Source organism: Periplaneta americana, chromosome 8, assembly GCF_040183065.1.
Source record: "Periplaneta americana isolate PAMFEO1 chromosome 8, P.americana_PAMFEO1_priV1, whole genome shotgun sequence".
Classification (NCBI taxonomy): Eukaryota; Metazoa; Arthropoda; class Insecta; order Blattodea; family Blattidae; genus Periplaneta; species Periplaneta americana.
The window spans coordinates 61,105,647-61,177,735 of record NC_091124.1 but is presented as its reverse complement, the minus strand read 5'-3'; the positions used below and the strand labels follow the sequence as shown (position 1 = coordinate 61,177,735).

Below are 72,089 nucleotides of genomic sequence, written 5' to 3'. Positions count from 1 at the left end.
CTGTTCTTTGTTGGATTTTTGTTTCGGCATTCTGATACAATCTCACGTCACTTAAGCAGGTCTACTATTGAGAAATGTCAAATGTTCACTCTATCTGCTCTGTACAGACAGTAGAGACACCCGACAACAGGACGTATTTTGTAAACAATGTATATAGAAATTATTTACTACCCTGGTACCAATACTTTTCTTCAGCCCTAGTTACAACATATAAGAAGATAATAGTGGATTACTAAGGAGAGAGTTAAGAGTAAATACAGGGTGCAGAGGGTTAAGAATGTCCAAGAAGAGATCGTATTAGAAATGACGATTAAACATATTTTTTCAACTTAAATAGTAAAATGGAGGCACGCAGAGAAACTTCGTGATGTAGAATTACAGAAGTAAGCAATCTTATTTAAGAGCTCACCTCATTGAGTTGAGAAGGACCGTAGCCAACTAAGAGGAATAATATGTTTTCGCACATTGGCTGAAGCACAGAACCTTCCGAGCAAGCGACATCTGCATGAAGGCATTACTGGGCATGAGTTCTCCCACGCCAAGCAGCTCTATTGCTTCCATACCAAGCTGAAAATGAAGAGTCAGAAAGAAAAAAGCGGGAATGTTTAATTGAACAAGTCATTAGTTGTTACTTAAATATCATTATAAAAGTTAGTCTATGTCTAAAACATACATGGAAGGCTATCAAGTAGAATTTTAGATTGGATTCCAGAGGGAAGGGGAGGCAGAGGTAGATCGCAAAACACCTGGTTGCAAGACATAAATAAAGTGTTGACAGAGAAAGGACTGCAAGAATGGGCTTCGGAAGATATAAATAATTGAAGAAAAAAAAAAGAACGTAGGGCATTGGTCACAGGAAGATGTGATATTACCATTGTAAACCTGTTTGTAATAATAATAATAATAATAATAATAATAATAATAATAATAATAATAATAATAATAATAATAATAATAATATGTCCAAAACATTACAGTTCCTGAAACTAATCATCGCACATATACTATATACAGGGTGATTCACGAGGATTTACCGTTACTTACGGGGCTTATTTCCGAAGACATTCTGAGCAAAAAATGTCAAATAAACATTTGTCCTAATCGCAATATTTTCAGAGTTACATTAATTTGAAGTTGTTAGTAAAATATCTTTTTTATTTAGTTTTACAGGTAAAAAAAATATTACAAATAGAGAATGAACTATTGAGAAGTGTCATTTCTTCAACTGGCCAATTTTCTGAAGGCAGAAGTGTGTTGTTAATTGTTTTGTACAGATTTTATTTTTCAATTTTTAACTAAAAATGACATCATTCTTACGCACTTATCACAAAAATTGTTACAAATCATATGACTTTAGGAACTTGATTCTTTACAATTTAATTGTGCATCCTAATATACAGTCTTAAAGAATTTACAAAAATGGCGGAGATTTATATAATTGTTGTGATAAGTGCGTAAGAAAATGTAATTTTGTAGTAAAAAATCTGCACAAAGCAATTATGGAATTCACAACACTTTTTTAGCTTCAGATCAGAATACTAGCTAATTAAGGAAATGATATTCCCAAATAGTTCATTCTTTATCTGTAATATTCCTTTACCCTTGAAACTGAAGAATAATGATATTTTACAAACAACTTCAAATTAGTGTAATTCTGAAAATATTGAAATTAGGACAAATGTTTATATGACTTTTTTGCTCAAAATATCTTCGGAAATAAGGTTCATAAGGGACGGTAAATCCTCGTGAATCACTCTGTATACATAAATAAAACACGCACATACCTACATTCAGGGATTTTATGAAATCTAGCAACTCTAAGAGGTTGTTCAGGAAAAATATTTGTCTTGATATATAGAACCAATGTTCGATGAAGTCTTCTTGCCATTTGACTTAACATTATGATATTGTCAGGGTGCTGTTTGTAGAGAGTGGTGCAGGGACTTTTTCCCTTTATTGACTCTGCTGTATAGCTACTGCTAAAACGATTTGTTCTCCTCTGTGTTTTCTCAGAAATGAATTTATGCATTTGTATACTTTCAATGTATTTATTATTATATTACTACTGTCCTTATTCTTTTTATTATTGTTAAAGAAATTTACTTTGCAAAACTAAACATGTTCAGTTTTTACACACCTTTTTGCAAAATAGATCAGTACTACGTATTGATAAAGGAGAATAACCAAATGCTTATTTGTGACATAATATATTTTCACTATGGTTAAACGTTGCTGTATAGACCTACAGTTTCTAAAATAATTTTACTTGGTTTTTCGATTCTAGACAGAGAAAGGAAAGGGTGAAGAGAAATGGGAGAAGAGAGCGAGTGAACAAACTGTTCCCATTCGCTCTAGGCAAATAACAAATGATACACATCATTGTGATTGGAAGTCACATCAAAGAAAAATTTAGGCACTTAATGTATTGGACGTTGTTACCAGCTCGTTCACCTGACTTGATTCCGTTGGACTTCTTTTGTGGTACATATCAACAGTAGGTCTATGATCTTGACTTTCGTAATATTGCACTTACCACAGAGTGTGCACAACTTTCGGAATCGTAGAAGGTGAGTGTGTACAACACTTTCGGATTCCTAGAAGGTGTAGTATGTCAGCCAGTAAAGCGATGCTGTAAATAGGCTACTATACAATATGGTCCTAAAATTCAAGGTCAACATTTTGAGCACTGATTGTAACGGAAGTGAAATTAGTTGTATCAACATCTATAAGTTTATTTTGTTAATTAAGAGCACCATAATGAAATTCTTGTGTCTTATTCAAAATTGCCGAGCACTTTACAAAATCTTTATATACGATTGCTCAGTAGGGAAGATACACGTGCAGATATAATATGTAGGTGGTTGGGTAGAAGAATGGATGAATTGGATGGACGGGTCGATAGATGAATAGATGGAAGAATTAATAAGTGGATAGATCGATGGGTAGGTAGATTAGATTAGACAGGTAGATTAAATTAGATAAGTAGATTAGACAGAATAATAGACAGATACATAGATGGTGAATGTATAGATGGATGGACTAATCAATAGATGGATGGTTTGATGGATGAGTGGGTGAATGGATGGATCGATGGATAAGTGGATCGATAGATGGATGGATGAATCGATAAATAGATAGACGGATCAATAGATGGTTGGACAGATCGATGGATGGACGAATCGATGGATGAAATCCATAGATGGATGGATGGACTGATCGATAGATGGATGGATGGATCCATAGATGGATGGATGAATCGATAGATGAATGGATGGATATATTGATGGGTGGATGGATAGATCGATGGGTCGACAGATGAATAGATGAATGGACAGATTGATAGGAGGGTAGATCGATGAATGGATCAATAGCTGGATAAGTGGAAGAACGATGGATAGATAAGATAGTTTTATAGATATGTAGGGGTAGTTAAGAGGTAGATAAGAGTAGAATTAATCTTGTCTAGATTAGATAATTAAATTTTGAGTTTTTCCTAAGAATTTATAGAAAAATATTTCTTGAACTATTTCCATTATTTTGATAAAATTAAAGTAAGACATATCTGATGTAGTAGCCTCCGTTTTATTTCAAACAATATCATTTTTGCTTACAAACTCAGCGTGTTTTGTCGGATTCCAGGAAAAAATTGAAGATTTATCTCAATTCCTACTGATTGCGAGTCTCTCCCTGGTATTATGTTCAGCTGTGATCGCGCCTTGCTGACCACATTGCAGTAAGTCTAATGCTAAACGTTACAAAAGGCCTGAGCCTTGAAGATTGGTCTTGATGATGATGATGATGATGATAATGGTGATGATCTGGTGTAGTAGTCCTATTCGATCATTTTATGTTAAAGATTTAGTAATTATTTGGATGAATGTACGAAGGCATTCACAAACCTGGCCACCAGCGAAATTGGCAGCAAATTGCACCAAGGGACTGGCCACGTGCTTCATGAAGGTGACAGGCGCAAGGCTGGTCATGTGTTGGATCTTGGAATTGTATTCTGGTTTCATTGACGTAAACACGTAGAACATCGTCGTTCACATAATATAATTTCTCTTGCCCAGTTTGGGCCAACACGTAGTCGATTTCTGCTGGTAGGTCGTATATGCCCATTTCGTGCCAACTGAAAATAAACAGTGCCATGCAAATAACAAATGCTCTTCAGTTTCGTAACATGTGCGACCCACTTCACCAACGGACAGGATACAAAAACATTTGAAAAGTTCTTATAAACTTTGTTACATTTGATCTTGGTTTCAAGTTATGGCCATTTTTGTACGTCTGTACTGTGGCGCTGTTTACCGTTACAGAACGTGCCAAAAATTTCCACTTCAGCCTGAATGCAAGCCCGCAGTCGTTGTGTAATGTTGGGAAACGGTTGTGAATAATATATGTTTTCAAGTAGCCCCACAAATGAAAGTTCAATGAATTTAGGTCTGGAGAACGTGGAGGCCAATAAGAACATAACTAGTAAAATAAGTCTAGAGATAGTGCGTAGGAACAGTTCATTTGGCTTTAACTCGGCAACAAGGACAGACACATGGGGCAAGTAATGTTTATGTACTTTTCAGTGGCGAAGCATCCTTAGAAGCGCTGGAAGCGCCGCTTCCCCTTAAATTTTAGGTGAAATAATATTCATTTTATATCTTTAAATTCATTTGGGAACATTAGTCGTGTTGAAGATCACAGCCTCATGCTAGGCAGCGAACAGCAGCACAGGAACAAGTAACCAGTGCGCATTGACAACTGAGCATGTCGTGGTAAGCTGGACTCGACACAATCGTAGCTGCTCGGAAAAATTCGGGAGTTGTCGGTAACGAGAAGAGACTCCAGAAATCGGCCCGCTGAAATATTTGTAGTGGCAAAGAATATTCTATTGTTTTTATATTGTGTGACACTATTAAAAAGAACTGTAAGTATGTTTTTAATTGTAGTGATTCTTGTATTATGTGTACACTAGAGTTTAGTAGATAAAACTAGGATTTTCTTTTTAAGTTGCTAATGATTGGTGAAAGTGTAGGATATCCACATTAACTCCACCTTAGGTTGCGAGTTGATGGGGCGAGTGCCAGCTCCGTGAAATTTTGAACTCCTTGGACAGCATGGCTGCTGACAGCAGCGTGGGCAGCGTTGCAGTGGAAGAAGGGCCTACGTGTGACTGTACAATAGAAAGAGTACTGAAAAGTGGGTTTAATGCTCTCCCTTACGAGGAAAAACTGAATATAATTAAAAGTGACAAACAAAAAAAACTTCTTAATAATGACCTCGGTATACAGAGTAAAGGTGTTAAAGCGTTTATGCGTCATTTTAATGAAAATATGTATGATACAGTTCCATGGTTATGTGGATGTCATAGATTGCGAAAATTGTTCTGCTGGCCATGCTTATTATTTTCGCAAGAGAAAAGCGCTTGGAGTCACATTGGCTTTGACGACTTGAATAACTTGCACAAATCTCAGAAAAGACATCAAGTCACACAAAATCACATAATGTGTCTAAAACAATTTACACATTTCGGGAAAACAAGGATCGAACCGTGTTTAAGTGAACAATTCCGGCTTTCGATTGAGAAACACAATGAGGACGTAAGAAGAAACAGAAGAATACTTTCTCAGATGATAAAGGTAGTATGTTTTTTGGGAAAGCAAGAGCTTGCATTTCGAGGCCACGACGAGTCCGAAGGTTCTTTGAACAGAGGGAATTATGTCGAACTGTTGAAGGAATTCGGAGATTTTGATGTGATGTAGAGTTATCTCATCATTTGTCAAATTCGACGGTTTTTTCGGGGTTGTCCAGTGACATACAGAATGACATTATCTTCTCTGTTTCGCAGCTAATGACAGGAGAAATCAAGAAGGAAATTTCTGACACTCCTTTTGTTGGCATTATTATGGACGAAGCGACGGATTATGCAACAAAACCACAATTATCTGTTATACTGCGGTATGTGACAAAAGCTGGAAATATTGAGGAGAGATTTTTGTATTTCAGAGACGTCAGTGACGACAGAACGGCAAATTCTTTAGCACATCATGTATTTAATGTCTTACATGAATTTAACTGTGAAACAAAATTGGTGTCACAGACATATGATGGGGTGGCAGTAATGTCAGGCGAACACAGTGGTCTTCAGAGGAGGGTCAGAGAAAAATGCCCACAAGCTATATTTGTGCACTGCTATTCACATAGACTGAATTTAGTTTTGTCACAAGCAGTGAGTTTTATTAAGTAGTGCAAAATATTTTTTGTCACTCTCTCTGGTTTTGGAATTTTCTTTTCAAAATCGACAAAGCGAATGGCAGCACTAGACAATGAGATAAAGAAAAGATTTCCTACATTAGCTCCAACAAGATGGACTTACAGTAACAGGCTGTTACAAACTGTGTACGAACACAAACAACAAATAGAAGACTTGCTAACTACAATTGTTGAAAATTCAGATAGTTGGGATCCAGAAACAGTCTGTAGTGCTCGAGGTCTTCTTTCAAAAGTACATGACTTTGATTTCAATTTTTGCCTTAACGTGTTCTATTCCATATTTCCTCAGGCTGACATATTGTTTCAAGTTCTTCAGAAAAAGGCTTTTGATATCGAGTTCTGCAGTAAACAAGTTGAGAAATTTTCTAGCCATCTTACAAAACTCAGAGAAGATTCTGAATCTATTTGGAATAAAGTCTCATACAACAGTGATAAGCCTGCTCCTAGTAAAAGACTAAGAATTGATGCTATTTCAGGAGAAAGCAGATCTATGCCCTATAAAAGAATATTTTTGGAAGTTATTGACGTAATGAAAACAAACATTGCATATCGATTTGCTGACTTGAGTGAACTCAAATTCCTCAGTATTTTAGATTCAAGATACTTTAAAGAGTTTGCAAAACAATTTCCAGAAGAGGGCTTTTTGAGCTTAAAGCAGAGCTATGGCAAATTCTTTGATTTTTCAAGTCTGAGAGGTGAACTGAGTGTATTATACAAAGATAGTGAAATGCATAAGAACACTGTTGTGAAATTACATCAGTACTTGACAGAAGAAGGATTAGTGTCAGTTTTTCCAGAACTGCATAAACTTGTGCTGTTAATAATCATCATCCCCGCATCTAGTTCATCTACGGAGAGGTCATTCTCAGCAATGAAGAGGATTAAGTCCTATCTTCGGAACACTCAATGTCAGGAGAGACTATCTTCACTAGCTCTTCTGAGCATCGAAAAGTCCTTGCTTGCTACATTACGCCAGAGACCATCCTTCTACAATGACGTGATTGACATCTTTGCCAGAAAAAACAGGAGGATTGAACTGGTGTACAAAAAATAAGGTACGATAATGTTTAATTTATTTTTAATTATGTATATATTTTATTCATTATTAATGTGCACGAATTTAGATCCAATTATTTACTTGTTTCCGAGCTGAAGGACACCTGACACCTCAAGCACTATGCTCTCTTAAGAATTTTTACAGTGAAACATATGTATAACCTGGAGTAAAATTGTGAGGTCCACTTTACATACATGTAATTAATTACATGAAATATATCATACCCTATCATATCGTATAACCTGGAGCTTCCCCTATTTGAAATGTCACACCTCGCCACTGAAACTAACATCATTTATCCATTTCATTGCTTTATTCTCTTTAAGGAAATTGAAAAAAACCTGCAAGAATCTCTACTGTTCGCAGTCAGCCGATACACAATCATAGCGATGTAGCCTACTCGTATATTAAAATAACTAACTTCGTGTACTTCGAATATACATAGACAAGCACACACGAAAAATTCACGAAACTTGTAACAAATGCACTTAAGCTACTAAAACTATTTTTCTACTTTACTTTAATATGATAAACACGCTACAATTGAGGCAGTAGCCGGAAAATGGGCCCATTGGTCTATTGGCCGTTTTTTTTTTGAGAATGTTTAATTCGATTCTCCGTTTTAAAATCTACTTGCTTACGTAGTTTCGTTTCTATATCTTGTAAACAGAGAGCAGGATAGCTAATTGAATGAACCAATGCAACCTTTCGTAGTTATGGAATTCAGCAAACATGAGTGAAGATGATCCTCAAAGTGCGTGTGAGTCCATCCAGGATGTGCACTAAAATGTAAACTGCACTCTGAAGATAAACTTTGAAGTGAGTGTCAATCCATTCTAGATTAAGACTAAATAACCCGTAATTTGTATTTTGTACCCAACAGATATTATTTAATTTCACTTATTCGGTACAATTTATGACGTAACTACGAGATGTATGTAAGAAATATAATTTTGCTAAAATTATTATGGACTTGTAAACCTCTGTAATGTGCGCTGTTCAATGCTGATATTTAATTTCTGCAAAAATATAATCATATTGAAAATATTTTGATAAAATAAACATGTTCTCTGGAAAAAGGGCCTATAAAATGCTCAAATAAAATATATATATATATATATATATATTTATAACACTATTAAAGTCACAATGCATTGTTTAATAAAAACTTGTAGACAAATGTTATTGTAACAATATGCAAATTGTTGTTTTGATAAAGGTGCATTCAAATCACAATTACATAAAAATAAGTAATCTTCATCTTACGATGTTTGGGTGACGTATATACGTCCGTTGATGTGACATATTAATGAATTAAATACTATTATAGTCACAATCATGCCATGGTATGAAAGAAAAATTTCACAACCTCGAGCGGGAATAGAACCTGCGACTTCCTGGTCTCCGGTCAGGCCAGGATTCGATTCCCGCTCGAGGTTGTGAAATTTTTCTTTCATACCATGGCATGATTGTGACTATAATAGTATTTAATTCATAAAAATAAGTCTTTCAAATCTTTGTTTTCTCGAAACGTGACTTTTGCTTATGGGCCCTTTTCCTGCTACCGCCTCAATTTATAACAACACAATACACGATTTAGAAATGAGAGTTATTTGCAAAACAAGACAGCATCGGTGGCAATTCAATTGTAGTCATATTTCATTCATTTATGCCGTTATATCCGTTATATACAAGAGGACTTATAATTATATATATTGTGACAGCGACGTGAGATTCGAACTCACGACCAGCGTCCCGCAAGAGAGCAGACCGCGCGTGAGCCGACGCGGGCTTCACGGAGCAATTTGGGATGGCGCGCGGCGGAGAGAAGTAAGGGGAAAGGGCCTACGTGGCGAGGGAGTTTGCGCGCGCATCTTCTGCTTGCCTAGAGAGGCCGAGAAATCCGTCGAAGTGGAAGAATCGCGAATTCGAACTTTCGAGGCTACGTCGCTGTGGTTATAAATTACGGACGCGAAGGAACGACAGCAGTTTTTCAGTTGATTAGTCAGCCAGTCAGTGACTAAACCAGAGCAAGTAAGCCAGTCTTGTGTACCGGAGTTCGACTCGAGTGTGCGTCCGCGACTGTGTCAGCATCCGAAGGCCTGAGTTCGAGTGCAGTGGACCGCAGTTGGAGGGACCTGAGTTCGAGTGCAGTGGACCGCAGTTGGAGGGACCTGAGTTCGAGTACAGTGAACTGTCTCTGAAGGTCTGTGGTTCGAGATACTGTGAACTCGAGTGACTGAGCTAGAAGAGCTGTGAACTGAGAACTGATAGTTCTGATTTGTAAATAGTGCTTTGTAAATATTAGTTAAGATTAACAGTTCATTGTTGTTCGTAATAGTCCAAGTAAATTGTCATTGTCGCCGGTGGAGTGCTATAACGAATACTGTGTTAAGTAAAAATCCAATTGTTGACGAGAGCGTTTAAGGCGAATTGTAGAAAGGAATTATTGTTGGAAAAATAAAATCCTATTGTTGATATGAAAGAAACTCACAATATATATAGGCCCAACAGCTTGTGTGATTTGTGCAGTGGCTGGTTATAACAGCGAATAGGGATTATAAAGAATGGAAACTGAGCGAATTTTCCTGTGTTTTGTTTCTCTTTGCGCCAGCGTTTAGTTCCACTTTCTAGCGCTAGAGGTTAGTGTAATCGAGCATACGCTAAGATAATAATTGAGAACAGAGTTGAGACACAGGATCCAAACATCGCCTACCTTATTGCATAATCCAATAACGCTTTACTTCAAATAAATTCAAGTTAACAGCTTTTCCTTATTTCTCAGTGACAAACTAGTTGTAATAATAATATTTTATATTTCAGATATAATAAATTATATTATAAAATAATATAATATAGGTATATGGTTTTACTTCTCGTAAGAGTTTTGTTTTTCCATTTTCAGCGCTATCAAATCATTACATATTTTAATTGTTGTTGGGGTCAACGTCTCAACTGTCATTATAAAGGAATTCTAGAGTCTAGACATTACAGTTAATGACGGATTTATTATTTTATGGATCCAATTTATTTTATTTGAGTACATAATGTACCTAGATGAATTATTTATATGTGTTATATTTCCGCTGTGTCGACTGCTAGCCGGTGTGATGTCAGCGCCAACTTTAGGGAGAAACCAGAATCTCACGCTTTAGCTGGCTTGAAGGTCATTGAAATCAGTCCGGCTCAACGAGTTAGACAGAGAAGACTATAGAGTGGCCATGTTGTCCTGTAAAGCGCTCTTTGCGGTGCCACCGCGAAACACGGCAGATCTGAAGTAAGCGCCCACATTTGTAAAAATTCGTCTGCTTACAATGTTGTATAACGGAGGTAAGAATTCCAAAAAAAAAAAAAAAAAAAGAAGAAGAAGAAGAAAAAACATGCCTGTTGTGTGTGCTCCATATAACTGCAATATCAAAAGGAAATAGTCTGCGAGCTGGTATATATATATAGTAGTCTCGATGGGGGGACTACTTGCGGTGATAGGTCGTAGGTTCTCCTTCTGGCATCTGATTGATCCTATGTTGTCCAATCCGGTTGAGTTCTGTATGAAGGGGAGTATTCATATTAAATACTGGCCCTCATAAGGTCCGAAAAAGTGACCTTGATACCGTGCCCGATGTCCGGTTGAAGGGGAGGGGGGCGCCGCGTATATGTGGAGACCTGGTTTCTCGTTCCTAAGTATAGGTCGTAGGTTCTCCTTCTGGCATCTGACTGGTCCTACGTTGTCCAATCCAGTTAAGGTCTGTATGAAGGGGAGTATTCATATATTATTTTATATTATATATTACTGTATGTATTACTTGCTGGTCAACACAATAATTTATTAAGGATTCAGTTTTCTTCACTGTATTCGTGAAGAAGGGGTTGCATTATTGGACTGAAGAGAATGCTGTTACTAGTCATGAAAAAGTGAACAGTTGGCCTATCATTCCGTTTCGCGATAAAGTGAAATACAATTTCCTACATGCCATTTAATATAGTGAGGGAATAATGGTATAATGGTATTTCTCCAGAAAAATTGCACCAAAGAAGGCACAATCATATCTTTTCATTGTTAAGTATTATGTAATCATGAAGTCATAATTTCATTCATAGCCAATATTATGTTGTTTAGAGTACTTGCTGTATCTCAACAGGAAACACTGAAGCAGACTTACCATCCATCCTCTGCTTCTCAGGCATGGAACTTGGTATCTCCTCAGTACTCTGTGCCATCATCATTATGTTGATTGGCATTGCAAATTGGAAACGTAACCTAATGAATGTCTGATTAAATCGGTTATCTGCTTCCATATTTCTCCTTTTATTTGAAGACCTCCCCGGATATTGAAAACAGTGCTTCAGATATGCAACTATGTAATGGTGGGTCTGTAGTCTGTGGATTATAATATTTTCATGATGCTATACATATGCCCGACCGATCGAGGTGCTACCCTCGAAAAAGTACAGCACTTTGCCGAGGCGTTGCAATTAGCAAACACTAACCTGCCGCTCGCCACAATCCTAGAAGGATTAACGAGGGTGATAGTGCTCCTTATGGAGAATCCTATGTCTGCCCTCCCGGAGATATTTAAGCTCCTAACCTCCCTCGTTTCTCTCAATGGCCAGACGAAATGACTGAGTTGCTAGGATGTGTATATGGAACGCCAGGGGCCTTAGACATGATAGACATGAGTTTAGGGCTTTCCTAGACGCTAATAATATAAACGTAGCATTTATAACAGAAACGTTCCTGACACCCCAAGTAAATTTAAGATGCGCAGGGTTTAAAGTTTATAGACAGGATAGAGCCAGGGGCGTATTTTGCGGACTACCGGGGCTACCAGCGGTAGCCCAAGGAAATTACAAAAGAAAAAGTTTATAATATAACATAATGTAATAATTTTGTATTATTAGTTTTACCATAGTAATTAAAATTAAAGTAATTGTTAGATTTATATGCGCTCTCTGCTCTCGAAAAGAAACAAGTTGTCAAGGCTGCATCGCTGGAGAAACCGCTTGCTACGTGAGGTAGCCTGTGACCGTACTACCGCGCACGCAGTCCTGTCGCACAACTGCCCGTCCCCCCCCCCGCTCCCTTCCGTTACCATCGTGCAGTGTAGGCTGGGCGAGTTGCCGCTCTCGTGATCGGTTTCTTCGCAGGCGCGAAGCAGCAATACGCTTAGTACGCTAGCAATTGAATGCGATTGTGTTCTTGCAGTGCATTATTTTAAATCTGTGATTTGTTCGAGTGTCTAAGAGTTATATTAATTGTGAATTATTAAGTTTTTAATTTCCCAATTAAGTGATATTGTGAAAAATATGGCAGAACAAGTTTCTGAAGAGGTTTGTGCTGAAAATGACTGTGTAATAGAAGGTTTATTAAAAGTGCCTTTTAACCGTCGTACATAACAACAAGAAAGTTGAAATTGTGAAAATGGAAAAACCAACTCCTGAGTTAAATTTGTCCATGGACGTAAAAGAAAAACAGCGAGAGTACACACGCCATTTCACTTCAACATCATATGGTAAGTGGAATTGGTTGTGTGGTACTTCTAAACTGTCTAAACTATTTTGCTGGCCATGTTTGTTATTTAGCCGCGAAACTAATGTGTGGTCAAAAGAGGGGTTTTCTAATATGAACTCCCTTCGAACGGCAGTCCTAGAATACGACAAATCAAAAGCTCATATTTGTAGTAACATGAACTTTGCAAACTTTGGGAAGACAAGAATTGATTTACAGCTAGATAAGCAAAAAGCTCTACACATCAACCAACACAATGCTCTTGTGAAAAAAAAAATCGGGAGATTTTACTGCATCTTATTAACGCAGTCTGCTTTCTAGGAAAACAAGGATTGGCTTTTCGGGGTCATAACGAGAGTGTGGAATCAGACAATATAGGAAATTATATTGAATATTTAAGTTCCTTAAGTGAATTTGACCATTTACTGGCCAATCATCTTGAGAGTTCAACAGTATTTCGTGGTACTTCTCTCGCAATTCAGAATGACTTAATATTTGCTATAAGTGGGGTTATGATAAAGAACATAAAACCTTTTGTGGCCATTGTTGTTGATGTAACAAGTTACTGCTCTAATCAGAGTCAATTGTCCACTGTTTTAAGATACGTCGACAGTACTGCCAATGTTCAAGAACGGTTTATAGGATTCACAAATGTCAGTTCGGACAAAACTGCTGCTGCTTTGTTTCAGCATGTGGAAGGTGTTATACCAGAATACAATGTCGGCAATAAGTTAATTGCACAGACATACGATGGTGCTTCAGTTATGGCGGGAAATATTAATGGCTTAAAAACAAAAGTTCAAGAAAAGTATCCTGAAGCACTATTTGTCCATTGTTACAGCCATGTTCTCAATTTAGTTTTGCAACAAACTACTTCATCCATTCCAGAATGCCGCATTTTTTTTCAAAACTGTCGGGTTTAGCTGCATTTTTCTCATCATCTCCTAAAAGATCAGAAAACTCAAGGAATTTATGAACAAGAAACTCCCAAAAGTAGCACCAACTAGATTGAATTTTACATCTCGGCTTGCAAATACAGTAAAGGAATATAGAGAAAAACGGACTGCTTTCTTTAAAAATATCATTTGTAATGACTCAAGAAAACTGGGATGATGCTGTAAATGTGCAGGCTCAAGGATATTTGAATTTTTTCACACAGTTTCGGAATATATTTCTTCTTGAAGTCTATGCTAGAGTGTTCGCACATACAGATGTGCTCTACAATATTCTTCAGACAAAAAGTCTAGACATAGCATACTGCTTGCAAGAGGTATCAAAGTTAAAAAAAAAAATACTATACCGAGTTCAGACGTAGTGGGTTTCCGTCCATATGGAGTAATATGGAAAATGAAAATTCTTCAGCCAATATAATGGAACCACCATTAAAGCGAAGAAAAGGAGATGATGAATTGAAATACAGGCAGCTGTACTACAGCATACTAGATCGTATGCACATGGAAATTACTGACAGATTTTCTGATTATGGAAAGCTTCAGTTCACACATCTTCTAGATTCTCAAAAATTTTCTGCTTATAGAGAAAACTTCCCGAATGAGGCACTACACAAATTATTTCAGTCCTATAACAGTCACTTTGATCAAGTACGTTTGAAAAATGAATTAAGTGTAAATATTCAGCAGAAGTCTTTGATTTTTCGAACAAACCTATTCATGAAATATTATTTGCCATATATGAAAACCAGCTGAACCAAGTTATTCCTGAAGTCCTTAAATTGGCGACATTAATTGTGACAATACCAGCTACGTCAGCATCGGTAGAAAGAACATTTTCTGCGTTGAAGAGAATAAAATCCTACTGTAGATCAACTCATACACAAGAACGTTTATCCGGCTTGGCACTAATATCCATTGAAAAGTCATTTCTACAGAAACTTTGCAAGTGGCCCAACTGTAATTTCAAAGACGAAGTCATCAACGTATTTTCGTCCCAATCAAGACGTCTGGAATTCACATAAATAGGTAAGGAATTGTATTATAGGGATTTTAAAATATATTTTGTGTAATAATAGGGTCAGTGGTAGCCCAAACCCTTTAACCAGTATACGCCACTGGATAGAGCAGGTAGAAGAGGCGGCGGTGTAGCGGTGTTCATTCGTTCTTCGATCGCGCTCTGTGAGTATCTCCTTCCCCAGCTAGCGGCATTAGAGGCAGTGGCTATTAGAGCCTACATAGGCAGACTCCCCATTCTGCTTATGGCTGCCTACAGTCCTCCGGGCACACTAAATGAACGCGATTTAGACATAGTGACAAGTCTATCCGATAGATTCGTAGTCGTCGGCGACTTCAACGCGAAGCACGCTAGCTGGAACTGTCAACGCCCCAATCGGCAGGGCGATAGGCTTTTTCTAAATTCTACAGGAAACAAATACGTCGTAATGGTCTTTAGGGAACCCACACTCGTACCGGATGCTGCGAATCAACTCCCCGACATTTTGGACATCGCTCTGGTGAAAGATCTCACAACTAGAGCGAGACTAACAACCCTGGATGATCTTCCGTCTGACCACCTACCGGTGATAATGGAGATCATGCACCCAGTCGAACTCTCCCCAACCGCTGAGAAATTCAACTACAAAGCGGCAGACTGGGTGTTCTTCCTAGACCAGGTAGCCGCTACGCTTCCACCACTCCCCCCTGAAGTCACTCCGGCAGGGATAGATAGGTCAGTTAGCGACCTGACGGAGTGCATCAAGACGGCAATGGATGCTGCAATACCGAAACAGTTTTCACAACCGGGACGGATACAGCTCCCAGCCTATATTAGAGACCTAAAGATCGCCCGCAATAGAGCAAGAACATTGTGGAAGCGTACTAGGTTAGATGAGCATAGAATAGAAATGAACCGCTTGCGCAAGCGGATCAGTGAGGCGGTCCACGAAACGGTCGTGGATGCTTGGAAATCCAAAGTTGAGACGATGGACAGCAGAAACATGTCAGATGTCTGGCGTGTATCTCGAACTCTGTCCAATCCGTTTCAATCTATACACCCATTAGTAGTCGGTCCAGATGTCACGGCTTTTACTCCTAAGAAGAAGGCTACCGCACTGGCAGACGTTCTAGAGACCACTTTTCAACCCGTGGAACAAAATTTAAACTTGCCCCATATCAAAGCTGTTCAGGAATCGGTTCGAGACCTCCTTAGCAGGGAGCCGGAAAATGGGATACGACCTACGAACACCCACGAGGTCGCCCATTTCATTCGTCGCCTCGGCCCTCATAAGGCCGCAGGAGCCGACGGTATCCAAGGAATTATATTGCAGCATCTCCCAAGGTCAGCTATGAAGCGCATAGCAGAGATAATTAATAACATCTTGGCTTCCGGTCACTATCCCATTCCCTGGAAAGAGGCTCACGTAGTTCTCTTTCCAAAGCCCGGAAAGGATAAGACGAATCCAAGCAACTATAGGCCTATTAGTCTCCTCAGTTGTCTCAGCAAACTGGCGGAGCGGGTCATACGTAGACGCCTCACTGAAGTAGTGTTGCCCCAAATCAGGAACGAGCCTTTCGGTTTCCACCCTGGTCGTTTCACTACACTCCAGGCACCCCGCATGACGGAGGACATTACCTGGGCTATGAGCACGAAGCGTGTAGTAGCTGCAGCTTACCTGGACATCGAGCAAGCATTCGACAAGGTTTGGCATGAGGGACTCCCCGTTAAGTTACTGGGCATGGGAGTCCCAGATGGAATGATACGCCTCATTTCTAACTACCTCCGAGGCCGTACATTCAAAACCCGTGTAGGCACTAGTTTCTCCACCCCCCGTGAAATTCACGCAGCAGTCCCACAGGGTTCCATTATCGGGCCCATACTTTTCAATATATTCATTAATGACCTCCCGTTTCGCTATATCCACGGCAGAAGTAGTCATCTGCATATCTATGCAGACGACACTGCCCTCTTGCGATGGGCAAAACCTGTAGATTAGCGTCCCGTAGATTGCAGTCGATCTTAGATCACCTCCAGCCGTGGTTCCACGACTGGAGAATCAAGGTCAATGTAGATAAATGTCAGGCCACACTCTTTTCACTAAGAGCGAGGCTCGAAGGCATATCACCACCACCCACACTTTTCGGACAAGAAATGCCGTGGATGAACCAAATTAAATATTTAGGGATCATTATGGACTCTCATCTCACCTTCCGAGATCACATCCAATCCCTTCTTCGTAAGGCCAACGGGCTGATAGTTAAGACACTATCCCATTCTGGCGGCCTTAACTCCTGACAACCTGGAGGTAGGACTTACTATGTATAAGGCCCTCATTCGCTCGCTCTGTCATTACTTATGCTGCACCCGCATGGGGGTTTGCGGCAGTGTCCCATCTCCGTAAATTCCAAGTTATCCAAAACCAGGTGATTCGACTCATTACTCATCTCCCCCGAGTCGCCTCGAGAAAAAAGTTCCATGATGAACTAGACTTGCCAACCATAGACGAGTTCATTGCTCTACTGGCTAGGAACCTGTATGCCGAAGCTCGTGCTAACCCCAACCCGCTCATATCTGGCCTCGGCCAGTATGATCCTAGGTTACGGCGTAGACACCAGACAGGTCCATTAGCTATACTCTTGAGACAGGACAGGGAGGCAGGCGTTACTCCCAGGTTTTGGTAGTCACGACTCGACTCCATGAGACTCCTTGGATAGTGCAACCGCTTTGAAATGACCTTGTCTTAACTGGGCTAAACAAAATCCCTCCCTGACTATATCTACATTTGTTGATCAATGGAACTATCGTAGAGCCAATTGGCTAGCATATATCCATAGATTCATAGAGTCATTCTACCTAAGAACCAACTGGCTAGTCTCTGAAATTGAGACAACTCATCCTGCCTAAGGTTTTTCCGTGGTTTTCCTAAGGCGTTAAGACAAATGTCGGGATGAGCCCTAAGAGAAATGGGCCACGGACCTATATGCCCTTCCCCATAAGCCCCTTTTTTTTCTAACAAACAACTTAAAGCTTTAGTTCAGAGTATATAAATTATGAAATACATCTGCAACGTCACTCATGTCGCAATGCGAAAGGACAGAGAACCTTTCAATTTGCAGATTCAGAATTCACGGCGTCTCTCCTGGCGGTCTTCACCTGTCTAGAGCTCCTTCAGTGGAGCAGCGTAACCCGGAGTGAGACTAGTGGCCAACAGGCTTGGAGCTCACATATTTAGTTTCTTACAGCCCCCAACCCTTTGCAAGGACGCGTTTTGCGTACCTTTTATAAATTTGTCCTCCCAATTCTCCTCTCTTTTTCGATTATTTCCTTATCCAACAACTGCTTTGAAGATGACCACAACACAGCGGTCGAAACGTCAGCCACCAACACCAAGACAACGCGGTAGAAGCCCTGAAGCTTATCCACACACCATGTACACCAGCCGCGGAAGCCTACGCGAACATCTTTTTTCTTTGTTTTTTTGTAGTTCTAACCTCCGTTATACAACATTGTAAGCAGACGTATTTTTTACAAAGTTGGCGCTTAGTTCAGATCTGCCTTGTTTTGCCGTGGCACCGCAAAGAGCGCTGTACAGGACAACATGGCCACTCTATATTCTTCTCTTTCTAACTCGTTGGGTCTACCACGCTATGTGACATTCAGTTGTTTTTCCGTTCGCAACGCTCCTGTCATGTCCCAGCTTAAAAAAAAAACAAATATACACTTACAGAATATAATTTCCCGCATTACTAATTCTGTTTGGAAGCAGTTGATTTTATTTGCATGAATGCTTTATTTTATTTTATGCTAGTTAAGAATGATCAGAATGAGGACAAATTAAATGTAAAGTTGCTCGAAAGGTCATTCATAGCCAGCTCCAATGACTTGTCAGTGAAGTTGGCAGCCATGGTGCAATGATTTTGGCGGGGTGTATGGCTAATGGCAGTGATCAACTATTGAAATGGATAAATATGTAAGGGAAGTTGATCTATTAACAAAAACTTCTGAAATTCTTGAAGGCTTTGGAAGGGGTGACAGTAACATCTCTACGACATGCAGGAAATTAATGGAACAAGTGGGAGAGATTAGTCAGGAGATTCGAAGTCTAAGAAATATGTTAGATGGACAGAAAAAACAGATTGAGACATGCAAGGTATGATTAGACGTTTAACATAGGTTATAATGAAATTAGGCCTATCATATGGGCAAATGCGCCGAAAGGACTATTTAAAAGGTGACACTTCGTGGATTACATTCGAGTGCCGTAATTTTCTCAGTACATACTCTACACTAGGCTTCTCTTCCACCTGTATACATAATTTAAGATGTGTGGTGCTGTTCTCCCACTATACAGTATGCAGATTTTTGTAATTCAAAATCTGAGAGTTTCCATCCACATGGACATTTAATTTCGGGATGTATATTATCATTAAACATTGGACAACCTCTAGCGGATTTTTTTCTACAAGATGTGCGTCCTACATCTAGCATATAATTATAAAATAAATTATTTATGTGGGTCTGATTATTTTTATTAATTGTATTTGTTACGGAACGGGAATTAAAGTTATTTTGATTTTTTATTGAAAACTTTGTAACGTTGCTTATGACAGGATTAGTATATTTAAATTAGGCCTACTGGAGACTATAACTTAAAGCGACTCTCTATGAACTAACAATCCCATTCTATAAAGATAAATAAGTATAGCCTGTCCCACATTGATGTAATAGATCCGATGGTGGGAGCACGAGGTACCATATCTTCCTTCTTTCCCAACAAATGTAAAAACCTAGGCCTAACAAGCATTGTCAAGGAAATAGCCATTAGTGCCCTCAAAGGATCGGTTCAGATATTGAGAAATCACTTTTATGGGTATGATAATGGAAATTTCAAGTTACCTTAACCAATGGCTAATACTTGGTTTAGATTTCAATGTCAACAATCCGTAGCTATTATTTTTCTCGTGGTGAATGTCCTTCAAATCATTCTAACATCTGATGATACTAATATCCCTTGCTTAACTGCAAATGAGCATATATTTTACTTAGGTGTAAATTTTTCTCTGACGTTTCGTATATTCGATTCCCTAACGGTTTCAAATGTAAATCATTTTACCTTTTAGGTGTGTTTCCAAATTATATACGCTTTGTCAAATCTGGCAACCTTTTCATAAAGGAAGCTTAATTTATTATTATTATTATTATTATTATTATTATTATTATTATTATTATTAATATTATTATTATGACATTTTAAAAGTTTATAAGTCCAACCGTATTTCTGGTAGGCTACATAATGCAGTTTCTTTCAAAATCATCATTCCCTGTTATCTTTCATTTCGCATGTATTATTTGGCAATCATGTAAAAGTGTTGTAATTTTTAAGAGAAAGATAACATATGGTATAAGTTCTCAGAAAAATAAAATGTAATATAACATATCAACACACCATGGTGTTCTTTAATTGAATTCCTATCGTTCCCGCTGTAACATAGGACTGTGACAAGAGTCCTCGACTTGGTGCAGTCCTTGGCCAACCTCTTCACTTCACTCCAGGTCTTCTTCTCTCTCTAGTTTTTTCTATGGTCGTACTTTTCCAGGTCTTTTTGGGATGACCCCATTTCCGAGCACTCTGAGGGTTCCAGTCCAATGCTGTCTCTTTAACAGTTCCGTCTAGCTTAGTGTATGCCCAGTCCAACACTATTTCCTCTCTTTGATTTGCACGTTGATTGGCTGTTGGTTGGTCTGAGTCCAGAGTTAATTTGTAATCACATCCGGCCACTTGACATTGAGGATAAGCTGGAGCAGTGGTTAATGAAAGCTTGAAGCTCTTGTTGATTTGCTTCGTCACCTTCAATGTTTCACAGCTGTATAAAAATATATATTTCACGTTGCTGTTGAAAAGTCGAAGCTTGATCTTTCTGGAAATAATCATATTTTTTCAGAGTAGAGTGGAACAAACACGCCATTTGCTTTGTGTATGTGGCTACAGCTTCTTTATTTGTGACGATACTTCCCAAGTATAGAAAGGATTGAGCTTGTTCGACGTCATTTCCGTTAATGGTCAATCTGGTCGCAACATTAGAGTTCTTCCTCATCTCCTTTGTTTTTCAGGCATTGATCTTGAGGCCAGCAAGTTCTGCCTCTCTTTGTAACCTGACCAATTTCTCCTCCATGTCCCGGTATCACTGTGCCATCAGGCAGATGTCATCCACGAAGTCCAGATTTTCAAGTCTGCCTTGCATCCTTCATTGCACGCCTCTTTTCCATCTCCCCCCCCCCCACCCCATCACCTTCTTCATCAGATGATTCAATACGAGCAAGAATTATGTTGGTGAGAGAATACACCTCTGCTGCACTCCTGAATGACTTGAAAGTGTTCTGTAAATTTCCCCTCATGAAGCATTTGACACTCGTAATCTTCATATATACAGGATGGAAGTAAAATAACCTTGCAGATTGAAAGGGATGATAGGGTACGCTTAAATGAGTAGAAAACCCATGTTATGTTTTGCCATTAAATGCACGGTTAATTACAAAATTAAGATTGAAGTTTCAGCAGTCAGGTAACATAGCCGTTAACACACTCTACTCGTGATACAGATGTAAGAGGTCAACGAACTCTGTGTGTCTCGGTAGGTGAGCTGCTCTCTGCCCTGATGTTGCCACTTTTCGCCTCATGCAGTGACTTGAAATTAGAGATTTTTAAAATTAAAGTTACATGAAAACCGTCCACGCTATTGAAATATGCCAGAGGGATAAATTATTCTTTATTAGATTTCCTATCAATATGGACAAACATCACGATCATGCTCGCAGTAGTTACCGAATAAGAGGTTAAACATTTGAGGGGGGGAAAAAAAAAAAAACATTTTTTCTGAAAAAACTATGAACTTTCCACTAAAATGATATTATTGTTTTCTGTTACATACAACATGAGCTATTCACTCTGAAAATCTACAAGGCTACTTCACTTCCACTCTGTATTCTTAATAGTATTGATAATCTTCATGGAGATACTGTATTTCACAAGGGTGTTTCATATAGCTAATCCTTCTGTTGACAGAGTCTAAAGCCTTTTCGAACTCGAAGGTGAGGTAAAGAGTGTGCTGCTTTTGCTCACTCTGTTCCAGGATAATTCGGAGAGTATTGATGAGGTCCAGTGTTGTTGGAAACCTGCCTGCTCTTTCCTCAGCATTGCCTCCAATGAGTTCTTGATGCGGTTCAGTATAGCTCCTTCCAACTCATTTTTTGTTAGCATATTTCTAGCTGTTTAAACAGATTCGGCATTACTTGACTCCAATAAATTAATCTTCTCTTTAGCTGTTTGTAGATGCTAAGCATATCAGGCCACATTCACCATCAAGTTAACACTTGTGCAGTTGGAAGTGGAATATTAGATGCTAGTGATCTAAATAACTGAACTCTTTGATTGGCAGTTAACAAAAAAGTGTTCTTTATGGAGGTTTGCAAGTCAGCGATCTATCAATGATGTTTGAGTGTTCATATTTCTTTATGGTGATTCATACATTCTATCTCTCATGCAGCTTCCTGCTTTTTGTTTTCACGAGGAAAAAAATCTTGTAAACTCTATAAATATGCCATATAGGTCTTAAAATATTGAAAATATTATACATTTATAAAAATGAGGAAAATATACATTTATATGCAACATAAAACAATGCTTAATAAACTCAAAAATTGATAATTCGTATATATAATGTGTAAGCATACATTTACACCCTCCAGGAAAAAATATGCACATGCATGAACTTATAAGCCCAAGTTACTATATTGTAATTGTTTTTATTCATGAAATTGCCAGTTTTTTTATTTCTGTTAATCCGTATTTTGCTAATCTGGTCAACTCTCAATCCCAATTGGTCCAGATTACAGAGGTTTTACTGTATTTGTGATTTATTTTCTAATGGTAGCATTGATCTAATTGAAGAGCTCTCTCCCAAAACAAGTTAAGTCCATTTTCAGTAATTTGACAGGAAGGACAAATTCTAGATGCTGTTTCGATTTATGTTGGATGTTTACTGATTGTCTCTTGTTATTGTACATAAATATATGTTTTCAGCATAGGTAAAATAATAAATCCTTAGTTTAAATCTTTGTTTTAAATAGGACCATTTCTGAAGAAATAAATTAATACAAACTCTGTGTGATACTATTTATTGACCAAAATCCGAGGAACAGTACAAACATGTTTGTGTTTGTAAATTTATACCTTACATTTATACAAAATTCTAATTTTACACCTCGACATGCATGCAACAACATGCTACCTACTGCCCTAAGGTCACTGGCCAACATCTGACAATAACAGGACGAAACTTCTAATAGTACGTGGAACCATGTAAACATGATTCTTTGACTCACTTCATACTCACTTGCTGTCTCCTGCATAGCTTCTGGCTGATAATCTGAATCGCCAGCATCTATTTCACTTATAACCTCCAATTTGTCACTATGAAAACCTCTGTTGTTCTCCATATTTTGGCTGACAGTGGCCATCTTCATATTTAACTGTTTCCTGAACAAATGCACATGCACGAAGGACTTCTGTTTCCTGAACAAATGTGAAGGTGCAAAGGACTTCTGTTCCCTACACAAATGCAGGAAGGACATAAAGTGTTTCGATGGAAATCAAGTTATGGACTTAACGTGTTTTGCATGAAATCGTCATGTTTCTGCCTCGATATTTACTTCATGAAAGTGAGTTTCGAGGGAAAACATACAGCAGATCTCTGATGATTGCAAAGAATACTCGGAATACAGCAAAAGTTTTTGTGGACTTGTTTTGAAAGAATAGCTCTTCAATTACAATCGTTCCCCAGATATGGTATGTATTTCAAAACAAATTGACAAGTTTGCAAACAGCCGTCAATGCTGACTGTGCCCTTTAAATAAACCACTAACCTCTTGCATTCTCTCACATATCCTTTTGGAGAGAAGGTTTCAGAAATGATATAAATCATTAAATGTCTGTTTATAATTTCAGGACCTTATGAAAGATATAAACTACATTGAGAAGTTAAATGCATATATTGAAAACAGTGCTTCAGATATGCAACTATGTAATGGTGATTCAACAGAAGAGAGTACGGTAAGGGTCTGTAGTCTGTGGATTGTAATATTTTCATGATGCTGGGAGTGTTTTACAGTACTTGCTCTATCTCAACAGGAAACATTGAAGCAGACTTACCATCCATCCTCTGCTTCTCAGCCATGGAACTTGGTGTCTCCTCAGTACTCTGTGCCATCATCAAAGAAGAGTCTTCATCATACACCATCTCGTCCTCGTATTACACCTTTATTGAGAGAGGAATTTGATGACATTCCAAAGTAAGTGTGGAAGAAATCTTGCTTCAACTCATTGGTACCTGCATTCTTAGTTAGTATCACATAACAGTAGCCTAAGTTTCTTCAATTCTTGAGGAGATAGAGCAGGAAGTTGCATAGGTGAAATGAAGGCTAACCTATGTTTCTAGGTTCAAACAGTCTGCCAAATGGTCACCAACATCTTAAAATTATAATTAAATTTATATTATCATTGTCATAATATCATCATCCATGTCCAAGCAGCCAAACTCCGCCCATGATGATATTACACTTACATACTTATAATAAATGGCTTTTAAGGAACCCTGAGGTTCATTGTCACTCTCACAGCTGTGCTTGTAAATACGCCTTGACTCTTTGTATCAGAGCTCAGAACTGAGCCATTTTTGCGTTTTAAATGTCTTGTGATGACGATACAATGTATACCTGACACTATTTGATATTTTATTACCCCATTGTCGTACAGATATTTCCACAATGTTTTCCATCTTAGCTTTGAGTTGAAAATTCTTTAAATTACATTTGTTAATGTTTGTTTTAATCTCTGTCTGCTCTTTGATCCTTCCAGCAGGTTCACAAATGCTACCTACTAAGTTCTCCCTCCTCAGTTTAGAATAAGTTTCTCAAAGTGGTAGCATGAAAGGGTTAATGGACTTTTTTTTTTTTTTACAGGTACATGAAAGGTCGACTTACATATGAAACAGTCTGTAATTTTATTGCTGCTTTTAATAGCACTTTACAAAAGAAATATCAACTCTTCAGTCGTCCTAGAAATACTCTCAAAGGGAGAATGTTGACTCAGTATGATATATATAAGAAGCAAGAAAACAAGGAGACCATAGAGAAAGGTAACTTCTATTGTCATTTTTGCTGCATGCAATGTATATGTAACTTCATAACTTATTTTGTAGAGATAGTCATTATGTAATGGTTGAACTCAAATGCAGTTAGAACAGCAAAGGTACTATCACATACTTTGATAGGTAGTGTAAATATTTGTGTAGAATTTATAAGATACAGTTTCGTGACACACTGGTGAGCCAGCCAATGATTGGCGTAAGTTGCAGGAGATTCCACCTGTTTCATAGTTGAGCACTTGAAACTAACCTTTTCACCTGGTCTCGACTTGATAACTATTTTCAAGTTATTGTACTAAATGAGGTGATATCGGAAATTTCTGAGACTAATGCTAAGAAATTACAGACTTACCTTTTTTGAATTTGACTGTCATCACCTTGAAAATAGTCCTCTTAGGAGTATCTCTTCCTTGCCTCGAAAACATGATGGAAGTCTTTTTCTAGAAGGTTCTTAAATACCGTACTGTCTGCAATTCTGTTTGGATTTCTTCTAGGGTATTGAAGCAGTTTTCCTTCAATTTGAATTTCATCTTGGGAAACAAGACGAAGTCGCAGGGGTTTAGGTCAGGATAGTAAGAAGGATGTGAGATAACCATGTTCTTTCCTGTAAAAAATTGTCTCATTTTGAGGGAGGTATGGGCAGGTGCACTGTCATGATGTAACAGCCAATTCTGATTACACCAAAGTTCTGGTCTTTCCCCCGCACATCTTCTCTCCTCAAGACATTGCAGTACAGGAACAAATTCTCAGTAAATAATACCCCTAATGTAAAAAAAAAAAAAAAAAAAAAAAAAAAAAAAAAAAAAAAAAAAAAAAAACAGCTTTTCACTGCACTCTGGAACTGCTGTGTCTTCTATGGTCGTGGTAATTTTGGGCTCTTCCATTGCAACAATTGCTATTTTGTCTTTGTGGTTGTTTTTAGCATTATTATTACTTCTATATGTCTGTGATTGTTAGCATTGGTATATCTTGGTCTTTATGGTTGTTTTTTGGAATTGCTACTTGTGGTTGCTTGTAGGAATTGTTACTACTATGTGGCTGCGATTGTTTGGAGGTATTGGAAACATTAGTTAGGCGCAATTCACACAAAGAAGACGTGGCTCGGACATTGGCTGACACATGATGACTTTTCGATTTTCTCCCATGTAAAGAAAGGTTGGCTTATCAATATATAGGGTGTTTCAGAAATACTTTGATAAACCTTGGGAGCATGTTCCTCACACCAAAACAAGGAAAAAAGTTCATATGTCCGAAAATCCTTAGTTTTTTAGTTATTAATGAAAGAACATAATGAAACATGTTAGATATTGTCGACTTGATAGCAAGTGTTGAAACTTTAATCAATTCAGAAAGTCATAATAATGAAAGTTTACGTTCAATGCATTTCGAAGTACAATCCAACAACTTAAGTTTGTAACCAATAATAATATTCATTTTGTTATATAATCAAATGATGTTTTATCGATACAAGTCTGCTGATGCACTCACTGTATCCTAGATGGCTATGTGTTGCCATGGAGTCCATGATCCGACGAGTGCATGGGTGTGTGGAAGCAAGAGGAGAAAATTTTGAACATTTGTTATGAGTTTCTGAATTGATTAACATTGCATCGTTTGCTACCAAGCTGACAATATCTAACAGATGTTTCTTTCATTAATAACTAAAAAACTAAGGATTTTCAGACATATGTTTATATGAACTTTTTTTCTTGTTTTGGTGTGAGGAACATGCCCCCAAGGTTTGTCAAAGTATTTCTGAAATATCCTATATACAGAAAGGTTGGGATGGAGACACGACATTCCTAAGTCAGCACTTTGCCTCTTTCCAGTCATGAGTGACTCTTCAAAGCGACATGTGGTGTCTGACTGTAAAAGAAAATTCGCGACGATTTTGATTTTAATATACAATTTTGTGAAGAGATTGTGTAATACGGCACTGAAACATTGGTGGGACATTATATAAAAATTCTGAAAATGGAGGATACATGTTCAATTCTTTCATCATATCGGATATGGCACACATCCTTGCTTTTTTCAACCACAAAGAGTGCAGACAAAATCTCCTCTGTTTTTTAATATTAGCGAGATGTACGAGAGCCAGAGCATCCTCATCGTCTGAAGAAGACAAGGTGAAAGCTGTGCGATGTGGAAGTGTCGCAAGGATTTTTTTACTCTTCAGTATACTTTGCTCACGTCATGTCTCCGCCCAACATCCTGTCTACGTCTTCTCTGTATGAATTGCGCCTAAGATTTTTGTTACATGTGTTTCTCGGTTCGTTGCAGATACTGATTATATCTATTTATTTATAGTTATTAATTATTATTTGTTTTATGACTGTTTGCATATGTTATATCTGTGTTTTGTTGTTTGGAGACATTGGTGATGTGTCTCTCTGGGGCTTACAGGTATCTACTTTTGTACTGCAGAAGACCTGAAGTCAATGGGAAAACTGAAGTTTGATAAGGCTGAACAGAACATAATGAATATCCTGAGACATGCAAAACGGATGAGAGAGATTCGAAGTACTGGCATTGTCCGTTACGCTGTTTTAAATTGAACATATGAATGAACAGTTACTCGTGTTACATTTTTGGATTGAAACAAAAAGAAGACAGTTATTGGCAATGCTAAGGACGTGTTAAGAAAATGTTAAAAAAGAAATACAAATGATATTTTTACAGTTTTCAATAATTTTCAATGAAATGACTGATGTTCATTATTCCATACAAGTTTCTTAAACAGTTTATTTTTCTAATTTAAAATTGATTCCTAAGGTATGAAAATAATTGTACAACAACAAAGTCTGATAATGCGACACACATCTCTGGCTGATATAATATGTGTTGTTGTTTTCTAATGCCAGGCATTTGACAATAAAGTCATTTGACCTCTTGCACTCCAATATTTTTCAAAGATATTATCATGGTCAGCCACTGAAGCACAGATTTTGAGGTGTTCCGAATCCATTTCTTGTTTTGAGTTGCACAATGGGCAGTTAGGGGAATGATATATTCCAATTCTATGCAGGTGTTTGGCCAAACAATCATGGCCTGTTGCCAATCTAAATGCAGCTACAAACTATTTTCGTGGTAAATCGGGATGCAGAGAGTTCCATTTTTTCCCTTGAGATTGTGTTATCAAATTTTGTTTGTTGAGGTCTAAGTATGTAGATTTAATAAATCTTTTCACAGAGTAATGTGTAGATTTAGTAACAGGTCTGTAAGTAGCAGTGCTGCCCTTCTTTGCTATTGTATCTGCATTCTCGTTTCCCAGGATTCCACAATGGGATGGTATCCATTGAAATACAATTCTTTTATTGAGTGATATTAATTGTGAGAGCATTTGAGTTATTTCTGCTGTTTGAGATGAAGGTGTGTGTTTAGAGACTATTGATAGAATAGCTGCTTTGGAGTCTGAAAATATAACTGCATTCTTAAATTTATTGATGTGGCATAGAAGATTCCTGAGACTTTCACTTATTGCAACGATTTCTCCATCAAAACTTGTTGTTCCATATCCAAGAGATCTATAAAGTGAGAAGAGACAGCACGTAACACCTGCACTGGCACCTTGTTCCCTGGAGATCAAGGATCCGTCGGTATATAAATGAAGTCAGTTTTGTGGAGGGTATCTAATATTAATTGTCTCTAAAGACAATTGTTTCATTATTTCAGTGTTTACTTCTGATTTCAGTATTTCTTCTGTTAAATTTAGATTATATTCTATATTTAATAGAGTTAAAGGGTTTGGTTTAATTTGTAAGTTTTCTTTTAAATTCGAGATATTGATTTTCTGTTTTAATTCTTGATATATGTATCTATTACGTTGGTCTACAAAAAAAAAAAAAAACTTTTTTGTCTGCTACTGAGGAAGTTGGCACGCTGATTCCAGTTCTGTAATAAAATTTATCGTAACACCTTAGGTTTTTGAGTAACTTTAATTTTATAGTCCCGTCGCTCTAATTTCCGGCAGCCAATTGCGTTGCAGGTCGGCTACATTTAAACGTGTGCGTCTTGTGATTCGCTGATTCATTTCTAAGGCTCGATAAATACTTAATATAATCACCCGTCACTTTAGCTCTTTAGTTGGCATTTGCAGAAAGCACACGAAGACGTTATTTGCCGCTCAGTTATTTGCTGAATTACATTGCGTTTGATTTATTATCATAGGAATTACGACATGATAATGTTTAACGGTGATGTAAATAGATTCCTCGTATGGTAGCTCGGCAACGTACGAACAAAAATGGCGAATGATACTACCTACCTAGACTTTATAGAGCCTTTACTTTCTAAGATGTAAGCAAAGAGGCAGAGTCACGCCGGAAATAACAGCATCAGGACTCTAAATCTTACTATTTAGTATATAGGCCTATCTGTACCGTAAAGTCAGAGATATAAATTGAGCTTAGTTTATATATTCTTTGAAAACTGTTATATTATATCATTTTAAATACATTTATAAGAAGATATACACTTAAAATATGTAGTAAGCACTAAAAACTCTGTTAAAAGTGCTTGAGACCTTTGCTTTTCTGCTTATGTTGGCATGTGGTTGATTACTGTAGGAACCAGCAGAAATCACCCATCATGCTCAGATCATATTGACCCTGGTACCCAGATTCCATCGTTGATATGTCCTGATGAAACCTCTCACCATGTTCGTCACTTACAGCACCGAGATTTGATGGAAAAAAGTAAAGGTGTGAATGAAGACAGTGCATTTTTAAATACATGCGACAACCTAGATACCGAAATGCTCTAAGCATGTTATATATTAGCTCAGCAAAATTATCAGCTTGATAATTTCCTAAAACCATAGTTGACACTAGTATAAATGTGTCCCAAGCTTCGAGTTCAAGAGCACTCAGTTTTGATCTGAACGTAGTGTCACACATCGACTGTCGGATCTCTGGTCCAATGAAAATTCCTGCCTTCAATTTTGCATCACTTTCCACTCTCCCAAACTTCTCCTTCAGATACTTAAAGCCTTCACTATCATGATTCAGAGCATGCACAAAGTTTTTCATTAGGCCACATTTAATGTGAAGAAGTGGAAGAAATCTTTTCTTTGTGTCAACGACTGTCTTGTGTTAAAAATTAAAAATGTTGTTTTAAAACTGTGACATGATAGAAAAAAACGGACTTCATATCTGTAATCAGCACACTTGAATTAAAATAGCAAAATCAAAATAATTAAATGGATCTAAATGTATTAAAAATGTTATTTTAAAATTGTGACGTGATAGAAGAAAACGGACTTAAGATCTGTAATCAGCACACTTAAATTAAGGTTGGTACACTTGCTTTGTTCAGTAGCAAAATCAAAATAAAATAAATTAAATGGATCTAAATGTATTAAAATGTAAAAACTAAAAATATTATTTTGAAATTGTGACGTAATAGAAAAAAACGGACTTCACATCTACAATCAGCACACTCAAATTAGGGTTGGTACACTTGTTTTTGTTCAGTAGCAAAATCACTGTAGACCAGTGTTATCAGGCAGTACATCTCACTTGATGATATGTGTCGAGGAAGAACAATTGTTTGTATACATCTGAAGTCTGATTAGTGTAATGTGTAGCTAGTCAGTGATGTATGCAATGGAAGGGGAAAGGAATTGGCCACCCTACCCCATTATCTCCTGGCCTAGTTGCCTCACAAGTGGTGCCTTCGTGGTACCACTTGTGGGGTTCAGACCTATCTTCAGACAGGTGGCTAAACAACAATATGACACAAACTCAAATAGTTGTTCAAATGTTCTAGCACTAGCAACAGTCTGTAAAATAACTTGTTGCATAGGGTCTATCAATCATGAATGATGCATCAGTTGAAATCAGTCACAAGTGGGAAGTCTTCATCAGATTGATGAGGTTGCCACTTCAGTATAACACTAACAAATGTATGATATAAGATTTTCCAAGCTGATAAGAACGTAAACCTGTCTGTTGGCAAGATATTAAACTAAATAATCTCAGACTCATGCATGACCCTAGATCATATATACCCAGATTGCTCTGCATTATAGGCTTTGACGGTAACAACTTTTGTCAGGTTTACTATGCTGCCATCTAGTTGTTACATAAGGAGTCACGTCATAACTCCCATATGAATTGGATTAGTGACTCTACTGCATCTTGTGTTCGTTTACGGCGAACGGGTGGTGATCCTGGCGGTTGTTTTCTTCAAAGTGCAACAGATTTTAACACAGCAATGAGCAATCTATATGTGATCTGGGGCATGACTAATAGATGGTTAAGGATAAAAGTTCTGTGTTTCTAATGACATGGATGACATTTTGTGGGAGAATTACCAGCCTGAAGAAGAATCCAGTTCAGAAGATGAGGTGATAGGAGGAGGAAGAAGATAACGAAGACTGGGAATGATATCCAGAAGAGGCTTTGCTAAAGACTGGAACTGAAAACTTAAGAACAACTTTAAATTGTAAGTTTTTCATTCTGTTAATTCTATAATCTTTTCAAAGTGTAGGTCATATCATTAATGTTTAGGTAAAAGGACTTAACCCTCAGTCTTTTAAATTTGAGTTTTCTGCTGTAATTAGATGAAATTTAATTACAAAAATATGGTTTTGACAATTATGTTTACATTCATTCATATTAGGTAAATAATACTAATAATACTAATAATAATAATAATAATAATAATAATAATAATAATAATGTATTAAAATTTAATTTTTGTTGTTCCTGAAAAATATTTCTTTTGTGGAATAAGCCCTTTTACCTAAACATCATTGATACTATATTAAGATATATATATATATATATACTAACTAAAAAAAGTTTTAAACGAATTCCAGCAAAATGAACAAAAACAGTTGTATCACTTAATCTTATTTTTTACGTGAAATATCTGACATTTCTGTAATCATGACTTCAATGATTTCACTGCTTTACTTCAGGAAAGTGTTATATAATACTATTAACTAAAAAAAAAAAACTTTCATTTCTTTGCACCCATATGTAATTATATAATTATACATAATAAAGAATTTACAAATTCATATATGTAATTAAAACAAGATATATAAAGTTACAAGTTACAATTATTCTGCATAGTAACAATGCCAGCCAATGGTATGATCTACAAGTAGTAAACAGAACTCGGCTTGGTTTCCAGTGTTGTTTAGGGTGATCACCTAGTTGGTTCTTCATTTCTCCGAGATTTTCCCCAGTCATAAGGCGAATTACAGGTAATCCCGTGACGAATCTTCGAACTCCTCTTGTCAAAATGTCATTTTGCTATCAATTATACTACTATGCAGTTGATACAGAGTCATTAAATAACCTATCAAAAACAATGATGCTGCAGGTACTTAGGTAAATAACTTAAATGCTATGGTAATTCCTGTTATCTACACTCACATTTCAAATATTAATCCCCAAATATTGAATTTGTTCAGTATGACGAGTTGGAATGCAACTTACTACACCACATGGCTCTGAGAGGACAGGCAAAATGGGAAAATTACATTTCAAATAAGTTCCTCTCAGAATCTAGGAATGTTAGCATGCCATACACCAGTATCTCAATCTGATCTTGCATTCACCTATAATCAGTACTTAATGAGAGGAAAGCAGCCAATACTGTGTTTTGGGCTGAAGTCCAATATTCCACCCGTGTTTTTTGAGATGACGCTGCTCCACAACACACTGAAGCTGTGGTTGGAGGTGGAATAAGCTTCTATGTACATGCTGTCACTGTCATCTGTTGAGAACGAGTATATGACGCTGTTCACAAGACAGGTGTTGGATGTGTTCTGGTGGAAGCGTCCCACGAATTCAAACCTCTGGGCACTGTGAGCACTCAATTCAGGAGAAAATCGGTACAGTTCTTTAGAGTATGTACCTGAAGACACAAAAAGAAAATTTTTATGCATCACAGTACATTTATATATATATATATATATATATATATATATATATATACACACACACACACATACATACATACATACATACAGCGTGAGTATAAATGACTTCTCTGATTACGAAAATTATTTGTGGACAAACGACTGAACGTAAAAAATTGTTAAATATACGAGTGTATGGAGAAACTCTCCAAGTTTTTAAACATACCTTATAGGTGCTCGATATGGGCTTCCCTTGTGACCCTGCAGACATGAAGCCGGTAGTCCAATTCGTCCCACACACGGCTAAGTGTATCCATATCGATTGCAGCGATGGCATTGATGATGCGGGTGCGTAACTCTGGCAGATTTTCCGGTAATGGAGGTACAAAAACAGAGTCTTTAACATACCCCCATAGGTAGAAGTCACACAGTGTTGAGTCAGGGGAACGTGAAGGCCAGGACAAGACATGCATGTCGTCTTTGTCGTTGCACTTTCCAAGTCCAAGGTGTACAGGCCTTTCTTTTTGCTCGAACCCACCATGTCAGAACATGTTAGAAGAGTGGCTGATGCCACAGCTGGAGAGTGATAGTGCTAATTTCATATATCAACAAAATGGTGCTCCACCTCACTTCCACAATGAAGTCCGGACATTCCTGAACGACCGATGATTGGTCGCACAAGGAGAGACGACATGCAGCTTTTGTTCTGGCCTCCACGTTCCCCTGACTTAACACCGTGTGACTTCTACCTGTGGGGGGATATGTTAAAGACTCTGTTTTTGTACCTCCATTACCGGAAAATCTGCCAAAGCTACGCGTCCGCATCATCAATGCCATCGTTGCAATCGATATGTATACACTTAGCTGTATGTGGGACGAATTGAACTATCAGCTTGACGTCTGCAGGGTCACAAGGGAAGCCCATATCGAGCACCTATAAGGTATGTTTAAAAACTTGGAGAGTTTCTCCATATACTGCTATATATAACATTTTTCTACATTCAATCGTTTGTCCACAATTTTCATAATCAGGGAAGTCATTTATACTCACGCTGTATATATATAAAGATTTTGGTTTCAATAATTGAGAAATGAAAAACTGAAGGAGAGACAAGAAAGAGGAGACAGAAATTAAATTTTATATGATATGAATACTGCTGCATAGCTCAGGCAGGTAACAGAAATAACATTTCTTGGGAGATATTATGGGATACACTAAAATGGACCAAAATCATAACGGAAAGACTTTATATGGATGAATAAAATAATGATAAATTCCGATACTGCATCGTTTGTAGAGCAAATTTGAAACATACCAGTGAGATAAATCCATTCTCCATGAGGCATTGCAGAAGTGAAAGCAATATTTGAAGGCAGTATTGTTTCGGCCATGATGAACCAACTGTCTGAACTTGGATGATAGTAGTAGACCTGAGGTCCAAACACAAAGATCTGGTCCTTGTGTGTGCAGCAGGCAGCTGAGTACAGGCTGTGGGGCAGCGAGGCACAGCGACTCCAGCATTCTGATACAAACAAGTCACGTTAAGTTCTTGCTGCACATAGACTCCACAATATATCACAATTATTGTTACTTACTTGATCCAACATGATATTTCTCAACAGAGTCCATGATAACACGGTGACGACCAAAACCACCAATGATGTAGATGTAGTCTCCCATGCAGCAAACTGAATGGTGTCTTCGTGGGGAAGCTATGCTGTAACACAATAAAGGTACAGTCACACATTGCTACTTTTGCTGTGCAACTTTTGTACTGCAGCTGCAAAAGTTGCATGTCGTGTTCACACGTAAGCCAAAAGTAGCGTGCTGCACACTACTTTTCGTGCTGCGCAACCCAAGCGCTGCAAAAGTTGCAATTGGAGGTTGCGAGTCTGTTCACACACAAGATTCTACTTTTGCAGCCACAGTCTTGCTGCAGGTTTCCCGCTCCGTGTTGACTTCTCAATATACATTTTGTGGTTATGTTCGCATTATTATGAAACTCATGCGTTAGCTTACTTATCTATTATTTGTTTTTCTGTCCTAACTAGTATTCAGAAATTGGCACTATTTTTACTATAAAACGCCCATATACTTAAATGATAACCAAAAGCATATTCACGGAATCAATGTTGGCAACCATCCTGTTTGAAACTATGCTACAGAAAAAAAAAAAAAAAAAAAAGAATTATATCGTCAGCAAATATACTCAGACTGTGTTGTACATTTATTTTCATCACATCTAACATTAAAATATATCCAAACAATAAAAGTATCATTGGCACATTTGGGTGGCAACAATGGTCGCAACCGCAGCAAAAGTTTCAACAAAACCGATATCAAAAATGCTGTGGCTACAACCCTGAGAATCCTGCTCTCATGTCGCTACTTCTAGGCTGCACGCAGCATGAAAAAGTAGCAGGCAGCAGGTTTGGCAGCCGCTACTTTTTGGGTTGCAGCGTTGTTAACACGTTGCAGTACAAGAGTTGCGCAGTTTTTTGTACTGCAGCGTTGCAAAAGTAGCGACTTGTGACCATACTTCAACACATCATGGAAACATCTCCTCACATATATCTTTCAAAAGGCCCTACGAATTGACGAGTTCTTTCGTTTCATGGAAGTTTCACTGCTTAGTTGTCATATATCAACATACACCAATCATGAAAATTATTAACACAGTGTTAACCACTAAATGTTTGAAGTTTTGCATCAATCATACCAGCTACCGTATTTGCTGGTGTATAAGACACTTTTTTTTTCTTTGAGAATGAGTCTGAAAAAAAGGTTGTCTTATACGCCAATACTGAATTTGTGAATGGGTCAAAGCTTCATGGGATGCTGTGAGAACTAAGATAGTGAATGCACTGGATTGTACAGAGAACTCAGATTCGGATTTAGAAGAGGTTTCAAGTGACTCTTCATTTAGCTCTGAAGATGAATTTCTGAATTTTGACGAAAATTAAAAGGTATTCTTTCCTAGTTAGATTAGATATTTGATGAACGTAGACCCACGTATTACTCTATATTTTAAATACTGTAAATTCATTATAATATAGATATTCAGTGATAAAGCTTTTTGTAATGGTTAGTATGTTTGAAATCTTTGTTGGGACTTTTTCCGAGGTTTTCCCTCAACCAACTGAAGCATCATTAATTCAAATGTCATTATCATCATTACCATAGCCCGGGTTAAGTTCCTGGTGCAGCATGCTGCACAAGAGTGCGACAGACTCATTCGCTGCGTGCAAGTCTTCAGGTCCCTCCTTTGCCCCCCCCCCAAACTTCTTTTCTAAAAGGTGATGTGTCTAATATGCAGGCAAATACAGTAATTAAAAAATAAGACAGTCTAATTTTTTAAGTCTATTTTTAACATCTGCATATAAAGTTCAAACTTTGCTTGGGTGATGGACATTAGACATGGTTGCTTGGTATCCAATGTTTAGGGCCTTGCTCATTCCATTAACCCTCTTGCTTCCCAGTAGAGTTCTGGAATTCTCATTTAGACATTGTCTATTAGATTTCATGTTGCCTCCTAGTACATCTAATATTTTTATTTTGATGGCAAGACGATTCTTCTACATTTTCGTATCTTATAGGTTTAAATGCTCTGTTTATCCAAATTTTTAATCATAATTCTGTAGCTAGTGCAGCTAGAACTGATGAAATATGCATTATGTTCATTTCCAGGAATCTTGGTATAGTGTAATTTTACAACTCTGTATTTGAAGTTTTCGACATGAAAAGCCACAGAATAATTGACCTGATGTACAAATAAAAACGATGTGTGTCCTAACATCTATTTCTAACCACAGATTGCTATGACAACTTGTTTTTAATAACTCTACTGTATGTAGGCTATAGATGTGATAGGCTATATTGTTAGTATAATTTTTTTTAACTTTCAAAAACAAAATAATAATACAAACAATTCAACTGGTTGGTTAGAATCAAATTTTTAATAAGTAACTAAATTGTTGTTGTTGTTTTCTAATGCCAGGCGTTTGACAATAAAGTCATGTGACTTCTTGCACTCCAATATTTTTCAAAGTAACTAAATTGTAAAAGTAGATGTGCTGAAACTACAAAAAAAAAAAAATTAATAAAATATGTGTTTCAATACATTGGCATCCTATGAAACTCCTATGTCGCTACATAAATACCTAATGGACTGTTACTTTCAGATGTACTTCGTTCTTCTTTCTGACGCTGACTGGCCTAATCATATTTCTCTGTAGATCTTATCTTTTAACAACTGCTTATTGTTTAAGATAGGAGCGAAATTTCTCGCAAGGGAGTGCTTATTATAATAAATTATATTGTGCTAGCAATATATCTCACAGTGATTCCAAGAATAAGTTGCCTCTTTATTTGCTTCACTAAGTTTGCATCAAAGAGAAAATGCTTTCCACATTTGCATTATACTTACTTATTTCCTTAGAGCTTCAAACTGGGTTTTTGGTCTCATTCACAAGCATCTTCTAGTCTGCTATATCCCGTGTTCTGTCTTTGTTCCTTCCTGTGGGATTCAGGTCAAAGAGGACTTGATTTCTCCATATGAGTTTGGATTTCCCTGCCAAGCTGTTTTTAATAGGGAGGTGTCTTCTCTTCTTAACACGTTCTAGCCAACAGAGTCTTCTGCTTTTAACTGTTTCTATTACATCTGGTTCAGGGAAATAAGGATCTGATTTTTGTTTTTTCTTGATCGCCAAATTTCATTTTTGATCATTGGACCAGAAATTTTTCGCAACTTTGTTTTTGAAAGCTATCAATTTATGTTCAGCCTGTTTTGTGAGAGTTCATGTTCCTGCTCCATAAATTAGGGCTGGCTGTATGATTATGCATATGAATTCATTATTGTGATGAAAAAAAAAAAAACCGTGCAATCTTCTAAAGTTCTGAGTGGCACATGTTTTTGAAAGTCAAATATTGAGTCCAGCTTTTGTGCCTTAATTTTAATGAACTCATCACCTTTGTATTGATTCACAAACTTCTTAAGGTTGATGAATTGACAAAGATGAAATAATTGCTTCATCTTAATAACTATTCAAAAAATTGCTCCTTTAATATTAATTTCATATTCATTAACTAAAGTACATTTATACATACATAGTGTTCTCTCAAATGGCAGGTCTTTCACTGCAAATTCAGCATTCTTCAATATTTTCTATTTTCTACCTTGCTCTTAGTATCCACAAATGATTCCCCTATCTTAATGTTGTCTATCATCTGATATCTTCTTCTGTCCCACTCTTCTCCCATTCACCATTCCTTCCAGTGCATCCTTCAGTAGGCAGTTTCTTCTCAGCAGTGACCCAACCAATTTCTTTCTCTCTTCCTTATCAGTTTCAGCACCATTTTTTCTTCACCCACTCTTTCAAACAGAGCTTCATTTCTTATTCTGTTTTCACATGCTCCATCCTTCTCCATTTGAACCATTATTTTATTATCAATTATTACTAGTTCCAGGAAGCACTTTACATCATTTCATTTAAGAACACATCCCTATCCAGGAGAAATTCGATGAAAGGTTCCACCATGTCCCACTCAAGTGACTCACTATGAGACATCCGAATGAAGCATGGAAACTCTTTCATGGGCTCCATAAATTTTTCCAGATATCCTATGTAGCTGTCATAATATAAGTTACTTCTGCACAGAATTTGTCACACTCCACATCAAGCTACTCCTTACGCTTTTCTTTTAAAAGGCTCTTAACTTTGAGGGATGTAAAACAGTTGCTCTTTCGTTCAGTGAGCACGTCGTGAACATAGAGTAGGAATTTCAGAACTTCTGCGTAAAAAATTAAAACTTTGGAAACGCCATGAGAGCATTCAAATTGTAGTCAACGATCACTAGTCTATGATACTAATGATACAAAACAAAAACCCCGGACATTTTGCGACACGAATTTTAACCCAAAAAAAGAGGATGTCCGGGAAAACTGGACTTATGTGCAGAGACCTGAAGTATAGTATAATATCCCTGCATTTGTACCCTAACTGTAGCCTGCAGAAATTTTTCAACATTTTTCCTCATGTTACCGATTTTTTTTTCAGTGTAGAATTATATTGAACTTTAAAAATAAAACAAAACAAGTGTCTCAGAACTCAGGAGGATATGGTGACCCTAGTTTAGGATAATTTGTATTCGCCCAAGAAACAATATTGTAATAATAATTTTCTTCTTCAGCAATCAATTTGGCTTATGAGTACTTACTTTCACAAATATCCCATGCCTTGCCACTGCTATGAAGTCAAGGTGAATGTCTGATTTAGCACTTTTGTAGTGTTCTGCATGGTGAGGTTTTTTCTAGCATGTAGAATCATCCAATTTCCTGAGCTACACAGTGATTACATAATTGGAAAAGGCAAATGTAATATGTGTTTAGTATGTACTCATGTATGGTAGTGAGAAGAAGCAGGCCTATGTAGGAAGAAAAGAATGCCATTACTTATCTTCCAGCTCAGAAATCTTTGGTAACAAACAGTTTTGAAGAACCACAAACATATGGAAAATGAGTTGAACAGGCTATCAGTCGCAAGTGATATAGAAACTTATTATGATCCACTATGAGGGCCAAGAAAAATGCATTCGAGGCTCTAGGCAGAAGACGAGCTCTTTATCATCATTCAATTTAGTATCGAAATAATGTAAATTGTATGCTGTAGGTGTCCATAACTATTTGAACTAGTTGATAGCGTTTAGGACATGGTACGGTAAGAGTAATGATTTCTCATGTTTATGAGTGTAAACTACTGTACAACGAATGCTACTTCTGTGACACACATATAAACAATACCTTGTTTCATATTTCCACACCTCTCTGATTACATCATATTTCCAGATAGACTTGTTCCAGTTGCCATAACCTAGTAAATATTCACCACCAATCATATATAAATCCTGTCCTGTGAACAAATAGGAAACAATGTCACATTATGCTATGTTTTATTGAGTCTCCAGGATTTCTTTTTCTAAACAAAAGATAGGGTACTTAAAACTGTGCTGACATTGATGTTATGGACACTGAATATATTTTCTCGAATCCATACAACTATTTATGTGGCGTTACCTGTACACTACACAGACGAATAAAGATACTGTACTGGAAATATTTGTTGTTAATGTTATTCTAACTCAAGCTTATGATGTAATGTAGATTAGATAGGTAGACCTAGTTAAACACTAATTACGAAATAGTATTTGGAACAACTATGCCATTTAAAGATTGTAAGCCTACCACATTATTTAGCAATGTGTATCATGCACCAACAAATGGCATGTAAATGTCATGGTGTAAATAATGACTTGACTTCTCACAAGGTTGGACAATTTAATAACCTCCTCAACTGTGTAAGATCTTAAAAGCACATTCAATTGTGCCACTATGAAGTTAATATTTAATTGAAATTATTGTAGTTAGGGCTCATAAAGAAGCCATTATTATATGGCACCAAGGACTCAGCTCTTCAGCTATAAATCAATTATTACATCAATAAATGTGCGACAAAGTACACCTTTCTTAAGGATGAAGCTCTTTCCTGGCAATAACAATGGAAATGTGTTAGATTTAGGATATACGATTGAAATTTACATCACTATTGATATCTCACTTCTTTCATTCTTATAAAATTTAGTGGTTTCTTTAGTCGGGTAATTGAAATGTAGGAGCAGTGAAAACTCCATATATATATATATATATATATATATATATATATATATATAGAGCTCCTCACCTCCAGAATTTAAAACTATGTTGTTGTTGTTTTCTAATGCCGGGCATTTGACAATAGTCATTTGACCTCTTACACTCCAATATTTTTCAAAGATATTATCACGGTCAGCCACTGAAGCACAGATTTTGAGGTGTTCCGAATCCATTTCTTGGTTTGAGTTGCACAATGGGCAGTTAGGGGACTGATATATTCCAATTCTATGAGATGTTTGGCCAATCTAAATGCAGCTACAGACGATTTTCGTGGTAAATCGGGAACTAACTGTGGATTATGATGCAGAGAGTTCCATTTTTTCCCTTGAGATTGTGTTATAAAATTTTGTTCGTTGAAGTCTAAGTATGTAGATTTAATAAATCTTTTCACAGAGTAATATGTAGATTTAGTAACAGGTCTGTAAGTAGCAGTGCTGCCCTTCTTTGCTAATGCATCCGCATTCTCGTTTCCCATTTTCACTCCAATAGGAATTTAAAACTATACATTCTGGGATAATGCATAAGTTTAATAATGATCAAGAAATTGGATTTCTTCTGATTTTCCCTGGATATTTTAGGCGAACTTAGATGGTAGTTCAGTTCTGGTCTTATTAATTGGTGATCAGGTAAGAAAAATATGGATCCTACTGATGATTGACTCCAGTCGTTTACATATTATATCTCATGGTGTTGTGTAGATATTTTGTGGAGGTGAACGACCAAGTAATAGTGAGCAGTGGTGTCAAAAATGCAATAGCACCACTTGGGAAGGCAGGAATAAAAGTTCCGTCACCCAATAATGTTTCAGCTGTAGTCTTTGCTTTCTGCCTTAAATTATATTTACAATGCTTTGTTGTATGTTTTCTGCCTTAGATTATGTTTACAATGTCTTGTTGTATTTCTTCCCCCCCCCCCTCCAGTCACACAGTCTTTTTAATGCTATAATGTCTGAAGGGATCCAGTACAATATTACTTCTTTGTAGAGTCTTGAAACATTTTCACAACTGTGTGGATTTCATGTAGGTTAGCTTGATGTTTACTGTTTGGAGTGCTGATTTGGAATCACTAAGTTGATTTTACTGAATCTGTTATGTTAATATTGATTTAAAGTTGCTTTAAAGCTGTATCGAGTGTTTCTAGATTCCTATTATGAGGTTGGAAATGTCCCAAGTGATAGGTAGAAATTTAAAATGCTACATGGATCTTCAGACCACTTCTCTGTGATTCACCCTGATCAATGTAAAATTATTCAGATAAGAGGCCAAACATGACATCCAAAAGCAGCAGAAAATGTAAGAATAAAAACTACAATTTTATTCCAAAATACTGTATCATAAATGCTGCTGGGATGCTAAAGAAGAAAGCAAGAAATCCATTACACTTTTCTATCTATTGATATAACTGTTACTGCTTTTTTTTTTCTTCACATAACAGTAATGTGAGTGATTTGTTTGAAATATGTCAACATGTTGAAGAGAGGTAACTCTAATTATGATACAAACAGTGGGTTGAAGCAATTTCTCGTCTACTTGTCAGACAATCTGGGTCTCTTTTTATGACATTCATTCCGGAATTAATGGAAAAGAGTGTGATTATAAAAAACTGAAGAGTCCCAAATGTAAAGATGTACATTACGTGCTAGTGATATTTCCAGAAGGATTTCTTATGATGTACATTTTGACATATTCAAGATGAATAAAAGTTTTTCAATGGTTTTCTCCAGTGACAATTTGAAAAAGTGTTCACGTATTACAATTTGTGATGATAGATGTGTACTTCCCAAATGTATTGAGGTATCTGTGGTGAGAACAGTCTGTGATACAGCTTGGCTAAATAGAAAAAAAAAAAAAAGACAAAATTGTAACAAGTATCTTTACAATAAAAGCATAAAATACAGTATTAAATGAACCCTATGGTATCTGATGTCATATAATTTCAACCCAAAGACATGGATAAAAGTGATGCAAGAGGCATTACATGAAATCATAACTTTGTTGTAATGACTCCAGCAAAAAAAGATGTAGGTGTCCAATACCTATCCACTTCACTTTACGTGATTTGGGTTCCGTATATGGTGGATAGATGGCAGGACTGTGACACATTTTTTAGTTGCACACCACTTCTACAGACCACGCTGTAGCTGTGGAGAGTTATGTCTTGTACTAGGGTGAGTGTATGGAATGAGTAATGATGATGATTGGAAAGGGAGAAGGGAAAACCTGGTGCAGGCACATGTCTAGTCCTGTTAATAGCACCAAGGGGACTGCAAGGCTTAACTTCCTGTCCAACTATTAACAGTGACATATGCCTTCTCTCCATATGCACTGCAGAGAGATTTGGGATTTAACTCAGACATATTGGTGCACAATCTAGTGATTAGAAGTTGTGCACCGCCAACTCTCCTAGTTCCGAGGTAGAAGTTTTACATAAAAATTTCTGATTCCCACTGGGGATAGAACCCAAGCTGGCTAGTATGAAGGCAGACATGCTACCACAGAGCTAACTATATTATGCAACATTTTTCTCAATTCTAGCAAAGAAATAAGCTACAATGAAAAACCAAAAAATTGTTTCACAATTGTCTCTGCTATAAAAATCTTTACAACTAGCACTAACAGAACTTATTTCTGAAAATTCTATGATTGTTCTTGATATATCTATTTATCAGAGCTCAATTTCAATCCAATATAAGATGAAATGCAAACATATAGACAGAAATGGATACAACACACATGAAGAATGGGAAAAGATTAACAAATTGAATGGTGAAATACCGACCAACATAGACTTCTTAAAAGACTTCTTGACAGCTAATGAGACCACTGGGCCTAAAGCCGTGATTGCATGATGATTAATGATTCTTAAACTTCTGATCTCGAGATACTATACCTTTGCAAACGATCTTGTAGCCAGTAGGTTCTAGGGGTCCTTCATTGGCTTTAGACAAATGAAGAAATGGTATAGGATACTGTGCCTTTTCTTCTTGAAAGTAGATCAAGTAAGGCTTTCCATTATTATCTATAACCTTTTCAGTTTCCATATCATCTTCTGAAATCTTTCGTTTGCTGCTCAGCCGGCACATCTTGTGGCCAACTACACAAGGAAACACCGGCAATGAGCGAGAGGATACTGACAATAATTGCTTAGCATTCATGAAAGTCTCGCTGCTGAATCTAACGTGGTCACATGAATGCACGTCAACAGATCGATCGTCCTCTGGAGTACTTGCTGCTTTTGTAACACTGCAACAGCTGCAACAGTTATTGAGTAAACTGCATACTTCAGCTTTCTTTTGCTCTGGCACCCAGCTGTTTTCCTCTTCAAGCAACACTTCACTGTCTATTCTGGTCGAACTAGTTGAAGTTTGGGTTTGTACATCAGAATCAAAAACATCAAAAACTGTTTCTTCTTTAATGCATATGATGCACTGCAGGATCTGAGCACATTCCTCGTCCTCACTAATAACAGGGTACAAAAGCATTGATGTAATGTCTGAAGGTGAAATATCGACGAAACGGACGCAGTTCAGAATCTTTCTGACATGTTCTTTTCTTTCTGACAATCTGTCTTGTAACCAATACAGACCTGCTTCGAATACTTCAAATTCACCTTCTGTGGTGTTAAGGCCATTGTTTCTAAGGTACTTCTCCAAGTAATCAATTGTAAGTTCAAAGAATGTGTCTGTGTCCTTGACTTGAGCAAATTCCCACAAAGCCAGTGCTTGTGCTTTATGTTTCAGTGTGATCAAGTCCAACTCATCAGCTATTATCATGGTCTGAAGACACGTTGACACTGTGAGCCATTGATGTACTATCATGTCGATGCAAATCTTCTGGACTGATTCAAATTGAAGCATACTGGATGCTTGAAGCACTGATAAGATGTCATTTGATTTCAGTATGTCTACCTCTTTCCGCTCCACAGATTGAAGCAGTACTGCCATGGCATCAGGATCCACACCCTGCAAATATTCCAAACATAAGAAAACGCTTATCAGTAATGAACATGGAACATCATACTCAACAAAATTGAGTCTTGGCAATAATATAAAAATAGGCATATTTTTCATATTTTATTTTAACAATCTTCTCTTTCCCTTTGAAACTGGATTCACAATAATTACACTGACTCTGTCTAACATTTTTTTAGTGGGTTATTTTACGACACTGTATCAACATCTCACGTTATTTAGTGTCTGAATGAAATTAAGGTGATAATGCCGGTGAAATGAGTCCGGAGTCCAGCACCGATAATTACCCAGCATTTGCTCATATTGGGTTGAGGGAAAACCCTGGAAAAACCTCAACCAGGTAACTTGCCCTGACAGGGAATCAAACCCGGGCCACCTGGTTTCGCGGCCAGTATGTCTAACATAACACAACGTATAAGCAAATAACAAACAATTTTTTTTCTACCAGTCATAGCTCAAGAGATTCATACTGGATGGTTGAGAAAATGCGTTCTTGCGTCATTGTCTCCAAGATTGAGGATATCACTGCAGTGAAGGAAAATGGATCTGAAAATGAGTTGTCATGGTAAGCTGTTAAAAAGATTTACTTTTTTTGTTGTATGTAAAAACTCCAAGAAAGTTTTTATATCATTTCACTGTTTTGTAAAATAGTATTTATTTTGTTGAAGTGTTTGCAGTAACATTAAGATGAAAATATTAGTTATATTTCCATGTACTAACATCATTCAATAATTATTGGCAACTAATACACTGCATTTAAAGAAAATGTGGGTAATTTTATTTTTACATTCTCTCGACGTAGTCTCCACTCAGGTAAACAACCCATCATCTGATTTTAGTAAAATGTCTATGCTATCACTGTCAGTAGCGTTTTATCAATAGTGTTTGCAGATCATCAGCTTGAAATAGGTATTATTTTGAGTTGAAGCAAATACTGCATAGTGGTTCTCTTAATTTATAAAGCAAGTCAATGTAACATAAACTCATATCAGGCGGATGTATGTAGGGTTCACCAACATCTATCACTGCTTATGCTGAAGAAACTTGATCACAGATGTGACAATATGACACTATGCAATGTCATGAAGAATGATGGAATTTTTGGTTTTAAGTACCAGATTAGGTCGTTTTGAATAGCACTGTTTTAATTTTTCTCTCGGCAAACTTTAACCTTAAATAAATACATATTGTTAAAATCTTGAGAAACATATTTCAAGGTGCATTTTGATACACGCCAATACTCAAAATTTAACTATCAAGTAAAGTGCAAAAAATTTCAGGCACGACCAACTAGAATTGCTTGCAAATGAATGTGTCGGCAAAAAATATTTTATGAACATATTATACTTTAATGTAAGTAAAAAAATATAGTAAAACAGCAACATTTGAACCTGTGATAACTGAAATATGGGATTGATAGTCACATGTTTCAATAGTACATTAAGAACTTTGGCACCTATATTTAAAGATCATATGCAGCATAATCCAAATATATAAACTCACACCTAATACTAAACCTTTTCGGGTGTTTTATGTTGTTAATCGAGATTTAATATTAATTTTATTACTTTTCTGGACTGGTGGCCAAGGTAGCTCAGTTGGTAGAGCAGCTGACTACGGACTGGAAGGTCCAGGATTCGATCCCAGGTGGTCATGAGATTTTCTCGTTGCCAAACTTCCAGAATGGCCCTGAGATTTACTCAGTCTCCTATAAAATTGAGTACCGGGTCTTTCCCAGAGGTAAAAGGTGGTCAGAGTGTGGTGATGACCTCACTCTAATGTGGAGGTCAAGAAAACATGGGGCTCTTACCTCCATGCCCCCCCCCCAAGTGCCATCATGGCATGTAAAAGGGATATCTTTACCTTCTTACTTTTCTGGACTGAGTAAATTCACTATAGGCCTACATAATGTGTGTGAAGCATTGAATTTATTACTATTACAGTTTTTGGGAATTTGCAACAATTCTTATTAACTTCTTGTCACTACTTATCCATACACAGAAACAAACTTAACCTACTGTAATTACGACCTGGAGGTTAGTCACGCCTTCAGAATGCCACTGTAACTTAAGTCATTGTTACACGTGTCCAAAAAAGACATGTAGGCCTACAAAAAAATCGAATCCATTTTACAGAGAGGTAATCTCTCACACGACTCACGCGCATTTTGGACCATTTACCAATACAAGGAACAACCCTAACCTGACTTCTCCCCATTACAGTGGTCATCTGGAGACTAGTGTAGCCTAGTAAATGGCATGCGTTGTTCGTTTGTGACAGTAGCCTAAGCTACTGTGATATGAAGGTGGCTAAATTCAGTTCATCTAACATTTTACGTGCCGCTAGACGTTTATTAAAACATAAAACTAAATACTAGACACTATTCAAAACTATGAAATCTACCAGCCTGAATTTCAATGGTCGATTTTTCCCTTTCGACAAAATGTTCACCGAACATTGCTTGAAAATACGGACTTTGTTCTGCCAGAACTTTACGGTAACAAGGAAATCTCATATTTCCTACTTTCAGTATAACATCATAATTCTTCGTTGCTTCCTTTGCCATTGTGAAGAGGCTCCTTCTTTCGCATAGGATCACACAGGATTTATCTATCCGGATCCTGAGTTAGGATTTATCTTATCAGGTTGTCTAGAATTTTCTTTTTCGAAATAAATTATTGTACGCATGACTTTTTCTTGAAACAAATACGACATATAAATAATAATATTGAAGAATTTGGCCTTCTAGTTACTCCTCGTCTCTCTTCAAATTCTTCTAGCGCTCCAACGAAAGCGAGTCATAAATGCCAAAGGTATATCGTCTTCAGTATTTTTAAAACATATCTAAACAATCTTCTTTCATGTATATTTGCATTATCATCAATTACACTCAAGTCATTATACTTAAGTAGACAAGTACTCTACTGCCACACCAGATGAAACTGCGTTCACCGCGTGCGATTTATTCAGTTTCACCAACTCCTGTCATTAAAATATCCTTTGGAACACCATTGAATAAAGCAGAAAAATCTACATATAAACCAGGACGTGTGCACTATTACCGGTATATTATATATTAGATTTTAAGTGTGCATTGATTATTCTGAACGTAACTGTATGAAGTCCTATTTTAATAAATTTAAAAGTCTAATATTCGTTAAATAACGGGGAATTTTAACCTCCTAAAGGAGAAAAGTAGCTTCCCGGAAGATTTCTGGACCGGCATGGACAATGGACAGGAAGAGGGCGTGACTTTGCGGTATTGTCGAGTATTGTCTTGTCAGTATTGCATGCATTGGTATTAAAGCACGTATTGTGTTGTAAAGAGTTTGCTTTTATTTTGTGGTTCTTTTTCTTTACATATTTTTAATAATGGTGAAAAAAATTGCCATTTTTGGTGCCACAGGGGGCGTCGGATTACATGTAACAGAAATTGCTTTGAAGAAAGGTGCAGTAAACCATTCGATTTGTTGTTTGTTTACATAATTTGTCAGTGCAAGACTGCATAACGTAGGAAAAGTACTATAGTGCAGCAAAGAAGCACTATGTACATCTGTGGTTAAAATGCATGATAGTATTCTCGATAATTTTTTGTGGGGGGGGGGGGGGCGGAATGTACAGTGTTTGTGCAACTCCGTAATGCGATTGTTGTATGTTTAGGGTGACCAGATTCACATCGATAAAAAAAAAGAGGACACAAAACTTCGAAAAGCAGGACATTGTTCGAAAAAAAAAAAAAGGACAAAATATTATGTACTTGGGTTAATTAATTTATTTTTTACTTGATTATTTAACGACGCTGTATCAACTACAAGGAAAACTCGGTGCGCAAAAACCAGCGGACGTGACTGTCTCCCGCAGATGACGTATGCTCCCGTTTCCTGCATGCTCTCGAGCCTATGTACTGCAGGGTGTGGGGGGGGGGGTAAGAGGAGTATAGCATGCGGTCCACGAGGAGTCCGAGCTGAGTGTTGTTTGTAGGATACCTATGGGTTATTTAGCGTCGACAGGATTGTTGATAGCGAGATGATGACGAGGATTCGCCATAGAATACCTGACATTTGCCTTACGGTTGGAAAAACCTCGGAAAGAAACCCAAGCGGGGATCGAACCCGCGCCCGAGCGCAGCTCCGAATCGGAGTCTTAGCCGACTGAGCTACGCCGGTGGCTACTTGGAAGGTTTAGGCCTATATTATACTTTAAATTACGTCAATATCTATTTTATTACAAAATATTTACAGTACAGATTTAGGCTTGTATCATACTTAAAAGTATGTTAATATCTATTTTATTACAAAATAACTATGATAAAACTTAATAATAATGATTTTACAGTTCGCTACATATGAAAGTGAAGGTAACTATAATTTTGTTAAAGAGGACAGAAAGAGTATATTCCGTCGATGCTGCTGCCATCTATAGGCAAATTACTTGAAAAAGGCGTCAAATTAGTTAACTTCAAAATTTCAGGCATACAAGTTACGAAAAGGAGGACAATTTTTTATTTTTTAAAAATTCGCCTGGACCCCGGACAAAGGCCTAAAAAGGAGGACATGTCGGGATAAAAGAGAATGTCTGGTCAGCCTATGTATGTTTCATTTATGTTTTAGAAAGTAAAAGATTACCCATTTAAGTACTAGACCAGTGATATAATTGTTAAGATCTTCAAATAAAATTTTTACGGCGATTTAGTAGTAGTATTAAGTAATCACAAAATTACTTAAAGAATAAATGACATTACATAGGTAATACAGATGTTCAGCACTTGGGTTTCAACAACGTCATTCTGTCCAATGCCTCCTAGAACATAAAGCCAGTGCATGAAAATGTGTCACCATGCATCTTAGCAGTTAAAAAAAATCTCAGCAATGTTAATTTCCATCAAACATGTAAATATACCGGTACAGGATGTTTCATTATATCGGTTAGACATTAATATCAGTCTCATTATTTCAATACTGAATTATTTGCAAAGTTTGCTTCATGAAATTATTGTGTAAAATACATTTTCTTAGCGGCAAGCAGTCCATAAACTTAAGGCAATTTCACATGATATAGTCTAGCCCAACTAAGTTATTGAAGGCCTGGGATGTTTTACATTATAGAGAAATAATATTTTGGAAACTGTTGAATGAATAACCCATTTAGAATCAATTTTAACATTAGGTAATTTACTCTTCACGTCAAAAAAATGGAATAAATTATATTACATGTTTCTTTCCCCCCTTTCTTCACTTTCTAAACTTTCTTTCCTTGAGCATATGTTTGTTTGCTGAGCCAATCTGTACAGAGTATTTGCAGGTTTTGTAAAATATAATACGGTGAATTTGGAAATTGTGAAGCAACTGTTCCTGGTACTTATTAGGCTATACCTAAAACATGCTCACGCTTTCTTGTATTTTCTGTGGTTTTAAATGCAGTGCACATGTTTTAGAATTTGGTTTCACGATGTAATCTTTTTCGACCAATCACTTGCAACCAAACATTTTCCTTTTAATTCGGAAACAAGTACATGCTTATCTTCTCATCTCCATCATAATTGCGCCTTCATCCAGGCACTGAACATTTGTTAACCATTTATTCCTTTGGATCGTGTATCATCACATTAATTTAGCATCTAGCCAAACAGATCTTAAGTGTCGATAATAATATTACAAATGTAAATCCTATTTTTTTTTTTTGTAATTCTCAGTATTGTAAGATTAATTTTCAGTTTCACTCAGTATTAATCTTCTCACAATTTGCTTCCATGCATTCTTACAAACGTAAAATTCACCACATGTTATGTACAGTAGTGGCAAAAAAAACCAGACCGACAGAATAATCAAAGTCCCTGAAATGAGCCGCTGCACATGTCACACCCGCATTCACAAGATAGTGAGTAATATATTGAAATTGTAGTTTCCATTGCTGACGTAGCCTATTTCGAAAGCCATTAGGAAATAAGCTGGTAAAATTCATGTTCTGGGAATAATAAGTTAATTAAGTAGTGAAATATTGCTGCAATCGAAAAGTATTGGTAATAAATTTGAATAAATAACAGAAAAAGTTTTCTTCCCAGGCAGGATTCAAACCACGAAAATCTTAGTTACCAGTCTATCGTGCTGTCACTGTGAACAAGGCTCTGAAATCAGCTACAAGGGTCGGTCCAGTTTTTTTTTTGCCACTACTGTACCTGCTTTAATATTATTAACTCTGGTACTTTAAGATGTGTAATTATGTCTTCTTTACGAAGTGTCATAAAATATTTATAAAACCGCTCTCACATACTATTCATTAGGCCATAGTAGGATATCTATTCACATTTCAATAGCCCAAAGACATGGCTAACATTAGCCATGCCCAAAAGAGTTGTGATGTTATTCATTGTTAGACCTATGGAGATTGCTCTTTAGCTTTGTGTTCAAGGAGGCATTGGTCTGTCAAACTTTTGTTACATGTCAAACAAGATATATTCTATTTTTACAGAATATAATAATTAATAGGGAAACATTAGTTTATTATAGGCTACATATATTGTTTAAAATAGCACATTGCCAATAATTCTAATGTACTTAGGGACACTTTTTCCAATACTGGTCAAACCAGGTTTAATAAAATACCGTAATCTAGTTTAAATATTGACAATTCTAATACAACCCTTATTCATGGTGATGTGTAGAGACATTCTGTATAAAGATAAGCTGTCAAATAATCATGACTCGTGTAGAGACAGAGCAGTGTCCTGATGCTGTCCTCAGGAAATATCGAATATAAAGTAACAGAATTGTAATAGTGTATTGACAAATTAAAACATGTTGCTACTTGCAAGATTTTTTATATGTCTACAATTTATTATAGGCTATTCTAGAACGATTGTTGATAACAAAACTCCATCTAAAATAAGCTTCAGTACAACTTACAAAATACCACATCAATTTTGAGTAAAGTAGGCTAATTATTCGTTATTTTCCCCTTCACAATAATTTAAGACTTGTCCTGGCACCACATAATCATAATAATAATAATCCTATCCTATCCTAACCTATCATCGGGGTAATATAACTCTGCCTTCCAGGTGCCCCAACCTCAGAAATGGATTGGTTACACCTAAGCCACTGCCAGGAGCAAAGACCAGAAATATCGGAAGACAACCTGGTGGCGTTAGAAAAAAAATAATTGGAACGTCTTGATATCATGATATTTGGAGTAGAAAATTAAAATCCTTCTGTAATGGCTATGACAAGTCTCATCTATTCACATTGAGGGTTCAGATGAAATGTTCTTGTATTGTAGATACAAATATAACTTATACAGTTGTTGTACAGATTTTCAGTTAAAAGTCTTGGTAAGGGACCCTTCTAGACTCCGTGAAGATCTACGAAGCAAAGTTGAAGTAATACAAGGAGATGTGACTAATGCATCAGACGTGCTTCGAACTGTGGAAGGACAGGATGCTGTTGTGGTTGTATTAGGAACCAGAGACAGTCTCAGTAAGTACTAAGCAGTATTATGACTATACTCAGTGCATTTCGAACTGGCAGATCCAGGTCACGTACAAACCACGCACGAGTTACTGAACTGAACTGTGAATTGAAGCACTGGTAATCCCAGCTGTCCAGCTGATTTTAGTTACGGAAAATTGTCCAGGATTGAGGGTAAGCACACGTGGCAAATGCAGTCCATTGCTTGACCTCGATCTGCCAGTTAGAAATGCACTGAATGTAGATATTGTAATCTGACTTACTTGGCTCTGAACATTCTTACAAGTGGCTAGTGCTTTATGGATTAGAAAGAAATGATAATGCCAAGCTCTGTTTGTAGTGTCAGTAAACGTTTTAAATCTCTGAGACAGATCTCTAAAATTTTGCATGCATCAGAGAATGAAGTCAATTAAAATTATTCATATTGAATGCATCTCTTTCATATCAAAGACACAGTATATCATTTTTGTTATATAAAATGGGCGAAATGAATGTGTGAGGGTAAGGTATCATGTGATCAAATTTTTTCCCATAGCATTGTACAGAAAAAATATAGTAGGCCTAAACATAAAAAATTATATAGTTTTCAGATTTCAATGAACATATGTAACCCGTTTGCTAAAGAATATATGTCATATAATGTTACTGTTTCACAATTAATGTGTGGAAATTCTTAAAATTTTATTTTATTTTAAGATGTGAACATAACAGGCAAAGTTAGTATGAATGAAATAATAATCTTAATACAAGGCAACAGGATGTAATATAAGCTATATGTCATTTTCAGAAATTTATTATAGGTGTATTTGAATTGTGGTAAGCTTTGTCTTCTAGGCAGCCTTCACTTGGAGGAAGCTGAATAAAATTTATTCAATAATAATAATAATATAAAATATATCTATTTCTCCTAAGCTATGCAGTCTATTATAAATTCACTGTTTATAGAAATTATAGGCCTAATAAACAGAATTTGAAATGTGGTAGTCTAAATCAGTTAGGCCTACTTATAATTTTATTATTACTTACAAACAAAAATTTATACATCTTGATTACACAACTTTATATACTGTAACTTAGTATTTAACACGTGAAAGCAATATAAACTTTGTATTCCGAAACAAAAATTTACTTCTAATTTTATTATTACTTCAGACAAAAATTTGTAAACACATTTCCTATATCATTGCATGAGCCTTACACATTCTTCGAATTAAATTTTTAAAGGAAAGTATTTGCTTAAAAGTTGATAAACGGAAGTGAATTCAAAAGGCTGATTATGTTCCTGAAAAGTGTTAATGCTCATTATGATGTGGAATTTTATGGTTAAATTAACAAAAGTTACTACATTATTCTATTTTGGTATTTAGAACTTTCATTTTAATATTTAGATAAGATACCAGTAAATACCAAAGTTTTTGGTCCTGTTAATGTCATTAATACTACAAAAGTCTTCAAACTTGGTACCGGTATGTTACAGTAATATAACATTTTCTGGACCCTATTAGGATTTACAGTAAACGTTAAGATTAAATTAACACTGTCACACCTTTTTTATTTATTTGAACCATCCGAGATTTTAAGATCAACTTACATTAGTGAAAAACCTAAATTTTGTTGGCATAGTAAATCGACAACTCAGTTCAAAAGGGAAACAACTCGAAATTTAAAGTTTTGAGAAACCTGGACATTAAAGCTTCATGTTACAGTGAAAAATGCAATTAACACACCTTGATTTGAAACTTATAGTATTATATAAAACATAATTAACAGAATTTGGAGTAATTTCAACGATCCTTTGATTTTTCACATTAACTAAAGTTCAGGTTTCTCAAAACTTTAAATTTTGAGTTGGTTCCCTTTTGAATTGGGCGTTCAAATTAGTTTGAAGAATGTCTTTCATTGGTTGTTTTGTTTTACTTGGTTTTATAATAATGAAGGGCCACAATGCCGGATTCCTCTCTTCAGCCAGATAACCAAAATCGCGAGAACTAGCAGTAAAATTGGTTATACCAGAGCATTCAATGAGATGTAATGGCAACAATACTGTAAATCAGTGCTCCTAGCAGTGAGCATTGGAATCTTTTAGTACATAATACAGGAGCGATTGTTGCATAAATGTGGAATTTTAAAAATCTTTAAGTACCATATTTTGTGAATACAGGGACTGTTTCTGATTTGTATTAAGTAATACCACCCAAAAAGTGTTTTCAGTAGGTACATATGAACAATGATGCTTCATAAAATTACTAGTTGCAAAAGAAAAAAATGCAACCCAGCGTGTTTTATGGCATTACAAGACGCTTGTGGGAGCGAAGTCCTACCACTGAACTACTGCAAGATGGGTGGAAGCGAGGCATTCGCTTTCAATCAAGAGTTGGTATCCAAAGAGGTTTAGTTCGATCAGTGACAGAGATATCGAGAAATGATGCAGCAGATGGAGTCCGCCATCTTCCAAGGATTTGGCAACGTATTGTTGATATGGCAGGGGACTATATTTGAATTATATAATGTCAAAAATAACCTAAATAAATTTAGTGTGAAACAGTAACTATGTTGCCATTACTTTTCGCATGCTCTAGTATATAACTTGTAGACGTTTTGGAAGCTTGTCATTATCAATATAGGAAGTCAAACAATAAAAATTTGTTTTCATTTTTTAGTCAATCATTCGCTCTCTCTTTCTGTCTGTCTTTCTTTCTTTCTTTCTTTGTCTCTCAGAAGCAGAAAGATATAATGATCGTACTGTTGCAAGAGGATAAACTTAAGTTAGCTGGAAAGACTCAGCTGAGATTGTTGATTACATAGTAATGGAGACTTGAAGTAACTTAATGGGAGAAATGGGAAGTCCATTGAAACTTCGCTCAACATTGTCTTCTTGCACTACAAAGTCCACTAGCGCTCACCAGGATTTGAATCCAGTTCCTCACTATGGAAAGCCAATGATCTAACTATTCTACTGGTGATTTGCCTGTTAATTCCTACTAGTATTACATTTTGTTCAGTCTTTAAAATGAATTCAGAGATTCGTAAGTGTGAAGGACTCATTTTTATATTTCGTTTTAATCATATTTGCTTGGTTGTCATCTCATTTTCATGTAGATATTTAATTTTTTTTTCAGGTCCTACCACAGTACTGTCGGAAGGCATGAAAAATATTATAAAGGCCATGAAAGAAACTGGAATAGAACTTGTTTCAGTATGTTTATCAGGTATAGATTGCTGTATAATTTGTTATAAATTAGGATCTAGATTTTTATGACTTAGTTTTTCCACGCTTTTCTCTTTGTTGAGCTGAAAGAATTTTAATTTACACTGATTAAAATGATATTGCTTTTATTTTTACGTAGGTCTAACTCTATATTTGAGCTTGATTCAATTTCAGAACGAATATGTTGTATTATATTTTATGAACTGTCTACATGAAATCAGTATTCTGAATAAAGATAATCTAGCACTATTTTTTTTTTGTATATTTATGCATACTGTAGTGCTAGTAAAGGTTAAACTCTGACAGTTTTCGAACAGTGAACTGGGAAGATCTTGTGGCGCCACAAAAGACAATCACGTAGCATTATTTTGTTTGAGAACATTAGTTGTTGTCTCTATCCATGGTTGACTGAAACCTAAAAATTGTCGCATACAGATCTCGAATCTCCAAAGATTATGTAAAAATGATCTGAGTACTGCAATCTGTTCACTGTGGGTCGCTGCAAACGTGAAAACAAATATAACATGTATATGCAAATCTAGTCTTTCAGGTGAAGCTCCCTGTAAAGCAGATTTGAATAATATCAAGGGAAAAATTGTTCTGGGGCCGGGTATCGATCGATTATTCAAATCTGCTTTACAGGGAGCTTCACCTGAAAGACTAGATTTGCATAATATATACGTCACTGTGTACGTTAACAGAAAACCACAATTCTAAGTCACACAGAGATTGTGTGCACTCGATGTGGGTCTCTGGCGTTTTGTCAGCCCACGCGAGTTGTGTGGATATAAAGGGAAAAGTTGAGACGGTGTCGGGTGGAGTTCCCGGGTAGCTCAGTTGGCAGAGCGCTGGTACATTCATCCAGAGGTCCCGGGATCGATACCCGGCCCCGGAACAATCTTTCCCTTGAAATTATTCGTAATATGTATATGTTTCTCTTACTATGAAATGCATATCAGCAGTACATGTTTTGAAATATGGTTCGTCGCACATGCCCCATTGAAGTGATTCATAGTGGTTTCTGTAGGGCAGTGGTCGGCATTTCCTGAATGGCGAGTCAACCCCTTAATACACAAACAGGGTGAAGAGGTAAGGCATGATCTCCCTACCCTTAGTCATCACGTGTTCATTCAATGTTAAGCAGTTTGGGTATATTCACTGTCAGTTTCTAAGCATTGAAAACTTGCAACACTGAAGGTGTTTCCCATCTTCTCTTCTTATATCTCTTCCTCCTACCTTCCCCTTTGCTGTGTTTTGCAGACTGTATTTTATATGACATAATCTTTGTTGACTACTGCTGGATGGCAACAGCCTAGCATATTGTCTGATCTTTTCTCTTGTAAACTGGTAGTAGGAGTTAACGTAAAGAGAAATTCAGGATGAACACTAAATGCCAGCTTCGAAGACCAGAGTGTGATATTGTGGCGATGAAATTCGAGATGGGAACCATCATGGTATGTTGATTAGTTATGGAGATATTAGAGGCAATACCCAGAAGTCAAATGGGGTCATAGTTATTTTTGATCCATAGTGTGCAGTAATTGAAGTTAAATGTCAAGAACACAACAACGATGTGATGTGTGCGACATGTACTGTCCCTGAACTTGTTGGATTTCTTGGTTTCAACGCAAGAACTGTGAAGAAAATAACTGTAGCTGGTTTATGTTCAAGTACTGTACTGTGAGTTTTCTGTGCAGTGTCACAGTTTAAACTGATGTTGCAATACGCATCTGTTTCATATTGTGAAGTAAGATAAGCACTTGATGTTTACATTATGTAAGTTAAGCAGGTGCTGTTTTTCAAAGTATGCTGCGTGAGCCACCCATTGTTCAGTATTGAACTAAATCCTAGCAAACTTGTGTGCTCGATGCTTGGAGTGACAAAAGTGCATTTTGAAAATGTGGGATGTTTGATGAGGACATGTGGGAGTTACAGTCTGAGCTTAAACCCGTGCATACAGAAGCATTTCCCACGGAAATAATACTTGCCCTATTAGACATTTTGAAAAAATTGCAAGATAGACTATTGGTTCCTTTCTTATTTATGCATGTTTTGATGTCTATTATGCCCTGTCTTCGAAGACGGCATTTTGTATTCACCCTGTAGTGTTTCAAATGAATGAAAGTAATTCAGACATTTCTCAAATTTATTTTTTTCTGGTCACAAGTAAGTCATGCTGTTGAATTGTGATATAGTTAATTGAGACGATTCATTCTACCACATTGTTTACACAGCCAAAAAGTATATACATTATTCAGTTACCATTAAAGCATAAAATATCGTAGTCTTTGTTTGGAATTGAAACCGCCATAATAAGTTAACTATCTTCAAATAATTTCATAAATGTATGCACACTGTTAACATTCAGCCAATCAATCAAATACGACCACTCAAACTGGAAGCAACTTTTGGTCTTCTTCATTAAAGTTCTTCAGAGACTTCTGTCTTCAGCTGTTTTGATGTCCTAGTACTAAGTGGAGATCACTGTTTGCTTGGTCCTTCTGTTGGAGTTGTGGTCTACTGAGGAGCCTTTTACCTCTTGAGTAGTTTTCCATCACTCTGTGGAGTAGACTTGCATGATCTCGACATAGAACATGATCAAGCTAATGTTAATATTCAAATAATAAAAAAAAAGCTATTGTTACAGTCCATTCTAGTTCATCATTTGTATTTATATTTCAGCATTTTTATTCTACAATCCAGAGAGAGTACCAGCCAGATTTCTTGATTTAAATGCAGATCATCAGAGAATGCTGGATTGCATCAAGGAAAGTGGACTAAAGTGGATTGCTGTTCTGCCTCCACACTTTACGGGTAAGTATAACAATAAATGGGTTTACTGGGATTCACTGTATTAGAAACGATTACAATATACAAATAGCTATTTTATATGAATTTGTGCAAAATTAATCCGAAACATCTGTTGGACCCATGCAATTTATACTTATTGTTTTTAAGGAACCAAGGTTCATTGCCACCCTCATATAAGTCCTCCATCAATCCCTATCCTTGAGCAAGATTACAAATAAAATATCTGATCTGAATATGTATGATAAGACTTTCTTGTGTTAAATTCTAACGTACCTTGTTTACATGTTTCCACCTTTTATGGGTCATCCTCAGAACTGGTCGTTGTTGGTCTTGTCGCCTCTTGTTTTGTTTCCTGTGTGGGTGTGTTTGTGTGGTGTAATGTAGAGTCAAAGAGTGTGTGTTTTCTGAAATTGTGTTGTGTGTTGAGAATTTCGTTGGGATGTGTTTTCGTGTGTCTGTATATTTCATGTTGCTGAGGCGCCAAGACTAACAACGACCAGTTCTGAGGATGACCCATAAAAGGTCGAAACATGTAAACAAGGTACGTTAGAATTTAACACAAGAAAGTCTTATCATACATATTCCGAAGTGATACAGTGTTAAAAGTTGTGTAATCAAGATGTAAAATATCTGATGTTTGGGATTAGAAAAATGTCTTTTGTGTGCAATCTATAAACGAAGGTTTATCTTCTTATTTGGAGTACATACAGTAATAAATGATTTCATTTTTGTATGTCATTTGAATAATAGTTCAAGAAAATCAATTATAAACAGTAATAGCATTGGTAACGTGATATAAGAATTGCATTATTGTGAAATTGTAAAGTGTATAAAGAGAAAGTATGTGTCCTTTGCATGACACTATTTTTTTCTGTTATAGATGACCCGAGCAGCAAATATACAATTAAGCATGGATCAGCACCAGGAAGATCAATTACTAAATGTGACCTTGCTACCTTCTTGCTGGAAAGTCTGACAACCCCAGAACACTACAACCAGTTGATTGGCATTGCTACCACTGCTTAGGTCGCTTGTGACATACAGAAGCATTTAACTGTAAAGTAAGTATAATAAGAAATTAATTTAAAGTAAACTATTATGGTTGGGTTGTGGTAAAGATTGGGGAAAGTGTACGAACCAAGGAAGGACAGTGTATGTATATTAGTTGAAGTACACATTCTTATTTGTCGGAAATTTTTTGTAGTTGTTAATCACTTCATTATAATACTGTTATGTGAGAGAGGCCATTATAGTATATTATGTAACAAGCTTATAATGGTAGTAATTAAGACACGAGTATGTTTATGAAATGAGCATAAGCGAGTTTCATAATTTTCATATTGTCTAAATGTTCAAATCCTTATAAGGTTAAAACAGCTACATAGATAGAAAGTAAGCGAGTTTCATAGTTTTCATATGAGTGTAAGCGAGTTTCATAATTTTCATATGAGCGTCTTAATTACCATGGTAGGCAAGATGCATATGACTGTTTTTGTTTGACCATAATTAAATGTTTTAAGTTTTGAGTTTATGCAAATATCTTACCTTGTTACTTTATTGATAATGAAAGGGAGACCATGAGTGTATTTTCAGCATGTTCTCGACTATTGCAACAGATGGCACACACGGATCATGAGTGTCTTTTCAGTGTGTTCCTGAGTAGTGAAATAAATGACAGGCACAGAGCAGTTTTGTGTCAACACAGTATTTGATTTTTTTGCAGGGCTTTGATTTGGAGATTTTAACCTCAAAGCAACACACATTAAAACACAGGAAATGAGCTCTGTTTATTAGATTATTAAAATTAACATGAACAGAATTAATTTTGTTTCAAATACATGTTGCTGATTGTGCAGTTTGTGCCTGCTATTTTGGATTGTTCTTTCAAGGCTTATGGGTTGTTGCACTTACGATATATAAATCAATATCACTTATGCTTAGTTGGAATAACATAATGAATAGCTGTACTTTAATGTATGTCATTAAAGTACAGTTATGTCACATGTAATTAGCATATTACAGTATGGTCGAATAAAAATTAATATAATATAATTAAAGCAATACAATTTCTCTACTAGGATTACCACATCACCTCTCAGTAATCCCAATAGTGATAGACATTTGTCCAATCACGTACAATAAGTTTCGTGTTCTGTCCTGAAAATTCAACCACTGTCTCACGGAGAGCTATACATAATGGTAACTTTGAAATTCGGCCACTGAAATGATTGGTAACAGTAGGAATTAAGTAGAAAATGTTCTGTATTAGATGAAGGCCCTTCCACAAAACTATGGAATGATACTTTAGAAGTAAATTTGCTTGCAATTAATACAAATTTAAACAATTACATTTCACCTATGCATTTTATTACTCCATATTTGTTAATTCTCAAGCCCATCATAGAGAACATAATAGGAGAATAACAGCTTCCGGAAGATCAACAATAGACCAACTATGTACAGTGAGGCAACTATTAATATAATATAATATTATATATATATTACTAGACAATAGATATAAAAGTTAAAATTTTATTCATGTAATTTTAATCGAAAGAAATATGTAATAACACTAATTTTTGCTGATGATTAAGTATTTCCAATTCTGAAAATAACTTACAGATATTAGTGTATGAGTTAAATATAATAGCAAAGGAATGCACTATGTCCATATCTACAAACAAAAGTAAAGTAATGGTATTTTGGGGTAAATACAACGTAAGATGCAAGATTGTCATAGAGAACAAGTTTAAATATTTAGGATGCACTATGGCTAATCTTGACCAAAATGAAAAAGCAGAAAAATTCACTTCATTAATGACATTATAATATGTAGGTATATAAAAAATAAGGCTCCAAAGGATACTATCCTCAAGTTTTATAAAGCAGTGTCAGTTCCAAAGTTATTGTATGGTAGCAAGATTTGGATTTTAAGGTATTCATCGACAGGGCTGCCAACAGGATTTATGGGCCCCTGTGCAATATTGTGCTTGGGCCCCGTTGAAAAGAAAAAGTTAAAAATGACAAGTTACCAATTATTCTGACCATAATAATTATTTGCAAAAGAAATAAAAGATAACCCCATACACAGATACGAATCTAAAAATATACACTTTTGTTACATTGAAAACTTTTAGAAAAACTTCACATTAGCACTAGCACAATATATTATATTCATCATGCTTTTTCAGTAGGGCCTACATAGTATGTTCCGTGACGAAACTTTCATCTTTTCATTGTCGTTTCGTTTCGTTTTCATAAAACACTATCCTTAAACATCTGTAATTTCTGACTTGCAGGCCAACATCAACAAACAACTCTCCTTGACTTCACTGATGTAAAATCATCAATTATATCATCAAAATTTAAAGACCTAGCAAGATCGCTCTCCAGATAAAGGAGTCCAAGATTACTCAGTCTTTCTTGACACATTTTTACTCTGAATACATTTTTATTTCCTTCATTTTGTTTCCTTCAAACCAAGTTCTACTTCCTTCTTTAATATCTTCCAATTTTTCTGTCTCTCCTTGCTTTTCTCAGCTCCTGACTTATGCTTATACTTGTCCATTGTCCACTGGTAACACTAATGAACAGAATTTACTAGAAAAACGACAACAAAAAGACGAAAGTTTCGTCACGAAACATACTATGTAGGTTCTACTGAAAAGGAAACATAATCCTCCGGCTTGGATTTGGGAGAGTCCACTAGCATAACGTGGTGGGCCGACAGGGGTTGTTAGTTAAGAGGACAAGCCAATTGAACATATTCGGTGCAAGCGAAGGGAGCATATTTCAGGCAAATCCCGGAGCCCTCAAGTGCTGTGTCGATGATTGTTAACGTGGGAAAACGATATTCTCTTATATAAAAGTTAAACATTTACATAATGAAGTGGTAATTTGTATTAATTCTACTATTGTTGGTTAATATGTCAGATTCATGTAACAAATGTTCTTACAAAATTTTATAGTACCGGTATGTATCTATGAATAATTATTAATTATTCGTGATAATAAAAAGTAACCAGACTCACTTAATCTGACGGGCCCTTACTGCTCACGGGCCCATATGCACTTGCCCCATTTGCCCCCCGTCTCGGCGGCTCTGTTCATCGACTCTAGAAAAGTCAGATTTCTTCAGAATTTTGGTAAATAATGTTTTTGCCTCATCTGAAAGCTCATTTCTTCTAGTTTTCAAAAATGTATAACTTGTACACATTATCTCAATAATTTCATAATTAAGTATTTGGGCATTTATAATACAAGCACACTATACTTTCTATACTTTATTCCATTTTCAGTGTCTGTTTTCTCCTATTTCACATTTTCCGACATTTATTGTCCTTCCAACAGACAAAAAGTAAACTTCCAATTGGGCAAAAGACTTCATTAAGGTACCAAATTGAAGCTTAAACATGTGGCTATGTTGTAAACTAAAATTATTATTTTCAATCAATTATAATTATTTTATTCCATCTGTGTGTGTGTGTATGTGTGTGTGCGCTTGCGCGTGTTTTTTTTTTTTCTAAAGTGCTTATAATTATAATGTGGCATATCTCTTGAATGGTTCAAGATAAATAATTTTGGTACTGGTATGTTTTTTTTTTGTAGGTGTTTAGTTTGTATAATTTATGTGGTCAGTCTGTGTGGTTTTTCGTGTTTAACTTATATAGTTTGTTTATGTGTTTAGTTTGTAAGTATAGTGTAAGCTCTCTTGGACTGGCTCCCCAAGTGTAGTAGATTTTCAGCTCATTCTACACTCCTGTAGGAGGCCTTTGCCCTTACGGGATTTCAGGCTTTTCATATTTCATGTAACATTCTTCATATGTAGGGGATCATTTTCGCGAAAGAAGGTTTACCCTGGTCGATTTCTAATGGAGTTAGGTCCATCCAAAATTTTATTACTTTTTTTTTCCAAAAACATTTTTTTCTTTTGGCGTCTTTGACCGAGGATCATTATTGGTGCACTGCAGTCGTATTTTGATCGCGGTTTTCATTTTACCGTGTTCCTGTGACCCCTGATCATTATGTTTTGGACCAAGATTGGTGCACTTGACCATAAGTGAGTCAAAATACGACTTAAATTCGTTCTTTTAAAGATATCCTCCAGTGAATAATCGATCAGTTTTGTAGCAAATGCTATCAAAGACTTTGCTGTTTGAAAGTATGCCAAGTATACTCTACTTTACAAAAATAAACACCTATTACACATTTTGTAATATTGATGATAGTACTGTAATACAAATTGGGATTTTAAAACGTAAGTAAGATTAATTAAACGTAATTTTGCTGTTATTAGTTTATTTGAAAGCAAGTAATACATTCTTTTTTCACTCTTGTTTTTGAAGTTATGACAAAGTACATTCTTAATTTAAAGAAGGTTCTGTGAGGTATAATATTGATGATGATGATGTGTGATTTTTGTTGGGTGGAAAAGGAGTGTTCAAACCTAGATGGCCTAGGGCTGCAACATTTTAAGATCCCCCATTGTCTGTAAATCATGGTGGAAAAGGAGTGTTCAAGCCTAGCTGGCCTAGGACTGCAACATTTTAAGATCCCCCATTGTCTGTAAATCATGGTGGAAAAGGAGTGTTCAAGCGTAGCTGGCCTAGGACTGCAACATTTTAAGATCCCCCATTGTCTGTAAATCGTGGTGGAAAAGGAGTGTTCAAGCCTAGCTGGCCTAGGACTGCAACATTTTAAGATCCCCCATTGTCTGTAAATCATGGTGGAAAAGGAGTGTTCAAGCGTAGCTGGCCTAGGACTGCAACATTTTAAGATCCCCCATTGTCTGTAAATCGTGGTGGAAAAGGAGTGTTCAAGCCTGGCTGGCCTAGGGCTGCAACATTTTAAGATCCCCCATTGTCTGTAAATCATGGTGGAAAAGGAGTGTTCAAGCCTGGCTGGCCTAGGGCTGCAACATTTTAAGATCCCCCATTGTCTGTAAATCGTGGTGGAAAAGGAGTGTTCAAGCCTGGCTGGCCTAGGGCTGCAACATTTTAAGATCCCCCATTGTCTGTAAATCATGGTGGAAAAGGAGTGTTCAAGCCTGGCTGGCCTAGGGCTGCAACATTTTAAGCAGTGGCGGTTATTCAAGTGAAGTACATGAAGGCCACCTTCACCCCTTTTTTCGTGCTTTAATAAAATATATTTTATCAATAAATTAAAATAAAATGAATCCTTCACTAAACCATATTTTGCTCTATTTTTTAATATCTTGTTCGGCTTAATCCGCTCAGTTAACGTTCACTGCAGCATTTCACATGAACCCCTCACCAGCCAGGCCACGTGGCTAGCAGACCAGCTGAAGGTCCGAATGAGACTTTCCTTTTGGCCTTCAGTAAACACACCCGGTTGCCATGACAACGAGTTGCTTACTATGAATTACCGGTCCCTTTTGCGAGGCTATTATGAGGGTCTGTGGAGCAGGCATTCATCTCCTTGCTCTATTCTTGAAAGACAGAATCTCTCTCTCGTCCAAACATTGGATCAGGGTGGCAAACTGTAATATTTTGCAACTAAATAAGAAAACATAAAATATTCTACAAAGAAGTTAAATATTGTTTAAATTTAGCATATAACGTATATATTTTGGTATTTTTTTAACGTTAGCATCTCTTGAATATTATGTTTTGTATGGATTTTGAAATAATTTGAGTACCCTGTAATAAAGAAAGTTGGCATAACATTTGAAACTACGTTGTACATTTGACCCGCGCTGACCAACGATTTCGCTTTACGTATTCTTTGTTGTGATAAGTGCAGCGAAGTGTGAAGGTGTTACTACGTGTATTAATGCGATGAAAACATGAATTCGTTAAACGATTAAGTGTGTAATCTTTTGGAGACACTGTTCTCTCGTTGGTGTGCAGAAGATAAGCAAGATATTTTAAAATACCGCAGAACAAGTCACATTAATATAACTATGAAAAAAGTGAAAAGTGGTGGTCGGTCATACAATATTCAGTTTCAAGATTCGTGGTATGCCGATTGCAACTGGTTATGTGGGAGTCACTAAAACGAGAAGTTGTATTGTTGGCCTTGTCTTCTTCTGGGGAACAAGAAACCCGCTTGGAATTCAACTGGATTTTGCGATTTCAGAAATGTCAATCGCGGTCTTTACAGCCATGCAGATTCAGCTGAACACATTAAATGTATTTTGCAATTAAAGGCCCTGCAGAAGAACATGAACACCATTGCGGATGCACTAAAGGAAAGTTATAGGTTATACGTAAGTCAATTTAATGAAAACGTATGTTTAAATAGACTGGTAATGCACACCGCAATCGATACGGTATTGTTTCTAAGCAAGCAGGAGTTGGCTTTTCGCGGTCATGATGAGAGTATTTCGTCACAGAACAGGGGGAATTTCAAAGAATTATTGGCTCTCATTTCATTGGCCCTATGAAAATTAGAAATCACTATGAAAAAATTAGACCTGTTCTTTCTGGGAAATCTAAAACGATTCAAAATGAAATAATTGATTGTATTTCTGAATGCATCAATGAACTTGTAAGAGATGAAATTACTAGTGCCCCCTTCTTTTCCGTTCAAGTGTAAGTTTTCTGTTCAACAGAATACTGCTTTGATTTAATTGTAGCTACTGATTTTACTGGATAGGTAAGCTTATATCGGAAGTTGCATGTTCCGAAGTTGATTTAAAATATGAATACAGTTTACGATTATGATTGTGATTTTGAATTTTGTTATGGGTCCTATTTCTTGTGTACTCTTTTAATTTGATGTGTTGTATAAAATGTGTTAGATTTTGTCTTTTTTATGTCATGGGGATTTGTGGTTGTTTTATTATGTTGTGGTATGTATTGTGCGGAAGTTTTGCTGGGACAGTGAATTCTTCGGGATTAAGGGGATGTAGCTTCCGAAAATGTTGAAAATTTGTTTATTTTATATGCTGTGCTTTTCATAAAACTTAAGAAAATGGTGAATATATTACATTAATTCAATATGACCATCGTATAGGTTACAAAAGCATTCGCGACGTCACGGCTATATAACGATTCCAGGAAATTACCTAGAATTCTATTGACCTTCACCTAATTTATCCGGCACGAGCCGCCACTGATTTTAAGATCCCCCATTGTCTGTAAATCATGGTGGAAAAGGAGTGTTCAAGCCTGGCTGGCCTAGGGCTGCAACATTTTAAGATCCCCCATTGTCTGTAAATCATGGTGGAAAAGGAGTTTTCAAGCCTGGCTGGCCTAGGGCTGCAACATTTTAAGATCCCCCATTGTCTGTAAATCGTGGTGGAAAAGGAGTGTTCAAGCCTAGCTGGCCTAGGGCTGCAACATTTTAAGATCCCCCATTGTCTGTAAATCATATTGGAAAAGGAGTGTTCAAGCCTGGCTGGCCTAGGACTGCAACATTTTAAGATCCCCCATTGTCTGTAAATCATGGTGGAAAAGGAGTGTTCAAGCCTAGCTGGCCTAGGACTGCAACATTTTAAGATCTCCCATTGTCTGTAAATCATGTAATAAGTTAATAAAGTAACTGGATATATGATCTGTATATTAAAAGTAAATTGTTGAATGTTTCTCTCTTTCCAGCACACATGCAGATTATATTGATCATAGTGAGTAGGAGGAGGTAAACCTTTATATCACTGTTGCTCTTCGTGTCAGAGACTTCTGGTGATCAGTGTCAACCATTACTGAAGGAGAGCCAGTAAGACATCTGATGTACTACATTCACTTCTTCGTTATGTGGTCTGAAATCGGACTCTAATGTTAACTAAAGAAACCAGGTGGAGTTTATGTTAAAGGTGCCATATATATGTTAGTCAAACAGATCACTCTTCTTATAGAATTGGTGGAGGAAGAAAAAAGAAACAAAAACAACGAAGTCTGTGATAATATTAAATTTAAAACTAGAGAGTCTCATTCAGTTTGCAAAGAACAGATTATGCTGATATAATATAAATCTATAGCCTTCTTTGTGCTATAAAATGTATTTGTTAATACCAGTTTATTAAGAACAGTCAAGTTCCTCGATTTCTTTTCATTGTCATCTATAATTTATTCGGAACAGATGCATTATAAGGGCCACCCATCACACATTATATGCAAGAAAAGGTTAGCGGAAGTAATGGTTCGATTAGCGTTTTTAGCATTCGATATTTAATAAGCATTAAATGCTACCAAATTAAAAAATTAAATAAAATTTAAACAGTTTGTTACTACTGATGTGATTTTAGTTACTTTGTATTATATTTTTGGTCCAGGGAAAATATATTTTACTATTACTGCCATTATTTCCATTTTGAAGTAGGCTACAAGTCAACAATATAAAACTGACTGTTAATTTAGAAGTTGGCAACATATTTTATGTCGATTATAACAACAATACATATCAATAATAGCATTCATACCATTCAACCAATAAGGAGATTGGCCCCTATAATGCATCTGTGCCAAATCCCGGAACCCTTCTCTCTCTCTCTCTCTCTCTTTTTTTTTTTTTTAATGAAAACATGAAATGTATTTTATTGCCATCCATGGAGAAGTATAAACAAGTTATTGTTACCCAATATTCCGTTTATGTATTGAAAGTCTTTCTTGCAGACTATCATTTTATGTTTTACAAGTATCAAGGTTATTTCTTGTTTATGTTCTGTTATGTAAGTTTCGATGTAAATAGGTTAGTCACATCTTACCTTCTAAACAGTATGGTCCAGAGGTGTGGCTCGAGCTAAGCTGTAGCTTTAAATGATAATGGACGTAGTGTTACCATGTAATGAATATGCCAAAAAGACAGTCCATGATGCAATAAAACGGTTTAAAGAGAGACAGAAATATAATAGAAGACCATGTTCAGGTCGTGTAAGATGTACAAATCAAAATAAAGACAGGCATATGGTATTCACATTTCCTAGGGAATGCAATTAAGTATATGGAACTGACAGTTCTTAGAGAAATGTAACCTGTTCGCTATGATTATAGGCACCGTGCATGGGTCTGGAAATCGTACTGGTGGCGCCGCGCAGTGTCTCAATTTCTAATTAACTACAGGATTGCAGTCATTCGCTAGTCATGTGTTATATAGAAATTACATGCAGCTATCTGCCGATAAAAATCTGTTGTAATATTAGTAACAATGGGTTCAGTCATTCATAGTGTTCTTTCACTGCAAACCCAGCAATCTCCAGTCTTTATTTATTTAGTTAGTTATTTAATAGACTCAGTGGAAAGTTCAGCACTGCTAGAAGGGTTTAAAAATGTAACTACAGAGTTCCTGTCATATCAGTGTAGTTGTTTGATATTTAAATCAGATTTCAGACCATTGAATGATGGAGAACATTCATATTACGAAAACATTGATATACTTATATTTTATATTTTAGTTGGTTATTTAACGACGCTGTATCAACTACTAGGTTATTTAGCGTCGATGAGATTGGTGATAGCGAGATGATATTTGGCGGGATGAGGCCGAGGATTCGCCATAGATTACCTTGTATTCACATTACGGTTGGGGAAAACCTCTGAAAACCCCCAACCAGGTAATCAGCCCAAGAGGGAATCGAACCCGCACCCGAACGCAACTTCAGACCGGCAGGCAAGCACCTTAATCGACTGAGCCACTCCGGTGGCGATATACTTATATTTGATGTCATAATTTATATGTGTATAATGTCGCTATAAATTACGAATTTTAATGTGATTTAATTCTAAAAGTAGTCTTAATTACACTTCCTGAATAATGGGCGACTGCAAATTCGCTATAACACAACACATATGAACAATATCAACAACATATTGCCTCTGATTGAGGTTCTGGCTGACATATACATCTATTATCGGGCAGTACATCTCACTTGACAATGTGTCAGAGGAAAAACAATTTTGTTTGTATGCATCTGAAGTCTGACTAGTGTAATATGTAACTAGTCAGCGATATATGCATTGGAGGGGAAAATTAACTGACCACCCTACCCTATGATATTCTGGTCTAGTTGCCTCATAAGTGGTGCCTTGTTGGTATCACTTGTGAGGTTCAGACTTATCTTCGGACAGTTGACTGAACAACAACAACATAGGAAGCAGTTCAATTAATAGTTTATGTAAAATGTTATATATTTTAATTTGCTGAATGCACCTTTCGACATGAATTCGAACACTGACAATGCTGTAAGTAGTTTCGACTTCTTCAGCTGTTAATTTTCCATAATGCAGATACGGTGGCGTAACAACAATGATCCCTTTATCGGAGAGGTTTGTTTTTCTTCCGGGAAAACCTGACTTCATCACCACCTTCTAATAGAGTCAATAATCCGCAATCAGTTGTTATGAATGTGTCTGCCACAGTAGCATTTAGATTTGAAGGCCACCATTTGATCCATGTTGGGTGGCTGTTCCACTTTAACTTAAGTACAATTAATTGTCATTCTGCATTTTGGGTAGTCTTCTTTCTTTTCAATATTGCGGGCACTGTTTCCTGAATACTTTCTCTGCTAGGCAAAAACCCAAAATTGCGGTAACCATTGTGGATGTCAACAACATTAAAGTGGTGGTAAAAATACATTATTATTATTATTATTATTATTATTATTATTATTATTATTATTATTATTATTATTATTATTATTATTATAGTTATATGATGAACTTCGAACTCATAGCAGAATACGACAATCCAGTTTTCATTTTAATTAGAAATATGAGTAGAGGATTTTCTTTAATAATCATACTGTATGATAGTGTTTCAATTGGCAGCAATATTCAAAATCATAAATGTCACTCCCATTACATCTGGTATTTCTGTCTCATCCCTTATTGAAGAATAACCTAGGAAACCTTGCATTTCATTAAACATATTATTTGTTCCTGAACTCTTGTCATAACATTTCTTATGTGACTTCAGTTCGGCATGTAATGGAATAGACACTTGAGTAGACAATTCACACAATTCAATAATAGTGAAAGAAAAAGAACAAAATCACTAAGAATGGTTTCATTTAATTCTGCCTGTATGACTAACTTCATTTTTCGAAATAACACTTCTTGAGCATTCACCTTCCATAATACTTAAATTTTCATCTTTTCTTCTTCTTTTTGCGTCTCTTTCGTACCTTTCCGGAGCTAGTTCAGAGGAGGTAGCCTTTTTATTGTAAGCTTAATCATTTGGAAAAATACTGGGAACAGTATGCTAGTTTTGGGTGTGTTCTGATCTCGTTTCCCAATAATACTGCAAGTTCTTATTGAGATTGTTGGTTCCCAAGCTGAACCATCAGCACTTGAAATCAAGAATTAAATATCGATATGAATACATTTAAAAATAAATATATTATTATTTATTGTTGCTAATATTATACATAATATATATGTAAAGAACTCTGCAATTGTGTACTAACTTAAGTTTTTACTTTTAAATATAATAGCACATACAGCATTGAAACTCAAATTCCTGTCGTTGATAACTTAATGGTTATTTGTAAACATAATATAATATATACATTCTATTTTTTACATTATTATATAATAATACTATAATTACAAGCAGTGTAGCGCTATTTACTTGCATCTGCGTACTGCTTGGATCCACAATAAAATTAGCGTCATTCCACTTCAGTTTTCTGTTTTGGGAATGAATAAAAACAATATCGGTTAGTGTGTTCCTATAAGCATTACTGCATCCAAGAACACAGCAATTTGCGTTACCTTTCCTCTTTTTAGGATCATTCGTATTTCTAATCGTTCAAGCTGAGACGTTATTGTATATTCATACACTTCAAGCACAACTCTATCGCTGCTGTACTGCAGTTAGTAACAACAATCGCCACCAGAAGAGCTTGCACGGTGCCTATAGCCCAATGATTTGGTAACATACATGCATGCCTGACTTCAGAAAAAACAGAAGATTAAGAGCACATGGATTGATATTGGCTAGACCTACAAATGGATTCAGGTTCCTCGGAAGACATCACACCAAAAGATTGTGTTTTTGCGCGTGATCATAGAGCTTGGGGAAATTATTGGAGCTGTGTCCCCTTCACACATGAATCCCTCTTCCCTCTGTAAGCACTGATGGACATGAAAGAGTTTGAAGAAGCAGAAGAGAATTATTTCCACAATGCTGCATTTTTGGGTAGTTTCCTAGTACCCGGTACTCGTTACATAGGTCGTTTTTATGTTTAGACAGTGGCTCCTGTCTGAAAAGAATTTTAATAGTTTGTTACTAGATGGGATTCTAGTCAGTTTGTAATATATTTTTGGTCCAGGGAAAATATACATCTTTTTGATTATACAACAATGGCTGACTTAACAGCTTATGTAACGAGTACCGGGTACTAGGAAACTTCCCATTTTTGATAGGTGAAGTAATAGTTTGAGCAGGAATATTTTCAGGGTTACAATATCTATCCAGGCGGAGTTTTAAAATTCGGCAAAATGTTCGAGTTCTTTGTTTTGTACAGGCCATTGATTGTTTATCATCATTGACAACAAAGTGAATGCTCTCATGAAGTTCCTAAAGTCTTTTTTTTTTTTTTTTTTTTTTTTTTAAGTAGGTTATTTTATTATGCTTTATCAACATCTCAGATTATTTAGCATCTGAATGAGGTGCAGGTGATGATGCTGGTGAAATGAGTCTGGGTCCAACACCGAAAGTTACCCAGCATTTGCTCATCTTAATCTTTTACATAGAGATTCAGAAAGTCCTTTATTCAGGACATGCTCACTGAGCATAAGAACAACAACTTTACGTCATTGAAGTTAAGAACCTTCTAGAAGAAAAGCATAAGGAGTGGCTTGATGCAAAGTGACAAATTCTGTGCAGAAATAAATACTGTAGCTATGACAGTTGCATAGAAATCTGGAAAAATGGATGGTGCCAATGAAAGAGTTTTCATGCTTACTGTGGATATCTCGTAGTAAGGCACTTGAATGGTACATGGTAAAACCTTCTATCAAATTTCTCCTGGATAGGGATGTGTATAAATGATAAAGTGTTTAGATCAATTCAGTAACCTTAAGATATTTGTGAATCTATACAAAGGTGGTGATTTCATTAATCTCAGGCACATCACAAGTGGACCCAAACTTCGACTTTCAAAAACATTAC

General features: G+C 36.4%; 3 protein-coding genes across 6 annotated transcripts; 2 read left to right on the top strand and 1 right to left on the bottom strand.

Annotated features, from left to right (window-relative positions):
• Positions 1-18,680: 18,680 nt before the first annotated feature.
• On the top strand, positions 18,681-30,377 carry LOC138704744 (SKA complex subunit 1-like). Of its 2 annotated transcripts, none has more exons than XM_069832919.1 (5): positions 18,681-18,927; positions 23,782-23,886; positions 23,980-24,125; positions 24,795-24,970; positions 27,386-30,377. In XM_069832919.1, the coding sequence occupies exons 1-5, from the start codon at positions 18,736-18,738 to the stop codon at positions 27,535-27,537; spliced, it is 771 nt and encodes a 256-aa protein (XP_069689020.1). In that variant the 5' UTR covers positions 18,681-18,735; the 3' UTR covers positions 27,538-30,377. The 2 variants fall into 2 exon arrangements, with proteins under 2 accessions (XP_069689020.1, XP_069689019.1); XM_069832918.1 differs by having other exon boundaries at positions 18,682-18,927; positions 23,965-24,125.
• Positions 30,378-31,943: 1,566 nt separating this feature from the next.
• On the bottom strand, positions 31,944-47,494 carry LOC138704743 (kelch-like protein 38). Of its 2 annotated transcripts, none has more exons than XM_069832916.1 (6): positions 46,942-47,494; positions 43,454-44,525; positions 39,656-39,764; positions 34,452-34,573; positions 34,172-34,378; positions 31,944-32,851 (listed from the first exon to the last, which is right to left on the bottom strand). In XM_069832916.1, exons 1-6 carry the CDS (start codon positions 47,098-47,100, stop codon positions 32,559-32,561), a joined length of 1,962 nt encoding a protein of 653 aa, XP_069689017.1. In that variant the 5' UTR covers positions 47,101-47,494; the 3' UTR covers positions 31,944-32,558. The 2 variants fall into 2 exon arrangements, with proteins under 2 accessions (XP_069689017.1, XP_069689018.1); XM_069832917.1 differs by having other exon boundaries at positions 46,938-47,078.
• A 238-nt stretch (positions 47,495-47,732) lies between these two features.
• LOC138704742 (flavin reductase (NADPH)-like) lies at positions 47,733-67,021 on the top strand. 2 transcript variants are annotated; one of them, XM_069832915.1, is made up of 6 exons: positions 47,733-47,813; positions 51,842-52,006; positions 55,117-55,206; positions 57,888-58,019; positions 58,897-59,077; positions 66,578-67,021. In XM_069832915.1, the coding sequence occupies exons 1-5, from the start codon at positions 47,759-47,761 to the stop codon at positions 59,040-59,042; spliced, it is 588 nt and encodes a 195-aa protein (XP_069689016.1). In that variant the 5' UTR covers positions 47,733-47,758; the 3' UTR covers positions 59,043-59,077; positions 66,578-67,021. The 2 variants fall into 2 exon arrangements, with proteins under 2 accessions (XP_069689016.1, XP_069689015.1); XM_069832914.1 differs by having other exon boundaries at positions 47,765-47,982.
• The last annotated feature ends 5,068 nt before the right edge of the window (positions 67,022-72,089 follow it).

Excerpts from the sequence above, each read along its gene's own strand:
- LOC138704744 (XM_069832918.1), top strand. The coding sequence starts at position 18,736 with ATGGATAAATATGTAAGGGAAGTTGATCTATTAACAAAAACTTCTGAA. Across the intron at positions 18,928-23,781 it reads AACAGATTGAGACATGCAAG|GACCTTATGAAAGATATAAA; the intron begins GTATGATTAGAC and ends TTATAATTTCAG. Across the intron at positions 23,887-23,964 it reads ATTCAACAGAAGAGAGTACG|GAAACATTGAAGCAGACTTA; the intron begins GTAAGGGTCTGT and ends CTATCTCAACAG.
- LOC138704743 (XM_069832916.1), bottom strand. The coding sequence starts at position 47,100 with ATGGCAAAGGAAGCAACGAAGAATTATGATGTTATACTGAAAGTAGGA. Across the intron at positions 39,765-43,453 it reads CTACAAGATCGTTTGCAAAG|GACAGGATTTATATATGATT; the intron begins GTATAGTATCTC and ends ATTTGTTCACAG. Across the intron at positions 32,852-34,171 it reads AGAATGGATTTATCTCACTG|GTACATACTCTAAAGAACTG; the intron begins GTATGTTTCAAA and ends TTGTGTCTTCAG.
- LOC138704742 (XM_069832914.1), top strand. The coding sequence starts at position 47,907 with ATGGTGAAAAAAATTGCCATTTTTGGTGCCACAGGGGGCGTCGGATTA. Across the intron at positions 52,007-55,116 it reads AGGAACCAGAGACAGTCTCA|GTCCTACCACAGTACTGTCG; the intron begins GTAAGTACTAAG and ends TTTTTTTTTCAG. Across the intron at positions 58,020-58,896 it reads TCTGCCTCCACACTTTACGG|ATGACCCGAGCAGCAAATAT; the intron begins GTAAGTATAACA and ends TTTCTGTTATAG.